Below are 71,497 nucleotides of genomic sequence, written 5' to 3'. Positions count from 1 at the left end.
TGAAGTTCTCTTTGCTCTCTGGGTCACAATTATTCTGATGGATTTCTTGATTTATAGTCACATTGGCTGTGGGGAAAGAAAAAGGAAGGGAAGGGCCAACATTACATATTTTAGAAGGCTGTTGTGCAGGTGAAACCTTAGAGAAACAGGATCAAATAGTGAAAGAACCCCTGTCCTCTGGATGTGTGTGTGTGTGCGGGGGCAGATGGAGCTATGAGGTGCTCTCACCAAGGGTTCAATGCTACTTATCTCACCTTATCTTGCCTATGCTATTATCAGTGTCTCGGCAGAAGGCAGGAGTGAGCTGTGACTTGTAGTGTTTACTTGACAATAGTGTTCTTTCTTAATTATCTACAAATTAGAACTATGTTCTTTAATTAGTAATGGGCTCCATGTCAGCTGACCTCCTTACAAAGAGCAGCTAAGTAACTCTCATCATTTTGAGTACTTTTTACTCAGTTGGGGATTTCCTTCATAACCAAGTAGACCTCCCCCGCCCCACCATAGGTGAGAAACCATGCCAATATATGAAGGTGTGAATACAACCAGAGTACCTAATCCTAGCAGTAATTCTCGGTCCAGGCCAAAATTAATGATCTTCATGTACTTCCCTCTCTTTATCAGAATAGTGGTTCTTCTGTCTTTTCAAGTAGGAGATGATGTTAGGAGGGAAAAATGGGATATCAAAGGGCAGGTTGGAAAGGGGTCCAAAGATAAACAAAAAGCCACTCACCAGGCTTGAACTTTTCCTTCCTCCAGTCTGAAAAAGAGCAATACAAACTGAGACTATGATGGAAACACAACCACAGAATGAAGAGGAGGGTCACACTTCCTTTCCTGGCTCATTGCTGTCTCTTCTCAGCTCTCTTTCCCTCCTCCTCTGAGCCCCTTGAACTCTCAGTATCCAGAAACTACAAGACAAAGGGTGTACTTCCTCTGTGCTGCCTCAGATTAGAAATGATTCCCTCATTTGGCCAGTGCTGAGGAAGTAAGTCTGGAGAACTCCTGGAGCATGGTCTAGTGTTCTAGGCACCTATGCTTTTAAGACTTTTGTGGCACTCCTCGTTGAGGATGAAAGTTATAAAATGTCCTTTTATTTTACTTTATTCTATTATTTTATTTCAGGGGTTTCCCAGGCTATAGCCATGTAAGAGTAGAGTTTAAGCTTTGGACCAAAGCTTTTAAACTGACCTTTTTAAATTTTAATGCTTGTAATCACATTTTTAATATTTTCCTTCAGAGACAGACTCTTCATGAGGAATAGAACTACATCTGCCTCTGCCTGGGGCCACCTCTCTTATGGCAGGTCTTGTGATTTTATTAAAGATTGGATATACTCTTAGTGTCTTGGGGCACTAGGCAGATAACAACTTGTCCATAATTCTTGATGGTCTCTCACTTAGCTGCCCACTTCTAAGAAGGGTAGCACTCTCTATATAGAATTGATGAATACGTGAGTCAGGAGGGGCTTCTGTGATCTCTTCATTTTAGAGATAAGAAGGCTGAGTTCAAGAAAGCAAAAATGACTGAATTCCTCAGCTGTCATTGATGGAGTTGGAACAAAACCTGTATGTCCTCATCCTTACTACACTTTGCTCTCTCCTCTAGAATCATGGGAACATTTTAAAGCAGCTCCTGAAAGAAAATCTTAGTAGAGGGGCACCTACCTTTGGATCAGATCATGATCTCAGGGTCTTAGGGTTGAACTCTATGTAGGGAATCTCTGGTTAGTGGGATGCCTGCTTCTTCTCTCCCTCCCCCTTGCTCACCCTCTCTCTTTCTCTCTCTCATAAATAAATAAATAAATTTGAAAAGAAAAGAGAAGAAGAGAAAGAAAAGAAAGAAAAAAATAGAAAAGAAAAAAAGAAAAGAAAAGAAAAGAAAACACTCTTAGTAGAAACTGTTCATCTGACTTTAACCCTTGGGAGAAGCACCTTGACCCTGTCTTATCAAAGTACTTATCAGATTGTGTGTAGTTGCCTGGTTCTTAGCTTACTTCCCCCAGTGGACTTCAGGGTCAGAGACCATGGATTATGCCACCAACATCTAGCACAATATCAGGCATATAAAAATTGCACAACTATATATTTAAGGAAATACCTAGCATGCTTTTGAGATCTAACTCTGTATTACACATGCACATACACAGTCTTAAACATATGTAGTACATGGACACAGATATTAGAAGATATAAAATAGCCAGTTCCCTCTACCACCAGATAAATAAATTTTTACAATGATATTAAAGTATTTTTGAAAGACTGTTTTTCAAGCTTTTCAAACACAAGACTTGTTCTGTGTATTGAACTTTACTTTGATTATTTCATATAGGTAAAAAAAATAATAATTAATATCTTTTTCCCAAATGTAAAATATGTTAACTGCTCTTTTGAACTTTATTCACTGTATAGAAATGCTGCTATCATATAGGGTGTCCTTTACTCTTCCTAAATCCCACCAAAATTGCTCTGATTTCTGTCTCTTCGTTCTCTATAGTGGATGGGTTAAAAATTCCTGTTGAGTCCTACTCCAGACACGTGGAATTCACCAGTCAATAGTTATTTTTTCTTTATACTTAGCTGACAAACAATTGAATATTTGACCTTCCAAATACAAAAAAAACTGTAGATCGATACCAAATAAATCTTCACAACTTTCAGGTTGGGGTGTGTGTGTGTGTGTGTGTGTGTGTGTATGTGTGTGCTTATGTCTCTACTTATTATACTTGGAATATTAGAGCACATGGCAAGACCTAAGCCAGAAAGTTACTTACCAGGATACAGCCAGGCCTTCCTCCAATCTAAAACAGAAAAAATCCAGTTAATACAAGGCAAGACATCCAGAGCCTCACATTCTTCTCCCCACCCCTTATTTTTTTGCACAAGTCACTATTAAATCTTTCAGTCTTAACCTCTGAAGAGAGGAAGCTGAGAAAGTGTTGGACATCAAAACATTGAGGGGTATGGGAAACCCAGTCTCTTACCTGTAAGGTATAGTGCCTTTCGCTGTTCTGAAAGAAACAAAATTCAGTGAGAGACCTACAGCAGATGTGGAAAGGGGAGCCAATTCTACACAGGGCATGAGAAGAAGCAAGACTCACCAAGCTCTGCCTTGAGGTTCTCTGAAAGAAGAGATATAAAATCCATCAAACTGGGTTTTAGCTGCTCTTGAGTTCATGGAGCAGCTGAATGGATTCAATGTGGCCCACCATTAGGAGTCCCATAGTTAAGTAGGTGGGAAGGATTAGCAAACATACATGTGGACTCTAAATAATAAGTGCAAGGAAAAGTTACATGGGAAATGTCATAGGGTCACCGAGGAAGGAGTGCCAATGCTTTGTGGGAATTCAAGCTTTCTTAGGCATTTCAGAAGCTAATTCTGGAAGGAAGAATAGGAGGAGAAGATGGGGAAAGACATTTGCACAAGGAGAAACGACACCACAGTTTGGGTACAGACCACTGCCCACAACTCTCCAAGTTTTCCCCATGGTTTCTTCTTTTCCATAAGACTCCAGTTTAATGGAATTTTGGTACTCCATGTTTTCCTTGAGGTCCTTTGACAACTTCTATTTCCCCACCCACCTTATACAACCTGCACCCCCAGCTTCTCCATGAACCCTATTTGCCCTCGGGTCACAATACCTTTGGCCTTAAGTGCTGTTTCCTTTTCATTTTTCATCTGACCTCTTTCACGAGATTCTCTTTGCTTTTTCTTTACTTCTCTTTCTTTGGCTTGATGTTTTCTCCAGCCAGTGTAGCTGATCCCAAGGAGAAAGAGCATCAGCACAGGGACTGTCCCAGCCAGGGCTGCCTTCCATGGGTCCATCCTGGGGAAGAAGGGCTCTGACACAGGCAAGTGAAGACATAGTGAGGACGAGCCTGGAGGCCATCCTGTCCTTTCTCCAAGGCTCCCTCAGCCCTCCTTCCTTACTCCCTACCCTCACCACACACCCAACTCTGCTTTGGGGTTTGTGCCTCATTCACCAGGGAGGAAGATTGCTGATGCTTTCTCCTGTCCAGAGAGGGGATTTTGGATGCAACAGGTCACGTTGCCCAGAGAGCTATCTGTGACCACAAGAGATGCTTCCACACAGAAGAGCCCATCTTCATCCTGGGTCTGAAACTCAGAGAGGGACTGTAGATTCACTCCCATCATGTCACTCCACTGCACCCTGGGTTTTGGGAACCAGCCATCTGCAGAGCACAACACTCGGATCCCACCATTCTCAGGTCCCATCATACGAACATGAGGTGCAGAGCCCAACCCTGAAGAGAGAAGGCATGTGTTTAAGGCCTGGAATCCTTGGGGTTCAGGAGTCCCTGAGGCTGATGGTCAAAATGCCTTCACTAGACTGATAAGTAAACTGAAACTCAGAGGTCAATAAATCTCTCACAGTGAATGTTAGGGTAACCTGTGATTCAGTTTTAAAATCAGCTTGATGCCTTTGCACTATACTGAGACTAAGAGAGCTTGGAGTCATTTCAAGGAGAGAGAAAAAAGGTACAATTGAAGTTAGAAAAAGGAGTTTAAGCCTATAAATTGTCTTTCTCTACTGAATGGATGGAAACGAATGTCTGAGGGTGTCAGTACCTGTCTGAATTAATACAGTCAGTTAATTTTCTGGGGCCTTTTAGAATACAAAAACATATTCAGAAATATTGCCTTTTTTGATGTTTAAAAGTGAATAGAGCATATAGTCTTAGCATCACTGTATACTTTAAGAAATTGACATTATGGGGGTGCCTGGGTGGCTCAGTGGATTAAGCCATTGCCTTCAGCTCAGGTCATGATCTCAGGGTCCTAGGATTGAGCCCCGCATCTGCCTCAGCATCCCTGATGAGCAGAGAGCCTGTGTCCCCCTCTCTCTCTGCCTGACTCTCTGCCTACTTGTGATATCTCTCTCTGTCAAATAAATAAATAAAATCTTTAAAAAAAAAAAAAGAAAGAAATTGACATTCTGCAAGGTAAATTAGCAGATCAATATATGGAAGATCATAAGAAATGCCAGGTTAGGAATCCAGACATCCTTATTTTTCTCTTTGCTTCACACCATGACACTGGGCCAGGTTAACATACCTATAACATGCAGCTCCACAATAGCCTCTTGGGAGTTCTGACCATCCATAAAATGACACCAGTACTGGCCATGATCAGAGGCACGAACATGTTGGATCAGCAGGGCCACACCTCCTTTGTCCATGGAGTCCCTCACAAACTCTGTCCTGCCACGGTATTCCAGCATTTGCTCCCCACCTTGTTCCTGTCCATTCTGGTACACAAACACAGCGGGGGAGAGTTGGTTTCGGTACCACCGAATGTGCATGTGGGCTGCACTCTGCTCAGGGGACAGCTGGCAGGGCAAAGTGGCATCTGCCCCTAGTAGAACCATGATAGGCTCAGCCGGTCCCTTCACAGAAAATCTGGACGCTGCATGAAAATCAAAGACAGATTGAGGAAATGAGTGAGGGAGGATGAAACAAAAGACCCTTCTGCATTTCTTTCTTATTTGCATTGTTTTATATGTCTTAAAATATATATCTCCATAATAACTTCTTCAACTATGTTCTCCTGAGGTAAAAACTACCGATATTTTGGCATTTGAAAGGACCATTTTCTATGCATTTGCAAATAGTATTTATGTGTAAGTTATGTAAAACCTACAAAAACTAAATAAGAGACTTATTTAGAATTAAATGTGGCAAAGTAACTTATTAAGCAATTATCCCTTCTTTTGGTAGGAGAGGAACGAAGTTACTTCTCTCCACACTCATCCCTTTCTCTACCAACACACTACTCCTGAAAGGATAAGTAGCCATTTCTGATTAAAGATTTAGGTTCCTCTGTGTTGAGAGGTGAGGAAAAGGATTAACAGTGTTTTATATCAAAGTGAAATGTAGAATTTACAAGGTTAGGTCGCTTTTTAATTTTTTTTAAATAACTCTGAATGTTTAGAATCATAAAGAATAGTTTTTCATAAAAAATATTTTCTTGAGAGGACTTAGAAGCCAGTGGTTCCAGGGCATAAGAGCAGGGCAGTCTTTATCAGAGAAGACGGTTGGATTCCTGGGTCAGAGGAGGATGCTGCAAGCCAAAAATGGGGACCTTGCTTAGCTTTGCTAATCTCCTTTGTCAAGTCACTTAAACCATCTGTTTGCAACTTACTTTAGTATAGAAATAAATAACTAAAAGGTGACTGATGCCCCCTGGGAAAAACTTGCACTCGCAGAGGCCAAAGATATTGTGGCTCTTTTGAATGGTCAGAACTTAAGGGCCACAAATGTAGTGACTCTGGAGTGGGAAGAATTCAAAAAGGCATGGCTGTGAAGGGGTCCAGGAGTGTTGCATACAAATGGCAAGGCCACATGGGCTTAAAGGAAAATTCCCATGGCCAGACTGTCCCAGAGAATGTGGATCAGGCAGTCTTGGGCAAGGAGCGTGACACTGGCTATTAGGCTGGATGAAGGCTGTGGTGTCCCTTCTTTTCTATTTCTGTGTAAAACCCAGAGTACTCAACAGATACGTGTTCTTAGTTAACTGATACATGGCTACTGGCTATACATGTTCTATGAGTCATTTAATTTAGGAAAAGGTATTTGACGTTGCTTATATCCACAATGTTGTATAAAAGTTACTCTATTTCACATAAGTGGAATCACTACATATCAATTTCTGTAATAAGAAACATCCAACCATTTTAGTACATATAATTTAGCTCTATCTATTGTTTTAAACACTGCCTATACCGTTATGTTTAAGCTTTTCCTGTATCAGGGTAATATTTATAGTGCTTCCAATTTATTATTACTATAAATAGTCCCACAATAAACATTTAGTACATTATACATATACACATGACAGAGCTTTTCTTTATGAAAAATTCTTGTGGAATTTCTGAGTCAACATGTGTGGAAATCAAACATTTTAGTACTCCCTGCCTAACTGACATCAAATTAAAGAGATTTTAATGAAAAATGTCATTATTGTAATCTCATAGCTGGTTTCTCTCCAAACCTTGAGTCTGAAAACTTTATCCTGAGAGCCCTTTCTATTTTATGAAAGAAGGACTCAAGTGCCAGAGGGGGGCAAAAAATGATTTGTCAAAGATCATAACCAGGAATTCCAAATTTGTTGTACTCATACTTAGGTTTTCCTGGCAATGTGAACATTATAAGGTGTATTTTCACTGATATTGTTTCACGAAATTAAGCAGGTTAAAATCACCCAGAGTCAATAAAGATTTAGCTAAACATTACAGCTATAGTTTTATAAAATCTACCCAAAGTAGTAAGGGGTGTGTATATAAAGATCAGTCACATCCTTAGCCAGAAACTTCCAGTCTTCTGTTGGCACAAACACAGTTGCAGTTCCCCCCAATATAACTGCCTTTGAGAGGAGGTACAATGACAACTGCTGAATGATCAAGTTTTTTCATCATCTGAGAAGAGCCATTAAAAACAAGTGAATATATAAAGAGAAGGAGAGAGAACACTGACCTGATGAGTACCATGTAGACACCTGGAGAAGCAGGAGAAGGAGGAGGAAACCAGCAGGAGGATAGTCTGGAGAAACCACCATCTTCTTCAGAGCAGAAAGTGAAAGCATGAAATGTTCACTCTGACAAGGAAGTAGTCTGTAAGAGAAGGTGGTGAGAAAGACACCAGAGTGAAAACTTTCAGGGGAAAAAAAAAAGGTCCATTCAAAGATTTACTTTTATACACAGTTTTTTGACTGTGCTTCTTCACAGACCGGCACCAACTCCAACCCTCCCCCAGTGGATTCTACCTCTCTCTCTTCTTTCTGAAAACCATTTTCCCAGCAGGTGTAGAAAACCATAAACCACTCTCTTGTGTCCTGTGGGCTTTCTTGAAATTGAAAAGGAATTGATTTTGAGAAAGGAAGGCAGATACAAAATTAAACCACTCCTATTGGTCAATCTAACTTCTTCCTTCTTGCCTTCATTTATTGATTCATTCATATATTTACTTATTTATTTTTGCTATAAACACTCTTGTGGCTTAACTCCAGCAAGAGAAGAGTTTCTCACTTTGTGACCCAGAGCTCAAACCCTTTTGTTTTTAGGACCCACAACTTCCACAGACACACCTTCACATCACCACAAATTTCTCTCTCACCATCCAGATTGAGCCAGGAGGCTTCCTGGAACCTCCTTATTTCCACAGTTAAACTACAAGTCCCAGCTCCAGAGACATGGGTACCTAGTTGTTCTCGTGGTCAGAATCCAAAGGTGTGGCTGCAGGAGCTGGGAATAGTAGGTTTCTAACCCATCCCTGGACTGTAAAAATATTCTTAGGAGGCGGACAAACAGGGCTACCAAAAGACACGGACATGTGAGTGCCTCTCCTAGAATGGGTCCAGTAAGATAGTCATAGCTGGCCTGCAGCTCTTGCAGTTACTGGGAAAGTGGAAGTAATAAAAGTCATCCTAGGCGACTTTGGGCTGGGTGCGGCTGTGGAATGATAGGAACCAGAGTGCGCTTTGGTCAAAATTGCTCAGTGTAACTTCCTCCTCTTACCTGCAAAGGGCTGAAATCACATTATTCAGAGAGGGAGAATCCTCTTCTTGTGTGATATTCAAGGATGTTGGTCATCCCAATGTTTAACTTACAAAGTTAAACCATTTAGAGAACAAGAACAAGAGATACAAGAGATTTCTCCTACCACACCCTAACTGGCATTGGAAACCATGCAGGAGAAAATAAGAGGCCAGAAATGGAGGGTTTTGTGCTATGAGAAGTTTAGGGCTGTCTTTCCAAAACCTTAGGGCTCCTAAAAGTAAAATGGGAATAATAACACAACAGTACAGTCCCAGACATAGAATGTGCTCAAAAGGGATTTCTTTCCACTTCAGATTTTTTCCAAGTCCAAGACATGTTTTTGCATGTCACACAAGGTTGACAGATAATTAAGGACACAAATAGCAATTGCATAGATATTAGCATATAAGTCACTAATAGTCTGGTCAAAGGGATACTAAACTCTTAAATCAATATTCTCTAGAGACAATGAGATACATTTGAATTTTTAGAAATCATATTTATGAAAATATAATTTGCATACAATGGAATGTATGGTTTGAAATGTACATTTCAATGAAGTTTACAAATGTTTATACTCATGTAACCACCACCTCCCTCAAAATATGGACCATGTCTGTCTGCCTCTTGAAAATTTCCCTCATCTTCATTTTCAGTCAATTCATTCCAGGAAAAACAAATAGCATTCTGACATAAATCACAATAGCTTAATCTTGCCTATTCTAAAACTTCAAAAACAGTAAAAAATAAATTGTACAGTATGTGCACTTCTGTGTTTGGCTTCTTTGGATAAACAAAATGCTTTTTGAGATTTGACCATGTTCTATTTATCAGTAAATTTTAAATTTTTCATTGCTGATAATATGACATTGTTTAAATATAATATATTCTTCTGCAGTTCTCTTCATGACTGCCTCCCCACCTCACTCATGCCCTGCTGACCCACTCAAGCCCTCTCCCACCATGCTGGGCAGCCCTCCCCACTGAGGCCATTTTGTCTCACTTGGGCTCTGACATCCACCTAATAGTTTAGGTCTGAAGTATTTGGGAATTAGAGTGGAACACTGAAAACAGTAATTTAAGTGTTAAAGTTACTATTTGCCTCTTGTTTACTTTGAATTTTGTGAATATGCTTGTGTGTATATTCTATTCTAAAGTGTAAATAGATTAACATACATTCCAACAGAACTAGAAAAATAAATGTGAAAAATTCGCATAAATATCTTAGATATTTTTCCCAATAATAGAGAATGGGTTGAGGAAAATCAGTTAAACTGTGGAGAATATTTTAAGGGAATTACATCATAAGAGCATTCGTGTGCTTAAGGAGAAAGATGATGGGAGAGGGAAAAGGAGCTCTATAAGATATTATTGACTTCAAAAAGCAGTTTTAAAATAGCATAAACAGTATGGTCTTATTTGCTTAAAAATATGACAAGTTAAACTTTAAAATCATAGAAAAATGATAGGGAACTTATATCTGAGTGAAACAAATGCTGCTTCTATTTTTTTTTTTACTTTGCTTATCTCAAATTCTCAGATTTCTCTCACATAAAAATGTAAATAATATGAATATGAAGATTTTTTTAGTGCAAATGTGAAGCACAATAAGAAGGATTCATTTGTAGGAAATTTAGGACTGAAGAAATAATTCACATTCTTGAGAGTGGAAAACTAACTTAAAATAATAACCAAGTAGGGGCGCCTGGGTGGCTCAGCGGTTTAAGCCTCTGCCTTCCGCTCAGGTCATGATCTCAGGGTCCTGGGATTGAGTCCCGCATCGGGCTCTCTGCTCAGTGGGGAGCCTGTGATCTCTCTCTCTGTCAAATAAATAAATAAAATATTTTTTAAAAAAAATAATAATAATAACCAAGTAGAAGGGTCAGATACCAGAGTAGACACCTCTACAGGTCAAAATATTGGTCTAGAGCACTGGGTGTTGCATCAAAGTGTTGAATCACAAAATTGTACACCTGAAACTCATACTGAACTGTATGTTAACTAAGTGGACTGTAAATCAAAACTTAAAAAAATATATTGGGCTAGAAAAATGGGGTTACTGGATGCTTCCAGAATATGATACTTTAAATCAAAGGGATAAAACTTAAGAAACATAAGTTTATTAAGCATACTGGATCCAGAGCTTCAACAGTCATTTAACAGGTTTTCTGAACCGGGAAGTAAATTAGGGGCCAGAATCAGAAAAAGGACACTTCAGAAAGCATTAAATTAATGGAGAAAAAATGCAATTTACATATAAAATTTTTTAAAGTTTTAGAACGACATACAAACAAGCAAAAAAGCCCAAAGTGTTTACAGTCCAGAAAACCCATTATGTACAAAAGAAGAATCAGCTTCCATCATACATCTGTCACTTTAGATTCAATACTACAAATATAGACTTTACATTCCTGAGTAGAAATTAGAATAATCTAAGTGATAAAATGAACATCTAAATGTAAGGACAAAAGGAAGAAATTTCTGGACAAAGAATCAGCAATTTCTGCCTCACAAAACTTGTCTTACGTAAAGAGTGAAGGTTGCAGGTTTTGAACACAGGGGCTCGTAGCAGGGGGAAGGTTTGGAGATACAGTCCAAGTTCTGTTTATTCCACTTTGGGTAGCCACTGTTATTTAAGGTGGAGTAAGGGGAAGTGTAGGTTTGGTACATGTTGTCTGTTGAAGTTAGCTACCTAGGAATGGAGGAGCCATATGCTGTCTTTATCTGTGTTTCTCTTTTTCTGCTAGCCTCTCCCAATAGTTTAGGTGCCTGCAAGGGAGACCGTGGTCTTCCTGTGGCAGTGACTTATTTCATAAACTTAAATTCAAGTATCATTCACACACATGTCAAATCCCTGACTGCTTAGAAAATGTAAATCCAAATCTCTACTGAGATTAAATACTTGAACAAGTTTCAAAAAGAATAGTTAAATAAGCAGATATTTTGGTGTTTGTTTATATAAGAACACCTGGGAAAGTTCAGACACTCCCAGCACAGTGGAGAAAGGGACTGCATAAGTGTCACACCGGGTCATTTCTACTAATCCATCCTAACTGCCTGCAGCGGAATTATATTAATAAAAAATAAAGAGAAATTAGTGGATCTCACAAAGTCACAAAGATTTGGTATAGCATAGTTTATATAACTTAAAACTTCTATAACTTCATTTATATGTTCTATAACTGTTCTGTTCTTTTCTGACTATGACTACAAATTTCTTTTTTTGAGTTCCCAACTGATTTGGCTCTTTTAAAATCCAGCTGTATGCCATTAGCACTATGCAATACTTGAAAGTCCATGTTGTTAATGAATGTATCTATTTGAAAGGGCATTTTTGTTTCTTTGAATGATTTCTCCCTGAATGTTTTTATTTTAAAATAATGGTGCAGTATCTACAATTGTGCTAGAATAGGTCTGGTTTGTAATAATTTATTTCTTGTTTTGCCATGTATCTTATAAACCATATATAGATGTTCAATCTTAGATACAGAATTTTAAAAATGTAGATTCAATTTTTTAAAATTTTTCTAATCTCTAGTTCAGAATTTCTTTCTGTGATTCTAAGCAAGAAACAATTATTCTAGAATTCCTGGAACTTGAAGAATCTTCAAAACTAAAATGATTTAGACAGGTAAGGGACAGAAACTCATCCTTATCACTTCCATTATTTATAGCATTGAAGAAGATCAAAGTCTCAGATAATCATTTGGGGAATTTTATACTGTTTTTCTTTTATCCTGGTTGAGATGGATAAAATCCAAATATCAGTAGAGAAAATTTCTCTCTGGGAGAAGAGTCAGAGAGTGTGACTGTGCCCATGTCTTCTCAGTTTACTGCCTAATGGAATAAGGGGTCCAACTGGAAGATGAAAATTCATCTTCAGAGCAGATATATTGTGGTGAGGGAGTAAGACATTAAAATAAAAATATATAATATTTTAATAATAATATAATAAAAATAGCTAACAATCTATACTTAAATTATAAGTTACTGACACTCTTCTAAGTGCTTTAAATACATTCATGTACTCTTCACCCCAAACTTAGAATAGATACTATTATTGAACACACTGTCACATGAGGAAACTGAGGCACATAGAGGTTGTATAACTCATTCAAAATGGTAAGCTGTATATAGCCTCATCAGATCATCAAGTTCTAATACCTATGCTACTAACCTAGACAGTATACTTCTCAGAAAGAAAGAAATCACTTGCTTTTGATCTCATCTATACTTTGTAAGTAAGTACTCATTAGATAGACTTATTATAAATGACAGGTCAAAGTTTGCTTTCTTTACCTTATTTTACTTTCAGTTTTGAGTGTGTCAGGGTGGCCAAAGGGAAGTGTACTGCTGAGGGATTCCGCGCAGGGGCCATCTTTCTCTCAGTTGTCTGAACTCCCATAAAAAAACCTGGCCCCATGTTTTGTCAAGTCTGATATCTTCTTGGCATTTTGGAGAAACTCTCCCAGGAGAGACCTGGGGGCAGCCAAGAACAGGTAACTGAGAGGAATGGCAGAGAGTATTTATTCCTGGTGCCTGTGGCCATGAGTCTGAGAAGTTTCCAGATGCCTTCATCTCTGTAAGAAGAACATAAAAAATGTGAGTGTTGTATTTTGTGGGTGATGGGCAAGAGAGAAGAACTGGGAGCATTTGGGAAAGGGTCCTAGGGGTTGGCAGAAGACAGGCCAAGTTACATATGCTCCTCCATCATATAGGAATGTGGGGGGGGGGTGGAATTCATTGAGGCCAAATTAATGTTTGTGCTAGACTCATCTCTTTCTGTGGTTGCTCATTGCCTCCTCTGTGTCTCTTTGTCCACTGGACAAGATGTTCTTTAGTTAGAAAAGAGTTTAGAGAGATTGTGAACAGATTTTTTCACTGCAGAACATGGTTGTTAAGATGACAACTGTTGGGGCACCTGGGTGGCTCAGTGGGTTAAGCCTTTGCCTTTGGTTGGGGTCATGATCTCAGGGTCCTGGGATTGAGTCCCACATCAGGCTCTCTTCTCAGTGGGGAGCCTGCTTCCCCCTCTCTCTCTGCCTGCTTGTGATCTCTCTCTCTCTCTCTGTCAAATAAATAAATAAATAATCTTAAAAAAAAAAAAAAGACGCAGACTGTTTCCTTGGGGAAGGGAAACAAAAGTTCTTTTTTGTGAGTGTTAAAGTCTTCTCTGATGTTCCCCAAGAGACACACTACAGTTGTTTGAGAGTTTCTGGAGGTAATTTCTTAGAATCACTGTGAACTGACTTAGCTATCACAATTATTTTTACCTTATGGATTCCATTATTGTCCTTAATCCAGCTATTTTCAAGACCTTATTGTGTGTCATACTGTTGTCTGCTCTGAGAAAGATGGTGGGATCCCTGGACTTCTCTGCACTAAGAGACCTCTTCTCTATCCTACTTCTCCAGGTGTCCATGTGGGGCTCAGGTAACAACACTTTTTTATTTTATATGCTTAGATTGTTTTATTATCTGAACAGAAGAATTAAATTATTCCATCACTACTCAATATATACCTGGGTTAATTCTAAATTCTTTATTTCAATATAGTGATTTATCTGCCCATACATGAGGGCAATTAAATCATTATATGAATGAGAGAGAAGAATCAGGTGGAATTATTTCACTAATTATTTTTTCTAATTCATTCAGACCTCTCCTTCATGAAGAATGCATTTTCTGATGGACAAGACCTAATTAAAAACTCTGGTTTCATGATTTCCCAGCACTCTTCCCTCCTTCTTCATAGAATTTATCACCACTGCAATTAAAAAAATCATTTGTTTAATAAGAGATTAGCCTGTTGACTGGGTAGAGATGCCCTTTGTCTTGTTCACTGCCATCTTCAGCCTGAATGTATGCTGCAGAGAACTTATGTGTGAATAGCAGAATGTCTATGGGATTCTTCTAGGCCAGGAGTGATGCTATGTTCCAAAATACCCAGGCAGGTCATTGATATTCTTTTCATGGTGGCTCTATTCCACAGATTCATTCTTGGTCATTGGCCCATCAGAGCCAATTGTTGCCATGCTCGGTACAGACACAGTGCTGCCTTGCCGTGTGTCCCCGGCCATGAATGTGGAGAGCATGGAGCTGAGGTGGTTCCGCTCCCAGTTCTCAGAGGCTGTGTATGTGTATAAGGATGGAATGGAGCAGGCGGGAGAACAACTGGTAGATTTCAAAGGGAGAGCAGAGCTGGTGAAAGATTTCATCACTGAGGGAAGAGTCGCTGTGAGAATCTATGGTCTCCGGATCTCAGACAATGGAATATACAAGTGTTTTTTTCAAAAAGGCAGTGACTATGAAGAAGCCACTTTGGAGCTGAAGGTGATCGGTGAGTAATTATCTGAGACTACAGATCACTTTACGGGAATCTAAGTGTCCTGCATTTGATTTTGGTGGGTGGGGTGGGGTGATGAACAGAACACAAACAAAAAGGCAGATATTCTTGGAGCTGGTCAACATCCTAGACACTGGATTTAACCTGAAGTTTTCCCAATCTATTCATACATCTATTGTGCTGTACTTTAAAATTTAAAGTGACTTCCATAAATATCTACTATACAAATAGATCATTTATTTACCTGGTATGTGTATTTTCACACATTTTGAAGGAAGGCATCATGACTACCAAAATGTACCATTACTGAAGGAGACCAGAATCCCAGTTGGCTGCTATGATGGACAGAGGTTCAGCTGGGAATGTCAGTGGTTGAGTCTTGAATGCACAGTTTGGAGGAAGTGACTGTGGGGATTGTGACATGGTGGACTGGTATTGCAGAGAATTAAACTTGTCATCACAGGATTGAGGCCAGAAATTAATCTATGTGCAGTGACTAAGTGAAGCAGGAGTAGATTTTGAGGAATAAAAATCCTGAAGAGAGGGCTTAGTGTGAAAAGCTGAGATGGACTGAGGTTGGTCCACAGGATATTGAATTGAACACTGTAAATTTTATCGTCATCAGTGCTGTTTCATTTTTAATTATAATAGAATTACAACTCACTGTATCAAACTCAAATAATTCAGAACAATATAAAATATAAATTGATAATCCTTCCTTTCCCTTCAACGTTCCTTTTTCTCTTCCAAAGTGACTATTAATACCATATTGTTCTGTTCTTTATCTCTTTTTTATATATTTATATGAAGATATCAATAATTGTATATGATAATAAATTAAAATACATAATATAATTTGTAATTATAATAATATATATTCATATAGCAGACCTTAATCTCTGTTCCTAAACTAATCTCTAAGATGTTTATGTTAACTCATTTAAAAACAAAATTGAAACTCTGAGCCCTCAGCCAATCATGCTAGTATAAAGTTTTGTCTTAGTTCTTACTGGAGCTTCTGTCCCTCTTTCCCTCAAGTAGTAATTATGCAAAGGTCCTATGTGGCCCAAAGCATTCAAAGGGCAGTTCCAGTTGGGCCCGCCCTTAAAAGTGCTAAGATACTCATCATCTCAAGTTTTATTACATCTCTCCCCTTGACTCCAGTGATTAAGTCACAGATATTATTAGGGACTTTTTAAAAAAGATTTTATTTATTTACGTAGAAAGAGAGGGCAGAGGGAAAAGGGAATCTCAAGCAGACTCTCTGCCGAGGACAGAGCTCCATGCAGAACTCCTCATGGAGTTTGATCTCATGACCTGAGACCACAACCAAAGCTGAAATCAAGAATCGTATGCTTAACTGACTTAGCCATTCAAGTGATCCTATTAAAGACTTTTGATGCAACCCTTTAAGAAGCACCTAAAGATCTCTCTTTGTTACGTTTTGGGAAACAACCCAGTCACTCTATCAAGGTTTCCTTCACTGACATTCTTTTTCCCACCTATATTACACAATTGCTTTCACTAATTTTTGTACTCAACAATGTAGCAAGAGAGTCTTATTCATGCAGTCCTTCTTTAAGCCATATATTCCTGAAGCTGAAATATTATAATTAGAATCAGAAAGGGGAAAGTTTAGAGGAAAACTCAAGCAATAGTTAATTCAGCACAGTTAACAGCACATTAAAATATCAAGTAATTTTCTGCTCCATATACACATACTATATACCACATATACCATATACACATATACACTTAACCATTCCCTACCCCATCCCCTCTGGTAACCATCAGGTTGTTCTCCATAATTAAGAGACTATTTCTTGATTTGTTTCTCTTTCTCTCTCTCTCTCTCTTTCTTCCTACTTTGCTCCTTTGTTTTGTTTCTTAAATTCCACATGTGAGTAAAATCATATGGTATTTTTTTAAAGATTTTATTTATTTATTTGACAGAGAGAGATCACAATTAGGCAGAGAGGCAGGCAGAGAGAGAGAGAGAGAGAGAGGGAGGGAAGCAGGTTCCCTGCTAAGCAGAGAGCCCAATGAGGGGTTCGATCCCAGGACCCTGAGATCATGATCTGAGCCAAAGGCAGCGGCTTAACCCACTGAGCCACCCAGGTGCCCAATCATATGGTATTTTTCTTTTTCTGACTTATTTTGCTTAGCAATATACTCTCTAGGTCCACCCATGTCATTGCAAGTGGCAAGATTTCATTGTTTTTTTTGTTTTTTTGGTTTTTTTTTTTTTTGGCTGAATTATATTCCATTATATATATATACCACTTCCTTATCCATTTATCAGTTGATGGATACTTGGGCTTCTTCCATAATTTGGTTTGCTATCATGGAGGCCTTGACTGGCTTTCAGGTCCCCAGGTGTTGAAGAGGGGCAGAATCCCAGGAGTGACAGTATGATCTGAGGATTCCCTGGATCACAGAAGAATGGATGGCACCAAGATGCTGTGCTGTTCCCAGGCATAGGATCTGGGAATCCAGCAGAGAGCAGCAGGTCCTGGTGCCAGATTTCTGCTATAAACTGCAAATATCCAGGCTGTTTTCTGACCGCTTTCCTGGAATAGGCCAGGAAGTCCAGTGAAAACCTGCCCTAGAGAAACAACGTGTGTCCCCATCTGGGAGTCTCTGAAATTTTCTATGTGGTTAAATGTATATGGTTGTAGTTCATTCCTATCTCCTTTTTATTGATTTGCTTTTTACATTTATATTTTTAATTTATATGAGTATTATTTTGGTATTAGAGTTTATAGAATGCTTAAAATATGTGTTCCTAATTATATCATATATTTCTATACTATTAGCAAATGATGTAGAAAATCTGTCCCAATTTACAAATGCATATTTTCCATAAACTCATAACACCAGGGCAAATTATAAATACTTTCTGTGTTCATAATGACAATATCATAGTGTTTCTATTTCTAAACCTTTTCTCTGCCCAAACTTCTTATTTGTAATGTTTTTCTTCATTTTTGCATGCGTTAGGCCTATCTTAAATTAATACTTCTTATTTGATTTTGCAACATGATTATCTATAGGCTTACTTTATCCATCTTCTTTATGTATCACTTTAATAAGAAGAATCCAAATCCATTAGGTCTTGAAGGAAAGAGTGGCAAACTCTTCTGAGCCTTGTTACTGTGATCGCATTCTAATATCTTTTTTTTATTTAATTTTATTTTTTCAGCATTCCAAGATTCATTGTTTATGCACCACACCCAGTGCTCCACGTGATATGTGCCCTCCTTAATACCCACCACACTCATATATTCTAAGTAGGAAGTCAAAGTTTTTCAATTCCAATAATAACCTCACGTAAATCATGTCATTTTTTTCAGTAACTTTCCTATATCTGTTCATTGGCTAATGTACATAAATCCAATCTTTAGAAGTGCTTGATTGATTATATATCTACACTTATCTTCTGTTCAGTTAAACTTTGCCTAGTACAGCTGCTTCTACGTTCAGGAATGGGCATCCCTTTCTGTTCTTCCTTCTCTCTCTCTTTTTAAAGAACTATTTATTCATTTGTCAGAGAGAGAGACCACAAACAAGGGTAGCAGCAGCAGAGGGAGAATCAGGCTCCCCATTGAGCAAGGAATCTAATGTGGGACTCAATCCCAGGACACCGGGATTATGATCTGAGCTGAAGGTGGACACTGACTGAGCCACTCAGGTGTCCTGCTCCTCTTTCTCAACATACATACAGTTTTTGCTTATTTTAGCTTAGAGCTTCATTGGTTATATTCTTCCAGGAGACACAAGATCTATTTTTGTCTGTTAGTATTTTCTTCTTAGGCCTTGACTGTTGCATTTTGCTCATGAACAGTTTCTTTCTTTTCCTCTTTGATGTCTTCTGTTTTCTACTTCCTCTTAACTTCTTTTTTTTCTTAAGCTTTTATTTTAATTCAAGTGTAGTTAACATACATTTTATATTAGTTTCAGGTGCACAATATTGTGATTCAACAATTCTATACATTATTCAGTGTGCATCATGGTAATCTTCATCTATTTCACGCCCCCACCCCCACCCCCAACACACACAACCTCTGGTAACTATCAGTTTGTTCTGTATAGTTGAGTCTGTTTTGCTCATGACCAGTTTTACTCACTTCTATTAATTTCCTTTGTTCAGGACAGTTGGCAGCTCCCTCAAACAATTCTGAAAATTGTCTTTCAGATTGCTTTCTGTTTTTTTAGAAGTGTGGCCCTCCCAGGCAGGCCAGGATTTGGTAGTAAAAATTATTAGCTGCATTATTTTTAGCCAAAAAAGATAAGATCTCTGAGATTTCTAATATATTTCCTATATCTGAGGAATCAGAATAGGACTGAGCTAGGCATAAGAGGATCCATATCATGAATATTAAATTTTAAAAGGACAAAATAATATATAGCCTTAGAAGCCAGGATAGCCATTGTTCTCAAAGACACAATGGATTTTTCTAGCATTCTGGTAATGTAATGTTTTAATACAAGTGCCGGTGACATGGATCCCCTAGTTGACCCAACCTGTGCAAAGTTAAAGAGGAGAGGTGGTGGAAAGAAAAGAAATAAATGAGAGTGGAAAAGTTAAAAAAAAAAAAAATAGATCAACTCCTTCATGGAATAACTTCACCTGACTACATTCTTCTTTTAGATATTCTCCACTTAGGGGAAGAAAGAGAATTTGGAAACATTACAAAATGAGATTTTGTATTCTCAGGATCTACAGGTAGACTCAATTAATCAAAGGCAGCCTTCCTTAATACTTCAGTAAGTGAAATAGATAGATATAGGATAGATATAGAAATATCGGTGTTTTTCTGAAAGAACTTAACATTGGTAACATTTACTCTGCTCTTTTCCTTCTATGGCCAACTGCAGATATCCCTGGGTAGAGCAGATGTGGTAGGCATCAGTAGTCCTAGTATCAGCTCCAAATTTCTTGAGATTTAGCCACAGTTACCCATTTTTTTTCATGAGAGAAGAAAAGAAACCCTCTCTTCCCCCCAAGAATGATGGTGCTTTGTCCATGTCCCATATTGGTGTTACTGTGTAAATTTAAGGACTCTGGACCAAAGGCATCCAGGTCTCAAATGACTTTCTCCTCTCCAGGTCTGGGTTCTGGTCCTCGTGTTTTCATGGTAGGTCCAGAAGATAAAGGAATAAGGCTGACATGCACAGGCAAGGGGTGGTTTCCCCAACCTGAGGTACAATGGACAGATGCAAGAGGAGAGAAGATACCATCTCTCTCTGAGGATGAGAACCAAGATGATGATGGGTTGTTTCAAATAGAGGCATCTCTCATTGTGAGAGACAGTTCAAAGACAGAAGTGTCCTGTTCCATGAAGAACCCCTTCTTTGGACAAGAGCAGGTGGAAACCATTTCTATTCCAGGTCAGTGTTGCTCATTTGGGGGACAGGATAGTTGTGAGGAGGGGATATTTAGGAATTGGGATAGGATAGGATTGCTTGGTATTATTTTTAATCAGCTTTTGGGGGTTTCTGTATCAGAATCTTTCTTCCCTAGGACCTCTCCTTGGAAGGGAGCATTTGCTGGGACTTTCTTCATACTTGGGATTTTTCTTGGTGCTGTTGTGTTTTTGGCCTGGAAAGAACGACAGGAGAAGAAAAGATTACGGGAAGTTCAGAAGGAAAAAGAGAAAGAAAGTGAAGCCAAAGGTAAAAGTGTGAATCAGACTGGGTGGAATCCATGAACTTATAGGATTTTAGCTGAGCATATGGATAGAATCTGTTGGAACAGAGAGACATGAGTGTACTTAATTAGAACCTCACAACCTCCAGTAAGACATGAAGTCAAGAGCCTTTATGAGAAAAATATAATAGAGTCCAAGGGAGAGATAGAATTCATTGGTATAAACATGGAGTTAGAAAAAATGGTTGTAGTAATTCTCAGGATGAATTTCTTGATCTAGGTATGTGGAAGTAGCATTCAGGATCTGGGCTTAGGTAATAGTCTAGAAAATAAATCTTAGACTTGTTTTCTATAAAATGTTTTGTTATTTTCTTTCCTTTTTAGAGTTGCTTAAGAAAGAGCTTGGTAAGTGTTCCATTTTTCTTTGTTGTAACAGATGAAATAGAGTCCTTACTCCATGCTATGTACTTTGCATCTCACAGGTTGTTGTTCCATTTCAGACAGAAGGAAGAAGTTATACCAACAAGGTGAGTAATATCGATGTTATAGTTGGACCAAGCATCTTTGTCTGTCCCTCTTTCTGATCATCTCCTGTACACCTTGTTAGTGAGGGAGGGCTTCTCCACCCTAAATAGGATAAGATGTTTAGATACATGACACCCAACACTGGACATACAAGCTTGACAGCAGTTTATTAATCACCTATACTCACATCCTGGGGGAGGAGGACAACACAAGCCATGCAGGATCACACATTGCACTTGGGAACAAAGTAAACTAGCAGGGGCTGAGGGAGGCAAGCTTTTTAGTAACCATAAGATGAGGTGCTACTGGTTTCTATGGAAGTAAGTGATTGGGCTTTTTTGAGTAATTTTGCACACTGATAGGGAGCTGAAGGCCATTAGGTTGAGGACCAGGTGAGGTTCAACTGGCTCAATTGATAGGAAAATTAGTTGAATGTGGAGTTTCTCCTACTGGGTGGAGGCGTATCTGGTGAGAGCAGGGGATCTTACAGGTATTTAGAGCCCTTTGAATCTCAAAGTCATCAGGCAGCACATGAAATTTTAGGCTTTACAGTACACTTCTCTTCTCCCAAAAGAATCGGAACCTCATATTTTATCACAATATGTTAGTGGGATGTGGGAAATGTGAGAAATAGAAGAGGAGGTTAAAGAAGGCAAATACCCTAGAATTGTCATTGAAGTGATGAAGACAGAAATATAGCACTATCATAAATCTTCACATGGTAGATTTCACACGAATTTCACATGGTTGCAGCAATTTAATACTCTGGAGCGAAGGTCTTGTGAATGGGAAAATCTAATTCCTTTGTTTTATTTCAGACTGGAGAAAAGCAAAATTGTATGCTGGTGAGTAACTCATGTTGTCTTGGGACTTCAGGTACCCCAGAATTTCATGAGGCATTTCAAGAGCATTTTTCAGAGATGTGGTATATTCCAAGAATTTTATTTTGAATGTGGGAGTCCAAAAGAATAAAGGAATAAGGGTTAAGCATCCCACTAGTTGAGAAGACATGTTCTTGATGTATTTTCCCATATGATTTTTTTTTTTCTTTTTAGACTGGAGAAAGGAACAATTCAAAGCAGGTAAGTGACTTTATTATTTAATCCTACATAATCTCTTACACAAGTGAGAAACTCTTACATTTATATAAACTCCCAATAAAACCTGGTTTGTTATTCATTTCATGACTTTCAGTTCAGTCTCAATCTCATGCTGAAATGTGAACAGATTTCTTACTTTTCTGATATCATTCATTCATCCAGCATTAATTTATAGAATTAATTATTCATGGCCAAATAAATAAAGCAGATCTGATCTCTGACTTCATGGAGAAGTACATGTACAAATTGTGATGAAGGTTATGAAGGAACAATAAATTTCCATGAGTAAAAAAAATGGTAGATTTAAGGAATTTCCCTGAGGAAATTTTATTTCCCTGAGGAAATCAAATTTTTAATCTGAGACTTAAGTGATATGGTAGATTTATTCATGTGAATAACATTGCAAGAGCAACTTGGTCAGAAGGAAGTCTGTTACACTGGCCTGAGGTAGAGGAGTTTGTTGCATCTCAGTGTAAGTGGAAAACCATCTTAGAATCTTTCTAGCTTTATTAGTTGATTATCAGTTTCTAGTGCATGCTGGTTTACTCTGAATATCCCTGCATCCACAAATATTTCCTAGTTCATTCAATCCTCCAAAAACTAAGACACATTCTACTATCCCCACATACAAATTCTTATGAGAAAAATTCTATTGAAGATGTTTTATTTGAGAAGAAACTAATTACTGCAGGTATTAGTACTATTGCTGCTGTTACTGCTGGTTTTAGTGTTACTATAACTATTGGAAGCTAAAAAAATTTGCCAAGTGTTCATCATGGGCAAGACATAGTTGTAAGTTCTCCACACATTATCTTGTTTATTTCTCACAGTAGCCTTATGCTGAGGTATCATAATTGCATGTATTATTATGAAGGTAGAGTGAGGACAAGTGAAGCAAAGTAACTTCAAGATCACACTTACTAAGGATAAATTAATTATGAAAATTCATAACTGTCTGACTACAGAGTCCAGAATTTCAACCATTAGAAATCTAATAAAAATACATGAGAATTGGGTGATTTAATAATTACATAATAAATTATACCAAATGAAAATGATACCAAAGAAGCTTCATGAAAGTAGATGCACTGTGATTGGATTCTGACAGGACTTTCTTATTATGGCAAGCATTAGAGAGCAGCTAGAGGGACCCCATCTTGAAATACCTGACTCTGGGGATCTTCAGATCAGGCAGACAGCCCTCTCGGTTAAATAGTCTCAACCCATCTGGAACAAATGGTTACTCAAGGTCATCCAGCCTTGGCTTTCTATGATATACACACATATCTCCTGAGGAAGGACACAGAACAAACCATAAATTGTCTTACCTCCTCTTCTGTGTCTCTCCCTCTTATTTTCCTTCATTCTCTTTTCCCTGTATTTGCATTTTTCCTAAGACCAACTGGTCTCTACTGTGGAATGACCTATTTCCCCCCTATACCTGCAGTTGCTGTTACTCTGGATCCAGGCAGTGCTCATCACAATCTCATCATATCTGAGAATAAAAAACAAGTTTCTTTAATGGAAAATGATCTTCAGAACTGTGATGCCTCAGTATACCAAAAACAACAGGACTCTGAAGCTGTCTTCAGTGTTCTGGGCCAGAATTCCTTTCAAACAGGGAGACATTACTGGGAGGTAGAAGTCAATATTGGGACAGATGCTGGACCTGAAACTAAATGGGCTGTGGGTGTTTGCTCAGATTCAGCAAGAAGAAATGGGTGGTTTGTGGAAATTCCAGAGAATGGTTTCTGGGTGCTAACATATAAGGAAGGAGAATTGAAGGTTCCCACCTCCTCAGAGTCACTGTCACCGAGACAGCATCCTCAAAGGATAGGAGTTTTCTTGGACTGGAAAGATGGAGATTTGTCATTTTACAACATGGTTGATGGGTCTCACATCTTTTCTTTTCCTAAAGTCACCTTATGTAAGACCCTGTGTCCTTATTTTAGCCTTCAGGGTGCTGGCACATCTGTGACCATCTGCTCAACTTCAGATGACACTGAAAATTGTCCTGATTCTTCTCCAAATACCTCTGTAACTCATTTAAGGAGTGGTGACATGTGTGTCCCCCAAGAAGCTAACCGTCTATTACCTGCATAAGAAGTGAAGTGTCAGCAGCTCTGCTGCTCTTGCTCAGGCTTCTTATTGGTATGTTCTCCAAGAAAGCTTCCCTTGTGTGGAGAGTAGGTCAGCTTCACTAGGTGTGATTTCAGCCCCTCTCAGAGAGGCAAAGGCAGAAAAAGAAATGGGACAACTGAAAAATGTCTGGGGAAATTTCCTCTTGTGTTATTTTTGGGGAAATACAGTGTCTTTTAGAGCAGCAACAATTTGCCATAAGAAAATTCCAAACAAATGCATGACCTCTCTTCTGGTACTGTGTATTGAAGTAAATATTTTTAAAACTACATTAAAAAGAAAAATCTCTCTTCCTATTATTTTTGTTATCAAATATGAAGGTAGGGTGGTGTTTGAAGGGAAGAATCACAGTTGAGTGGATTCTTAATGCGTATTACTACGATTATAGATACACAAATTTGCTCAAATCTCATGAAAGTTAATAGTTTGGCTTGCCCTTTCTTCAGGTTCGTGTCCATTGACCTTGAAACCTGGAGTTTGCCATGCAGTGGAAGGACTGATGTAGAACTATAAACCATTTGAGCAGGAGCCCAAGCCTTCTGTGACAAGAGCCACACACACACACACACATCACACTGTACACACTTTTTTTTTTTTAATTCTCACTGGTTAGCAAGTCCTGAATTGTGTCCTACGTGAATATGTGAATGAAAAAAGAATTGATGTTGCACCTTACACTTTCAGAGGAAAATGTTCAAATAAGAATGAAGAAACATCTGGAGGCTTCATGGAGAAAAACACTGCTAACACTGGCCATTTTTTTTCCTCTTCTGATCATCTTCTTACCATTATTTAGGGTTTCTTTGCCTTTAGTGCAACTAAGGCTTCAATAAGCTTGTGTCTTCAAGGATATAAAATATGAGTCTCTCCTGTTAAATGAGCCCCCTCTTCCTGGAGATAGAAGAATCCACTTATATTTTTCCACACTATTAACTGATTTTTAAACCATAAGTCCCATTAACCACCTCTCTTGGAAGATATATCTTCTTAGCAAAATTTCACTGACACACTAAGAGGTAAAACCAGTATTGGAACCAGGAAGAATGAAGCCAGAGCCCAGAATATTAACATTACTGACAGTAAAGAGAATGCTTATATCAAAAGCAAGCAAAAATAAAGGGAGGAGAGAGGTAAATGAATGGTAGATAAATGTTAATAGCTATAATCAAATGGACATGGTAGATGAGGAGGGATTTTGGACATGAAAACCCTTTACATGGAGATCACCACAAAATAGGAACAAAGGGGATTGGAACTATGATATAGAACAGGAAGGATAATGGGTTCAGTTTGGGATACTTTTTTATATACTCAGAGCAATCAGCATGAGATTTTCAAGTGAGTTTTTAAGTATCTCACCTGAAGAAACTAAATTCATATTTTGTTCTACAATGGGATTCCTCCACCTGTCACTTCCACTCATTTTTTTTTTTTTGAGGAAAGTCAGCATAAAGCACTTATATTGCAATCATAAACTCAAAATCCTTATGTAGTGTGGCGTGGTGGAGGTGGGGTAGGCAGCAATAATTTTCTCTCACCAATTCACTACACAGGACAGCAGAGGGGTGGGAGGGGGAGGAAAAGCCAGAAAACTGAGCTCAGCATGGGGAGCTGAACATCAAAACCAGGTGATGCTGAAGCTGTGATGACCAGCATCATTTCCTCAAGACAATACCCCAGGGTTTGTCATGATGGCTGGACTTTTCACTGGGTGTCTATGAACAGCACGTTCACTTTAAGCTTTTGATTAAGTTCCTAAAATTTGGGAAGTGGAACTTGGATAGCTATGAGATTACAAAAGTCCTGAATATCCATTAGAAAAACCACAGGATGGAAAACAACAATAATTAATAATAATAATAAAACTAGGCCACAAAGAAGTCTTCAGCAATCACTGCTGGTCTGGGGACAGATACCTGTAGTGTCCGACATCTCAGTGAGAATGATCTGCTTTCATAAGGCAGAGAGTTAAGGTGAGGCTGGAGCTGGGCAGTGGAGGCAAAAGTTCTTCTCCCCACTTCAGTTTCAGGTAGGGCTTTTAATTTGACCCAAGGACATCTCTCCACTTGGAGAGTAATTCAACCCTCAACAGAACCTCAAATCTGCTATAGCTTTTAGTGCAACAGCAAAAATGCTTAATTTGTAATAGATGAAAATTTCATCCAAAAAAATAATAACAAAATAAAGATTCTTGCATTCCCTCCCACACTAATCAAACCATGGGGCACCTGGGTGGCTCAGTCAGTAAAGTGTCTGCCTTAGGCTCAGGTCATGATCTCAGGGCCCTGGGATCAAGCCCCATCCACATCAGGCTCCCTCCTAAGAGGGGAGTCTGCTTCTCCCTCTCTCTCTGCCCCTCCTCACTGCTTGTGTGTGCACTCTCTCTCTCAAGTAAATAAATAAAATCTTTAAAATTTTTTAAAAAATAAAGTTAACCCATTACTTGTGCTATTTATACTTTACTAATACTTAAGTATTAGTCTTAATACTTAAGTATTAAGTCTAAATACTTAAGTATTTAGTCTTTTGGATCTAGAAATCTAGATCCAAAAGACTAAAACTGAACCTTCACCCCAAAACAAAAACAAAATAAAATGAGTAACTTGAGATTTATGGCATATAGTTTAAGCCAACACACATAGAAGGAGAGAAGGAAAGAGCAAAGTTGAGTTCCAGAACAGATTTATGGGTCATGTTTATACAAAGAGTGTAGTGGAGAGTCAGGAAAAGCACCATAGGATTCACATGTGCATCTGGACATACCAGATCCTTCCATAACACACCTAAGAATGGGGAGCTCAGGGAGGAGGCCATTCCTGTTATTCCAGTTTCAGAAGCTCCGAGTCAAAGAGGAGAGTGGCATTTGGTGGGATGATGACTGGATGCCCAGTGGCACCACACCAAAAATGTAGTCTGGAGAGATAGTCAGTTTGGCTCTCTGATCCACATTCCTGTGGGCAACCCCTTCTTCTCAGCCTCAGGTCACCTCTTCCTGCCTAAGATAAACCCAAAGAGCTTGTTTCTGTCCGAGATAATCAAGTTTCTTTCCATCTTCAAGTATCCCCAGATAGTGCACCATGTAGGTCTGACCACACTTGGGGAAAGTGAATCCAACTCCAGGGAGATGGTCTCCCCTGCACTCCCATGACAGCTACTATGGCAAATGCTGGTCAGGCAGGCTGATCAAGAGGTGACCTGGGGGCGGCTCTCTGGCTTTCAAACGGTGTTGTTATTTTAAGTAAGCTCAATACCCAGTGTCGGCTTGAAGTCAGGACTCAGAGCAAGAGCCGCATGCTCCACCAACTGAGCCAGCAAGCTGCTGCTGCTCCTCCACTTATTTTAATGGATTTTGTCCTTTTAAACTTAGAGATTCAGGATCAAAGTCTAGAGGTGGGCAATGAAAGAAAATGTGAAGGGTGATGTTCTATTGGTATCACAGTTGTAGAAATGTCAGGGATAATATCATACATCATATCTTCATCTCTAAGGTTGGGCAAATCCACAAGCAATGAAGGTCTCCAAGTAGCCCACAGTTCCTGACAAAGTAGTGACCTTGAATTCACCATCTGACACCATCATTAAATATTTGTTGCCAGACTGTTCTGGAAATCCCATTCTGAGTAGACTTTATGACAGAATGATAAGACATTCAAAAAACAAAGAGACTTTACTAGAATAAAGAACTATCTTAAGGCAGGAATTATACCTTACTAAGCATTTTATCTCTACAGCCCAGCACAGTGTATTCTACAGATAACATATTAAATATCCTATTTATGAATCTATTCCTCCTCTTCATAATATTCCTAATATATGACACTTTTCTACTTTGTGAGGACACACAAAAAAAGAAAAACATCACCGCCCTAATGGAACCTAAAGTCTACTGACAATATGGAAAAAGTCCTGCAGAGGGGTTAAAAAATTTGGTTTCTGATTTCCTCTGGTCCTCTCCCTTAAGCTGAGATCTGTCAAATCCGTACATCTCTTCTAAGAATCACCATGCTTTGCATGACTACAACCAGCTCCCTGTACATCAGGAGTAACAGGGAACTGGATCCTTGATGGAGCAATCCAGTCACTCATCCATCAGCCACAGCAGCTGCATCAGTGATTGCGGTGTCTTAATCAAGCCACCAATCATTCTCTTTCCCCATGGTTTTTCAAACTGGCATTGGAGCTGAGAAAATAAATCAAGCCCCAATTTGGTGAGCTAAAGAAAAACATGTTTCTTAATACATCGTGAAAGAATTTGACTGATAAAAAACACATTTTCATGAGATCTTCCAAGGGAAAATCTATAAATTATGTATTGGGCCTGCACGAGCAGATAAAAATAACAAGCAAAAAATTAGACTGATCAGGGAGGAAGAAAAAAAAGAAGGGGGTTAGTTAACCTTCAGAGTTTATTAAATAAAATATTTTTAACTGCATTAGGTCAAAATAGAGTAAAATAAAACATATTTTAAGGCAAAGCCAGCATATCTACTAATAAATTTGACTTCAAAATTATCAAGGGTATATTAATGTACCAAAGGTAGTAAAACATTTGTCAAACCCAACAGGATGTACAACACAAAAAGTGAACCCTAATGTGGACCCCATATAAAGACTATATTTGAAAATAATGCATCATTATTGGTTCATCTGTTGTAACAAATGTAATAAAACAATGCAAAGTGTTAATAGTAAATTATGGGGAGAGAGAGGAGGGACATGGGAATGCTCTGGATTTTCACTCAATTTTGCATGAATCTAACACAGCTCTTTAAAAAATTGTCAGTTAAAAAAAGAATGAAGTATTGGTACATTCTATAACATGGATGAAACCTAAAAATACTATATTAAGTAAAAAAAAAAAAAAAAAAAAGCCAGATACTAAAAACTCCATATGTTTTGTGACATATGGGATGAAATATATTATATGAAATATCTAGCATAGGAAAATTCATAGAGACAGAAAATAGATTAGTAATTGCCAGGAGCTGGGGGAAAGAAAAAAAATGAGTAGTGACTGATTAATAGTATGGAGTTTTCTTCCAGAGTAATAATCTAGAACTGCAGGCTGATGATGTTTGGACAATATTGTGAAGGTATAAATACCACTTAATTGTATACTTTAAGATGGCTAAAATACCCATTTTTTAACTTGATTATCTGTTTTTTTGTTTCTTGGTTTTGGGGGGGGGTGGCGCTGGGAGGGTGGTGTTCATCATTAGCCATCAGGGAAATTCAAATCAAAACCACATTGAGATACCACCTTATACCAGTTAGAATGGCAAAAATTAACAAGGCAAGAAACAACAAATGTTGGAGAGGATGTGGACAAAGGGGAACCCTCTTGCACTGTTGGTGGGAATCCAAGTTGGTGCAACCACTTTGGAAAACAGTGTGGAGATTCCTCAAAAAATTAAAAATAGAGCTACCCTATGACCCAGCAATTGCACTACTGGGTATTTACCCCAAAGATACAGATGCAGTGAAAAGAAGGGCCACATGCACCCCAAGGTTCATAGCAGCAATGTCCACAATAGTCAAACTGTGGAAAGAGCCGAGATGCCCTTCAACAGATGAATGTATAAAGATGAGGTCCATATATACAATGGAATATTAATTACTCAACCATCAGAAAGGATGAATACCCAAATTTGCATCAACATGGATTGGACTGGAAGAGATTATGCTGAGTGAAATAAGTCAAGCAGAGAAAATCAATTATCATATGGTTTCACTTACTTGTGGAGCATAAGGAATAACATGGAGGACATTAGGAGAAGGAAAGGAAAAATAATTGGGGTAAATCATAGGGAGAGATGAACCATGAGAGACTATGGACTCTGAGAAGCTGAGAGTTTTAGAGGGGAGTGCGTGGGGGGATGGATGAGCCTGGTGGTAGATATTAAGGAGGGCATGTATTGCATGGAACACTGGATGTTATACATAAACGATGAATCTTGCAACACTACATCAAAAACTAATGATGTATGGTGACTAACATAACACAATTAAAAAAAGATATAAATAAATAAATAAATGGCTATAATAATGAGTTTTATGTGTTATGTTTAAAAATTTAAAAACTAAGTAAAATAAATATGTAAATACTAGTGGGAAAATAATACTTAGTTTCAAACATAAACATATGAGTCTTTAAAAACAAAAAAAAATACTAGGAGCCAAAAGAGACACTCCAGGATGTGATATATGAGTGACTATGATGGCTGCCGTCCTAGAAAGTAGCAGATTGTCATTAGTAGATATTCCTCATTCTCACTTCAAAATACTTCAAGACTTTTTCCAAGTCTTTCTTTTCCCATATTCTTTCTTCTTGCACTTATAGTTTCTCTTAATTCGTTATAGCTTTAAAATATTTTTACCATATGTTGTATTTATTTCTTCTGTTTATTTATTTTGTAATTACTGATTTTAATTGTGCACTTTTTTGTTTTAAAAATAAAATTGACATCTTCATATACACAATATAAGTTATTTTTTCTCTTTTTTCCAGTTTTATTGTGAAACAATTGACATATATAATCACTATGTAAATTTAAGGTGTACTGCATGATGGTTCAATTTGTATATATTATGAATTGATTACCACAATCGATTTAGTTAACATCTATCATCTCATCTAGATACAATGTAAAGAAATTAATTTTCTTCTGGGACCAGAATTTCTTTTTCTTTAAATTTTTTAAATATGAGTGAAGTCAACACACAATGTTACATTAGTTTCAGGTGTGCAACATGGTGATTTGACAAGTCTATAGGTTATGTAGTACTCATAAGAGTAGCTACCATCTGTTACCATACACTATTATACAATGTTATTGATTATATTCCCTATGCTGTACTTTTATTCATTTCATAACGTGAAGCCTTCACCCCTTCACCCATTTTGCTCATACCCCTACCCTCTCCCTTCTGGCAACCATCAATTTGTTCTCTGTACTTATAGGTCTGATTCTGGTTTTTGTTTGTTTATTCATTTGTTTTGCTTTTAGGTTCCACATATAAATGAGATCATATTGTATTTGTCTTGGAATAGAATTTCTAAATTGTTTTCCACTCTAAATATCCACTTTCTTAAAAAGGACTGGAATAGGAATTCCACATTTCATATGATATTCAAGATTATATCTCAATGATCAGATTTCATCCTTCTATTCAGCTGTATTTTCTTTTACTTTTTAACTGATTTCTTATTTCCTCAGCCCCACTTGGAATATTATCACCTTCATAAAGAAACTTATAAATAAACTTCCTTGCATTTTCTTCTCTATGCCTAATTTCATTTCCCATTGGATTTTCTTTGGTCTCACATATCAGGTTGTGATCAGTGGCAGGATATCAGAGAACTCGGGACAATAGTTCTCTGAAGGGATCAGCCTCCAGATCAAATTTGAAGCCAGAGTGACATTAAAGCATCTTGATTTGGTAGCTGGATGATAGTGTGAGCCCCTTCAAGCAGCTGAGTAAAGAAGACTCAGAGTTGGAATATAATCTTTGTTTCCAGAATCCAAGTTTGTTTTTTCCCTTGTAGGTGCTGTAAAATCTCCTGGGTGTAGGAAAGATATCAGGAGAACCCACATTAAAGAATGAAGAAGGCATAAAGATTTTCAAAGAAGAAAAGTATAGATAGAGCACTTTTTGGTCATATTATAAGGAGAGGTGTCTGGAAGCTAGTCAAGGAAGATTTTGACCCTTTCTGGAGTCATCATTAGGGAAAGGAAGCTTGGAGGAAATGTAGTGGCCCAGTACTGGCTTCTATAACAACTCATTCTCTGAACACATTCTTAGGTGACAGAGGGATGACTCCCTCCCTCCCAATATTGCTCTGGGCAGTACCTGGGACCTAAACTCTCTTGTCCCCAACCTCCATTTCTCAGCACCATATCCCTCATATGAGCCCCTCCTGGCCTGGTCCTTTGAGCAAGCTGTTGAGTCACCATCATATGTATGGCTGTATGAATGTTCACGGTTCACATGCTTGTATCCCTCAGAAAGGATGAGTCCTGGGTGAGCTGTATTTGGATCCAATGTCATATTTGCTATAGAGAAAAAAATAAATTCTGATCATAACCAATGTGTGGAGCATTTTAAAATACAAATTCCATGATATCAACATCCAAGCAAGCAAACCAAAGTTTTTGGTGACATAAGAAATTTGAAGTGGGGCACCTGGGTGACTCAGTGGGTTAAAGCCTCTGCCTTCGGCTCAGGTCATGATCCCAGGGTCCTGGGATGGAGCCCCGCATCAGGCTCTCTGCTCAGCAGGGAGCCTGCTTCCCTCAGGCTCTCTGCTCAGCAGGGAGCCTGCTTCCCTTCCTCTCTCTGGCTGCCTCTCTGCCTACCTGTGATCTCTGTCTGTCAAATAAATAAGTAAAATCTTTAAAAAAAATGAAATTTGAAGCGAAGGGAGTTTATAGGGCACACAAAACAACCTATTGACACATAGAAGTCCTTCATCCACAGAGCAAGAATCATCAATAAGCAAGTCACCATATTTTTAAAGATCTTAGTGAAATGTTCATGCCAACAGAATCTCAATCAGGTCTCAGCTCTCAGCTGAGAAAGCATGGATGGCTCTGCTACCTTTTTCGTCTTCCCTTTTAAGTAGATAACTTGGAAATGTTCACAGGAGGAACAAATTACTTTTAATCCTTTTGCTCCTTTTATCACTATAAATTCTGGTATCAGATCTAGCACAGATCCTCCATTACATAAATGTAAGCCATAGAATCTCATGTTTATTAATTACTGAATGTTCACTGCATGCCTTCCCCATGTGACTGCTCAAAAAAGAGGCTAGGGAAGGTGCACAGCAAGGCTCCCCCTACAAAGGATGCTCCATACCTGACTGTTTACCTGACTTACCTTTTTTAAGCTCTTCGCCTTGACCAGACCTACAGTTACAGCAAGAAGTAATACACAAATAAGCACTGTCTTCCATGAAAAACTCATCATGGGCTCTAAAACGGAAAATCCAGAATCCCATTAAATCATGAAACTGGGAAAATTCCAAGATCATTCTTTTTATCTGAGCAGCTCTTGAGTTAGAGAGGACAGTGAGAAGTGGGTCTCTTAAGGAAGAAGCTGATCTGTTCTTCTCTACTCTGCAGAAGCTGAAGGGAGACCCAAAGTTTATGCTAACTTTATTGCTTGCTCCTGTCGGAAACACATACACGTGCACGCGCACACGCGCACACACACACACACACACACACACACACACACACCTTTCTTTCTTGTCTCTTTTCCAATTATATCACTGCCATCACTGAAATAACAAGGGTAGGAAAAGGATAAAATTACCCAATCCACAGGCATGAAGATGGTGTTAAGGAAAACTAGTTTCGAATCACAAAGACAATCCACAATAAGGAAAAAAAAAGTGATACTGGTTTCACATCAGAAGAAGAGAGTTTGTCTTTGCAGTGATGGTAGAGTCAAGTCTTAGAAGTTAGTGTATATGCAACAATATAACCTTAGGGCTTTAGTCAAAGGATGTCAGTAGGATATCCAGGTGTCCTGAAGTGATAGCAGGTGATTTTATAAGAAAGAAGAAAATAAAAATTTAAAAATAATAGAGTGATAAAATAAGTAAGTCTTGGTTTACTTTCATATGTGTTTCCCAAAGTTGAGAGGAACACATGGAGTCACCAACCTGAGAGAGAAAAAGTTGCCATTTTCTCCTCGTCAAGAAGGGGGTTGCGAATGGAACAAGTTATGTTCACAATAGAGCTGTTCGTTACCAATAGAGATGTCTCCACATGGAACAGTCCATGGTTGCCTTTAGTCAGAACCTCTGAAAATGATGGTATTATCTTTCCTTCCATGTCCTTCCATTGCACATAGGGCTCTGGGAACCACCCTTCTGAACTGCATATCAGTTCTATTTCCCCATCCTTCTGTTCCTTTACAGTGATGAATGGAGAAGACCCCAGACCTGGAGAATAGAGATCAAGGAACAAAACCTAGAGCATCTGCAAGTGGTTATATTGTCAGTAACTTCACTGAGAGGAAAGATGGGAAAGCCTTGGCTGAGAGGACAATATTTATAGTGGAATTATACTCCATCTAGGGATGAGAGAGACTAGCTGGAATGGCTTCTAGTTTTGTTATGTTAGGCTTATTTTTATTTTTTGATTCCTAAAGTCATCCTCAGTTAAAGTCACAGGAACGATAAATTTTAAATCCAATCTTTTCTCTTCTGTATTTGAAAACAAAATAGCTTTGACCAAGATATGAATCACATGGACAGGATTAAAGAAAGTGAGTAAAAGAATATCCTCAAATATCAGCATTTTATAAACATGTTCATCTAGTGGCAGAAAATAGTAGAGTCCATTTAATTTCTCAATATGTACCCTTGTGGATATTTTATGATTATGTTTATGAATTAAGACCCAAAATCAATGGGAGAAACAAATCAATTATCCAAGATGTTGGCCTGTGGCTTCAATGGCATTTGCTGACCTTGAAAAATCAATTCTTACTCACAAATATAAACAGTGGGAAATTATGATGCAAGGAATGATTTTGTCTTTCTTCTTCCATCTTGCCAGTTCTGTTGATGCTTATTATTTTTTCTTTTATATGGATATAGTTTAGTCTTCACATAACTATACTTCCCAGTAACTATACATTGTTCAGAATTTTAAGAACACTCTATGAAACAATGAGCTTTGTGTATAGTTGTGGAGTAAAATTCTCAATTTCACTAAATGTGTGGTCATTTTACAGAGATCATGGGAAGTATACAGTTTTTACACCCAGAGAATTATATCTGGTTCATTTGAGTTTGTGAACTTTAAGTATGTACTACAGTTCTTATCCATCAGAGGGTTGAGTATAAATTTGACAAGTGAATAGACATTACAAAAATTTCAGGTCCCTGGGAAAATTTCAAGGCACTAGAATGTTAAAGCAGTAGGAACAGAGGTTGAATCCAAAACATCTGGAATCCTTACCTACTATCTTCAGATCCAAACTGGCCTCCTGATACACACCATCTTTTTCAAAAAGGCACCTGTACTGCCCATTATCTGATGTTGTAGCATTGTGTATCTGCAGGGTCAGTCTCCCTTCATCAATGGTGTCACTCACCAACAATGTCCTCCCTCTATATTCTTCCATTTGCTCTTCAGTCACATCTTCCCCATCCACATACGTGTAAACAGCAGGATAACGGTGTGACTGGACCCATCTCACCTCCATGCTCTGTGCATTAGTCTTGGGGGACAGGTAACAGGTTAATTGTATGTCTTCTCCCACTCTGACAAGAATGGGCTGGGATGGTCCAATCACTTTTAAGGAAGCTGTGAAATACAACAGACAAAACACAATGAAAGACAAAAAATGGGGCAAATAGTGTCATCAGTAGGAAAATCTCCAGTGGGTGTAGAACCCATGGGCATCTCAGGGGAGCTGTGAGGAACAAGGTCATCCTTTAGAGAGGGGGAGGTTTGGTGGAATCAGGATAGTGCTTGTCCCTGGAAAAAAAGAACAATTAATGGAACCCACACCCATCTCAACCTAGTTTATTCAGATTATAACTCAAAAAATAATTTTTAATAAATACTCCTAGAATAAAAGTATCTTCTCACTCCATATCGGTATGACCTCCTTAAACTACTTCTCAATCTGTGTATGCCTCAGTTTCTTTTTTCTTTTTTTTATTTGTTTATTTTCAGAGTAACAGTGTTCATTGTTTTTGCACCACACCCAGTGCTCTATGCAGTACATGCCCTCCCTATTACCCACCACCTGGTTCCTCAACCTCCCACCCCCTGCCCCTTCAAAACCCTCTGGTTGTTTTTCAGAGTCCATAGTCTCTCATGGTTCATCTCCCCTTCTGGTTTCCCTCAACTCCTTCTCCTCCCATGTCCTCCATGTTCTTTGTTATGCTCCACAAATAAGTGAGACCATATGATACTTGACTCTCTCTGCTTAACTTATTTTGCTCAGCATAATCTCTTCCAGTCCCATCCATGTTGCTACAAAAGTTGGGTATTCATCCTTTCTGATGGAGGCATAATACTCCATTGTGTATATAGACCACATCTTCCTTATCCATTCATTCGTTGAAGGGCATCTTGGTTCTTTCCACAGTTTGGCGACTGTAGCCATTGCTGCAATAAACATTGGGGTACAGATGGCCCTTCTTTTCACTCCATCTGTATCTTTGGGGTAAATACCCAGCAGTGCAATTGCAGGGTCATAGGGAAGCTCTATTCTTAATTTCTTGAGGAATCTCCACACTGTTCTCCAAAGTGGCTTCACCAACTTGCATTCCCACCAACAGTGTAAGAGGGTTCCCCTTTCTCCACATCCTCTCCAACATACATTGTTTCCTGTCTTGCTAATTTTGGCCATTCTAACTGGTGTCAGGTGGTATCTCAATGTAGTTTTAATTTGAATCTCCCTGATGGCTAGTGATGATGAACATTTTTTCATGTGTCTGATAGCCATTTGTATGTCTTCATTGGAGAAGTGTCTGTTCATATCTTCTGCCCATTTTTTGATATGATTATCTGTTTTGTGTGTGTTGAGTTTGAGGAGTTCTTTATAGATCCTGCATATCAACCTTTTGTCTGGACTGTCATTTGCAAATATCTTCTCCCATTCCGTGGGTTGCCTTTTTGTTTTGTTGACTGTTTCCTTTGTTGTGCAGAAGCTTTTGATCTTGATGAAGTCCCAAAAGTTCATTTTTGCTTTTGTTTCCTTGGCCTTTGGAGACATATCTTGAAAGAAGCTGCTGTGGCTGATATCAAAGAGGTTACTGCCTATGTTCTCCTGTAGGATTCTGATGGATTCCTGTCTCACGTTGAGGTCTTTTATCCATTTCGAGTTTATCTTTGTGTACGGTGTAAGAGAATGGTCGATTTTCATTCTTCTACATATAACTGTCCAGTTTTCCCGGCACCATTCATTGAAGAGACTGTCTGTTTTCCATTGTATATTTTTTCCTGTTTTGTCGAAGATTATTTGACCATCGAGTTGAGGGTCCATATCTATATGCCTCAGTTTCTTAAACTGTGGAATAAATATATCACTATCAAAATCCTAAGACTCCTCTGACTATGCACTGTGAGTGGAGGCATGCAGACTGTGAAACCTGAGGACACTGAAGCCAATCCCTTTGCCTTGATAATGATAAGGATAAAAATGAGTTTCAGGTGGATTTTTAGTAATGAAATGTGAAGAAAGCTTCCCCTGGTTTGATTTTTATAACACCTTTTAAGTCAGATCCAACCACCATAGTTTAGTTCTGTGAGGTCCAACATATGTGGAGCTCTAAACACCCGCCAGGTTCAATATCCTCAGATTATTTTAAGAAACATTATAAGACCAAGAATTGGGGAGGTTGGCAAAATGCAAAGCACACAAAAAAATGAATACACAAAAAGTCTAATTCTCCCATTGTGAAAAATTGGAGATTTTATCTGATGGCTTTCCTGGACACAAGCTATGTTTCACTGCCAGTTCATCAGGTTCTAGCCATGCCAGTTTTTCTCTGTTCTGAATTGAGAATCATCCTTTCCTATCAAATGGCAGAAATACTTCCACATGGGTTATGGTCATTTATAATAGAAATAAAGGCATAAATGTGTATATTGTTGGATGAGAGTCAATGATCAAAGGCAAAAATGTCCTCATTATGTAATTAGCTAAAATCTCCTAGGTATTTCTTTAGAAAGGAAACTTACTATCAATCAACATGATCCTAATTTTTAGATTATTACCTCCTATTCTAGCTAAAATTTGACTCCCAATTATCTCTAGAATTTTGTTTGCTTTATCCTTCAATTTTACCTAAAATAATATGTCCAGTACTTATGTATCTGTTAAAATATGAAGACAAAAGTAGGAGTCAGTACTACTGCCCCTCAGAACAATGTATTACTCAAAATATAAGCCCCGGGAAATTTTACTAGTTACCAAGCACATTTAGATACAGCCTTAAGAAAAACAGATACTGCCATAGGCCTCTGGGGGAGAGGACAATACACGGCCTTGAAGCTGAGCAGCTGGGGATGCCCGGCTCACTCAGGGTGGAACGCCACCTACTTCATGGACGCCCAGCAGCTGGCAACACCCCGCCCGCTCAGGACCGAATGCCACCTGTTTCGTTTTTCCCTTATCTCCCCTTTCCCCCCGGAGAGCACCTGTGGCTACTTAGATAAGTCCTTTGAATGTGCTTGTTCAACTATAAACTTTATACTACTTGTACAGACATATTCTGCCCTCCTTCTTGTTTATCTACATGACATATGACTAACGTTTGACCTTCATCGACTCTTCTGTTGGTTACTGTTTCTATCTAATAAAAGTGAGGCTGAGGAGTTGCTCGGGGCAGTGGTCTTTTGGGCTGTTGCCCCCTGCTCCCAATCTCTTGCAGCTAACTTGTTTGCGCCTCATTCTTCTCCCGTGCGCCGACTGGAAGCGGCAAATGTTTCTGTCTGATCATAAGCAGATGCTGCCCAGACAGAAGGGAATCTGACTTGGAAGGTATGGTTTACAGGGGTATAGTCCTCCTCAGCATATGGATTTACCTTTGACCTTCCCGAGGCTGTTCCCTTTATCTTTATGGCCTGATGGGGTTGAAAGTGTCACACTAGACCCTGGCTAGACTAGACTAGATTGGGGTGTGTTTTCCACCCTGATTTTCCTCAAAAATTCCTACACAGGCTGAAAAGTATGCTCAGTCTCACCTAATCTTCAATAGGCAGGTGTACACACACATTCCTGTAACCAGTGTCTTGAGGGTGAGAAGGATATTGATGGAAAATGAATGATGCAAGGTCATATGCACCTGGGCAGGGAGCAGGCTGGTTATCGTGGGCTGGGAGAAGAGGTCACAGAAAAGAGGAAGATGGTAAGGGAGTAAAGGAGAAACTCAAAGAGGCTCAAATATCAGTTGGTTACTTTTTAAACCACTTATCTATATCTTAGGTACAATAAAATAATACTACAGTTCAACCGTTAAATTAAAAAAAAAGAAAGAAAGAAAGAAAAAGAAGAAAAACCAGAAAATGGTTGATGGACCCAGACAGTATCCCAGGCTACATCTGGGAAAGTAATGGCTCCCGCCCAGTAGTGATGAGGTTAGGATCCACTGGCATGAGGAGAAGGTGCAGAAATCACAGCAAGGCCAGAGTTGAGATGATGGCTGGTGACTCCAGTTACCATGACACTGTCTTCATGTTGGAAAGATTTTAAAAGGGCCTCCAGAGACCCACCATCGGTCCTACACCATCTCTTACACACAAAGGCAGCACTCTTTCCTCCAGCCAGATAGAGCAGAGATTGTCTTCACCCCTTACAGGCATCCATCTGAGGTTCAGTGGGATCCCTGTGAACACTTAAAGTCATAGGCTACACAGTGTGAATGTGCCTGAAGGAGGCTGTGCTTTGCCAGTCCCCTCTAGTACTAACTGAACTTGAGACTTGCTAAAGTCATGCCTCTGTTTCTCATCTGGATTATGAATTGTCATGTTAGCTGCCACTGGCTTTGTCCAGGGATTACCAATTCCCTTTGGGGCAAGCAGTATCTCTTTTATACTAGTGCATCCAATGTCTACTTACCTAGCTCACTCTGGAGTTTCTCTGGAAAAAGAAAAAGAACAATGTATTAAGGAATTTGATCTAAAGAAAATGAGAGAAAATATTTAAAAAGAAAAGAAAGCTCTGTATTTTATTAAAAACTCAATTCATCACCAGGCTACGGGTACTAAGGAGGGCATGTATAGCATGGAGCACTGTGTGTTATACAGAAAAAATGAATCATGGAACACTATATCAAGAACTAATGATGTACTCTATGGTGACTAATATAATAAAAATAAACAAACAAATAAATAAATAAATCTCAATTCATAAAAAAGAAATTAAATACAGAAAAATATTCCTTCTTATAGATCAACTAGTGATCCAGCTGTTTTTCCTTTTGTTTGCACAACAAAAAGTCTCTCAGTTCTTTACCTCATGATAGCTTATTTATGCTGATATTTAACATACTGATATTTAACATCTTGTAAAAATTATATATATTCTTATAAGTGCATGGTAAGTATAAAAATATATGGACATAGGCAACTATCACCTATAATCCCAAACTGAGAGGTAAAACATATATAAAGCATTTATAATATACATTCAGATATATATTACATAATATATATTCATACTAATATATATTCAGCTCCTTTTAACATTCACATGTAACATTTACTTTAAATTCTTTCATATATCAATTTATATAAGAATACCTATATTCTTATATCTAAATATAGAAGGTGTCCCAAAAATCTTAGTGCAATTTAAAGTTATTTAAAGTCATTATTCTTTACATGATTGGAAATGTTTATAGATAGATAAATACATAAGTAGTTGGGTAGATAGATGTAATCTTTTTTTTTTAAGATTTTATTTATTTATTTGACAGGGATCCCAAGCAGGCAGAGAGGCAGGCAGAGGGGGGCGGGGGGGAGGAAGCAGGCTCCCTGCAAGCAGAGAGCCCGATGTGGGGCTCGATCCCAGGACCCTGGGATCATGACCTGAGCCGAAGGCAGAGGCTTTAACCCACTGAGCCACCCAGGCGCCCCAGATAGATGTAATCTTTATAAAATAGCCCATCATAAGGATTTTTCAGTCATTAAAATAATTTAGAGATATCATTTTTCATCAATGCTATAATTTATGGTAACATTAGGTACTTAACACTCACTCCACTGTTGTGCCCTTTTTTACTGTTGTTTTATTACTATTTATAAATGAGGCTATAATGAAGATGCTTTTATATAAATAGTTGTCTCCATCTCTGATTATCTTCACAATGCAGGTTGCTAGAAGCAACTGGCACAACGTGGTATAGGACAACATTTCAATTGAAAGAATATAGTTTATTTTCTTTATCGTGTGATGCATACTTGTGAGTAAAGAAAATTAGTACAGAAAGAATTAAAGGTGGAACTTGAAAATAACTGGAATACCATCAACAATAGCTATTTAATCAAAATATAGTATGTATTTCCAGACATAGATAGTTTATACTTTTTAATACATAAGACTAAATTTTAGATATTTTCCGTAGTAAAAAAATATTAGGTGCTATGGAACAGTCCTTTGAACCTTTCCTGTTCATCACATTGCATATTAGCATATTGGCATATTGGCCCTAGAAGCAGAGCTCTGACCTGGAATGGAGATGACAGAGCTCTTCTCCTCATTGAGGATGGGGTTGCGGATGAAGCAGGACACAGTTTGGGCAGAATCATTCCTGACCACAAGAGTGGCTTCCACATAGAACAAGCCATTGGCATCTTGGATGAAATGCTCAGAGACAGCCAGCAACTTCTCTCCTGTGATATCTGTCCAATAAACCTGGGGCTCTGGGAACCAGCCTCTTGCAGTGCACACAAGCTGGACTCCACTTTCCACAACTCCCCCCACGTGGATGTAAGGGGCAGACCCCAGACCTGTGGAGGAAAGACACATCCCTAAGGCCTGGATCCATGGAGGCACAAACCATAGAAACCAAGATCCCAGTGGCATTGCGTGTAGGGAGAAGGCAGAAGTTCATGGGTCCAAAGTCCTCTTCCCCTTCAAATTGGAGTTCATACACACTTTGCTCGTTCCTCATTCTGGATCTTTAAACTTTAGCATATGAGCAGCATTTTTCTTCAGATCCAGACAGGAGGCAAATAAGAGAATGGGACATAGTGACATTTTGCTTATATCACTAGTGCTGCCAACAAAGATGTGTTATAATTTATTCATTGAGCTTCCCCAGGCCACAAACTCTGTCTGACAATTTAGATGATATTGAGACTCTGATTCATTAAAAAGTTTGATATAAGCCAGAAATTATCTCCAGGGACTACTCTTCACATTCTTTCTGTTGGTGGTTGTGACCTCAGGGGAGCAAGTAGATAACCAGGGTATATAGAATGCAGAGCTCTGGTTTCTAAACATTCCTTACAGTCAATGGGAAAATGTTTTGAGAAATCCTAGTTTTATGTAGTCATGAAATTCTTTCTTCAACCAACACTGCTCTCAAACCAAAACAAAGGGATTCTCTTTCCCATAGATGCTAATTCTCTATCATTTGGTGGGGAAAGAGACTCATTCCCTTCACCTACAGCCTTAGAAAACGTGCGACTTATTTTCAAAGGTTCCTGATAGTGAACAGCTGCCTTCCTCTCTCCATATCTCAGAAATACATAGATTCTTTCATCCATCTTCGATTACCTATAACGTAATAATAATAATCATAGTTATGGGTATTAAGAAAAAATGGTGTTAGGAAACAGCCTTAGTGTGAGTCAGAGATGCTGACATCTCTGGAGAACTATGTCCCTGAGAAGGTAAGTGGATTTGCCTGATTTTGTATTTAGCATATGGGGGGAGTTATTCTTGCCAGGGAAATAGATGATAATTTACTTTTCAGATACATGTTTTTTTCCTAGGACAGATCCCCTTTTCTCAACTGTTCCTCACTTTGTCACTACAAAAGCATCAGGCAAAACCCTGTCATTCACAATGGGTATGTCCAAATGCATCTGGAGTCCCCAAATCATTGAACACTAATATTTAATATTTAATATTATTTATTTAATAATATTATTTATATATAATATGTAAATATATTTTATATATTAATATATAATATATAAATAAATATAACATATAAATATATATAATATTTATATATTATATAATATTATATATAAATACATAAATATAAATATAATATCATATAATATATTATATATAATATTATATAATATATATAAATATAATATATATTTATATATAAATATATTAATATAATATAATATATATTAAATAATATAATATATATTAAATAATATAATAAATATAAATAAAAATGTATAACTATATTATATATTATATATTATATAATAATATTTATTAATAATATTAAATATTTAATATTTAATAACTAATATTTAATAATCTCCATAAAAGCACAGTTCTTATCCTCTTTCTTCCTAGCACTAGCTTTCTAACTGGAGGCACTCCAAAAACAAGCAAAATTTTCATATTTACTTATTGCATGTTGGAAGTTGGGTAGAGGATAATGCATTCCACTGAGATATGGCTGCTGGGCAGTCAGCTAAGTACAGCGATTGACTTGCTGTATCACACCAGTCTGATACACCAGCCTCATTCGTGCCTCAATGACATTGCTAATTTCATGGATTGCATGTCATGGATTGCAATTAGTGGTCACGAATAGTCAAAACTGGGTAAGTTAAATTTGAGAAGATTTTTTAAGTGAGCTTGCTTTGAAGACTTCAGTTTTACTTGCCTTCAGATGAGTCAGGACAGAGAACTGGCATTTAGGAACTCCCTTGAGGATTAGAAAGGAATTTTTCAACTGGCAATAGGCTTACCATGAATTAATATACTTCTCCCTCTAAGACTCTGTCTATTCCAAAATATTCACCTGCTACTTGAAGCAGCAAGCTTGTTTCTCCACAGTAGTTATTCTCTTGGAAATGGCACCAGTATTGCCCATTATCAGATGGTCGGATGTTGTTTATCTTCAGAGTCACGTTTCCCTCATGATTGCCATCCTTTATCCACTCTACCCGGCCTCTGTACTCCTCCATCTGCATCTCGGTCATATCGGCTCCATCCCAGTGTGCAAACACAGGTGTGCTGGGCTCCGAGGAGTACCATATCACCTTCATGTGCACTGTGGTCCTCTTGGGGAGGAGCTGACAGGTTAGTAGGGCATCTCCCCCAATCCTGGCTAGGATAGGGTATGTAGGACCAATCACTCTCCAGGTATCTACAAAACAGAGTGAAAAAGAAGAACCAGGAAATGCCAATTAGAAGACTAATACACTTGTTTTGGGATGTCCAGCCTATCAAAATGGAGGCACCTGGAGGAGGGAAGGCCTTATTTTCAATAATTTAAAGAAGGCTGACATGATGGTTTGCACATTTGGCTGTTCAAAAGAGAATTCTGTGTACTGAAAATAAGATGCAGTTCAAAAATTTGAGTGTTAGTGCTAAATCTATCACCACTGTGTGATTTGGGGGACAAACTCATTATTTTCAATGAGATTTGAGATTTGGAATCTCAAGTTCTTCATCTTTAAGATACTAAAGCCACCATCTATGGGTTGTTTTTATTCTCAAATAAGTTAATGTGTAAGTTGATTTTTTATACTGGAAACTTTGTTAGTGCTTCATTTTGTATTTTAAAGTAATTCATTTTATAGTTAGTGATCCCATTTTAAATTGTTAGTGACTGATTTCATAATCATTTTTCCTAAAATTTAGGTAATAAATTAGTTCATTAGATTTTTCAGCTTCTCAGGATTTCTCTGGTTCGAGGTAAGGAGCTGGGATTACTTTTTAACTTTAAAATATTTTTGGTCTGGAGTAGGCAAGACTCCAATAACGAGCTTTGTATGTACAATGCACTTCTGTGCAAGGACATTTTGTGGTGGATTAAGGGACGTGGTGTGTCTAAAGAGTTTGAGACTTTTAATCAAATTTTGACTCACGTTTGACCTCTTGTCATTATCTGCAAATCAAAGGGATATTTAATAATTCCACATGTTATTATGTTTAATAATCTCAAAATTACAATGAAGAATTACATTCTTCCTTATCCTAAAATGCTCCAGGACCATTTGTATTTTCTCTGCCACATCCAATCATCCCAAGAAGGAAGGAACCTCAACTTGCTCACTTGCTGATGAATATCAAATGAGATGCTAGTCAAAAGCTCACTGCAGAGCTTAAGTGGAGATCTGCTCGCATTCTTCATTTATGGAATCCAAATATGAAGTCATTCCATCTGGCTGACTTCTTTTATGGTTAGGAAATTGCATTATACAGAGGTCAGGACAGCTGCACATCACATCATATAGTTTCTACAGCCCTTGGTCTGGAGCCGGAGCCTTCTGGCACCCTGTCCAGTGTTTTTTATTTTGTTTTGTTTTGTTTTCCATTTTTGCATGCTGTATTCTCCTTGGGACTCTGGAATTTCTCCCTGACACTGAATTTTCATAATCCCTTTGAAGGTACAATTCAGCCACTGAGATTTCCAAATCCATTTATTGGAAATCTTCTAATTTCTTAGTTTCCAAGTATTTTTATGATGTTTAATTTGTGGTAAGAAGCAGCCATTTTTCTTGCACCCAAAGTACCGTCCTGTGTGGAAACAGGAAAATGGATAAATAACTTAATGTGTTCTAGGTTCTTCTTCCTGGGCAGGCTCATTTAATCCTAAAGCCTGTCCTAGACTTTAAGACATAGGTATGTTGTTATTATCATAAAGATGAGAAAACTATAAGGCAGAAGGCACTCAAGTAGCTTTTCAAAGGTAAGCCAGCTGGAAGTGGAGGATCCTTTCTGGAACACAGATGCATTGGTTCCTGGTCCCCCCAGTCCTACTATTGTCCTAGCACTGTTGATTTAGAGTTCTGCCTGTGGACTCTATCACTGGGACATTTAGGTATGCAGTTAGGGGAGGAAGGGCACCCTACCTGGCTCCCTTATGGTGAGCAATACAAAGAAGAAAGAGGCAACTGCACCAGACACACTGTATCCTGGAAAATCCACCATTCTCTCTGCAGGCGATACAAAAGAAAAATATGTGTACACCCAACCGATACTGTAATGGAGCAAGTCGCTCTGTGGTTTCCAACAGGTACATAGTTACAACAAGGAATCAACATCAACCCCTCCACAATCAAACAAGGAAATGGCCTTGGCTCAATTTCTCTGCAGTTTCTCTGATCATTTCTGACCCCTCACCTCATGTGTTGTACTTCAAGCTACTTTTTTTAGGCCTGAGGGAAGATTTCTGAATGAAATGAAAAGTCCTCTTGAGTTAAAGGAATAATATTCTTTTATTTTTAAAAATCTCCTAAGGTCCATTTATTCGGAGCATGCAGAAATTTTATAGTAGGATTCAAATATTTTTTCTTGCCCTCCTCCCAGCCCCTCCTGCAAATTTCTTCATCACTTCTCCTAGGTGTACAGGAAAGAGCAGGAAGGTTCTGCATCTTCACTCTTCAGTCAGGAAGCCAATGCGAGTGCCTTGGGAGAACCCAAAGCCCAAGGCACACCTTGGAAAGTGAATGGAAGAGTGGTGGAAATGGTGCTACAGGAAGAGACCACCAAGGAAACCACCCTGAATTGCCTTTCAGTGTCATTTTGAAACACAAAGGGTTGAGTAAAAGAAATAGCCCAACTACAGAGATCGGCAAACCCAACATGCCCATTACACCAGCTTTATAAAAATGCTTCCAGGGTTGCCTGGGTGGCTCAGTGGGTTAAAGTCTCTGCCTTCAGCTCGGGTCGTGATCCCAGGGTCCTGGGATCAAGCCCCGCATCTGGCTCTCTGCTCAGCAGGGAGACTGCTTCCCTTCCTCTCTCTGCCTGCCTCTCTGCCTACTTGTGATCTCTGTCTATCAAATAAATTAAAAAAAAAAAAAAATGCTTCCACACAGCTAAAATGTTTTAAAACTACCAGAACAAAAATCGAACGCCAGCTTTAGTTTTGAAAACTGAAAAATTCAGAGTGAAAGAAGTCTAAAACTCATTCCATCTAACGTGTCCAGCTTCTTACTGCTTCACACCAACTAGAAGAACCTGTTTGGGAGCAATTTTAAGCTGACGATTGCTTCTTTTTCCCCAGAAACTAATACCAGTAAGATTCTATAGGGCAGGGGGAAAGCAACAGTCACTGAAATACATATTATAAACCAAATGGTTCAGGAGATGATTTATCCTCTATTACAACTACTTTTTAAAATGATGCATACTTTCATCTAAAATGCCCTAGGAAAATGATACAAACCCAGTCACAACACGTAGATATACATGAGACTCAAACATCAATATGAAAATGGGGCTGAGCATTAACAGACAGCATAGACAATCCATAGCTCACCACTGGAGACACATCAGTCACTTCCCTTCTGAACGAAGGAGGTTGCAGATGCCTCCTCTTGTGAAAAGCAGAAACATTTTGTTTGAACCAGGAAGAGCGAATAACAAGCGGTAAAACCCATGCCAAGCATTATCCTTCAGTCCTGTGATCTAAAAGGACTCACATTTGCTATAAACAGTTTACAGATACGTGTTCCTTTAGGTCTTTCATTTTAAAGCAGAGGGAGAACCTTCAAATGCAACTAGAAAAAAATTGCTCAAATTAATGAAGCCTTTGAAGAAAGTTGTGAAAATGCATCTTAACCCTCACTGGTGCTCAGAGAAATTCGTGAGCTAGTATAAACAGGGAGAGTAACTGCCTTACACTAGGGTTCTGAAAGGGGAAAGGGAGAATCTTGCCTCTGGAGGGCATTTGGCAATGTCTGCAGAAATTTTTGGTGGTCACAACTGGGGAAAGGGGACATCCCATGAGTTGCTACACATCTTACAATTCACAGGAGAGCCTCTAGAGCAAAGAATTATCCAGCTTCAAGTGTCATTAATGCCAAGGGAAAACACTGCCATCGACCATCTGCTGTCAGTATGCTGAAAATGTTTGGCAGATTTTTACTAAATAAACAACTGAACTTACATTGCAAACTTGAAAACATTTTCATTATCAGGTTTTTGACATCCCTGTTTTACCATTTGAACATAGGCCTAGACTCTTCTGAAACTGCCATTGCTACTAAATATGGTAAACTTTGGTATCGTCAAGAGATGTGACCTAATAGATATATGCACTATCGAATATTCAAAAACCCATGTTTCATTTAATCTTCTGGATAAAATGTACGTCTTAAGATGCGATGATAAATGAGTGATAAGTGGTGATTTGTGTTGAGGTATTAGGTGAATAACAATTCTGTATTCCAAGGTCTATGCATGCACTGTTAAAATTCACAGCAAAGAAAAATTACAAATTACTCATGGATGGAACTAGAAGGTATTATGCTTAGTGAAATAAGTCAATCAGAGAAAGACAATTATCATATGATCTCCCTGATATGAGGAAGTTGTGAGGCAATGTGGGAGCTTTGGGTGGGGGGTAGGAAAGGAATAAATGAAACAAGATGGGATCTGGAGGGAGGCAAACGGTAGGAGACTCTTAATCTCACAAAACAAACTGAGGGTTGCTGGGGGGAGGGAGAGGGTGACTGGGTTATGGACATTGGGGAGGGTATGTGCTATGGTGAGTGCTATGAAGTGTGTGAACTGGAGATTCACAGACCTGTACCCCTGGGGCTAATAATACATTATATGTTAATAAAAAAATTACAAATTACTACATTTCACAGGTCATTAGAGGTGTTTTATTTTTTTTTCAGTAAAAACCCTCGAATGTTAAATTCTCAAAATGCCAAGTGACCACAGTAATTAACTGGTGAGAATAAATTTATTCAGGTCACAAAGTTTGAAGTTGATAAATCTATATTAATTAAAAAAAGATAACTGATCATAGGTTAAAACATTTTTATAGACAGAAAGCAACATAAACTAAAAATTCTAGGAGACAAGGTAACTTTGTGTTTACTTCTGGGACCCCAAGAATCTCCCTCTGTTTTCTTGAACCTCTCCTGACTCTCTTCTCTAACAGAGACACTCATCCCTCACATTTTTTCAGCTGTATCATCACCACATGACAGACTAGCGAGGTCCAGAGACACAAGCACAACATCACGCATGACAAACGAGTAACGTGATCCTGCTGCTCTCTGCTGTAATCTAGGACTCTCACCCGGCCCTTTGCACAGCAATACAATGAGGATCACATAAGCTATGGTAGACCTTGAAAAACATGGAGTGGGGTACGAGTATCAGAGACAAGTGGAAGGCATTATGGCAAGTGGCAGAGTTTCCCTGTAGATGCTGACTGTCCACATGCCCATTTCCTCATCTTAGTCTACTTCCCTAACTTCCCTGGTCATCCTCCACCAGGGACTCGTCAAGCCACTCACGTGTCTTCTTTCTCCTTTGGCGTAAAACTGGGGGCTGCTGGGTCTTCTCCTCAGTGGGTCTCAGGTGTACCCTTCATGCACACAGCAGGTGTCCAAAGGCAGGTCAGAGTCCTGGGGTGCTGACTGGAGTGAAAACTGTGGAAGAGCCCCACAGTATGAGATAGCCCCCTGGGGCCCCCAGCTTTGGGTGAAGGGAGATTGTGCTGCTTCACCCAAACTGAAGGGACAGCCTAGTCCTGGAGGCCCACCCTAAACATGAGATTCCGGTTGGAATAGCACACTCACCACCCACCAGCTGTAATCTTCAGAAAAGTGGAACTCCGAGAAGTGGACTTTGACTGGGCTTAGTTATGAGTAATCTTCAGGCTTGCAGACAAACTTGTGACATGAGCACTCCTCACCAACCTCAGAAAGCCAGGGCACTACTGCTGGGCTCCATTTGACACCCAGTTTGTGCCATCTCCAGTCAGGTCCTCACAGAGCACCTGGTACTGGAGATCTGTCCTCACCCTTCTCTCTACACAGCAAGGGTCCCCTCTGTCTACTGTCAAGTTTGCATCTGAATGCTGTTCGCTTGCTCAGAGTTGGAAGCAAGATTGAAAAGCAAATGCCCCATCCCTGTTTTTACTAGTAAGAAAACAGAGGCCAGAGAAAAGGATTATCTTCGCAGCATCATGGCACCCAGTCAAGGTCTCATATCTGCAAGTTAATTGCTCTTTTTATCTTGGTTCTTTATCCCCCTTTGCTGACTTAGATATCAACTCTCAGATACTAAGGAAATTTAATTTGCTTCTTAACAAACTGGACAAAAAAATTATAATGATTAAGGGTATAGGCACTTTTTTTTTTTTTTTTTTTTTGGTGTGTGTTCTTGTTTAGGTTAGATTTACCCTTAAATTCTCCTTAAGTCAATTTTCTTGAATCAGAGTGCACATCCCCCTGGGGTTCTGCAGAGATACTCTCAGGGATTCAAGAGTTCTCCAGAATAATTTAAAATTCAATGTTAGGGAGCCTGGGAGTCTCTGTCAGTTAAGTGTCTGCTTTCAACTCAGGTCATGATCCCAGAGTCTTGGGATTGAGTCCAGAGTCAGGCTTCCTGCTCAGCAGGGAGTCTGCTTCTTTCTGCCCCTTTCCCCGCTCGGCTCTCTCTCTCTGTCTCTCTCAAATAAATAAATAAAATCTTAAAACATAATAAAATAACACGATGGAGTATTATGCCTCCATCAGAAAGGATGAATACCCAACTTTTGTAACAACATGGACGGGACTGGAAGAGATTATGCTGAGCAAAATAAGTCAAGCATAGAGAGTCAAGTATCATATGGTTTCGCTTATTTGTGGAGCATAACAAAGAACATGGAGATGGAGAGGAGAGGGAGTTGAGGGAAACTGGAAGGGGAGATGAACCATGAGAGACTGTGGTCTCTGAAAAACAACCAGAGGGTTTTGAAGGGGTGGGGGGTGGGAGGTTGGGGAACCAGGTGGAGGGTAGTAGAGAGGGCACGTATTGCATGGAGCACTGGGTGTGGTGCAAAAACAATGAGTACTGTTAATGCTGGAAATAAATAAATTAATTTAAAAAATAATAAAATAAAATTTAATTTAGATGTCCATTTCAATATAAAATATAAGCATTTGTGATATTATGATGTGATATGGCTTGAGCTGATTTTTTTTCCCTAAAGTGTCTTCCCTCCCCTGTTATGATAAGCCCAATATTGGGCACCTAACTTGAAATTGCTATTCTCGATGTAAGATTTTATACCCTTTATCCTTCAACGTAGACAAGGACCCTTCCTACTGTGGAGAAAGAGGACTTTGTCTCTTTACACTTTCTCTCTCTCAATTGGGTAGATGGGAGAAGTGCCCCACTTTACCTCTGGTTCCCAGAATGGACGCAGTGCCACACTCTTCCCTCTCCCATAATAACATGGAAGCAGCAAAGGAAAGGCACCCAAGGCAAAAGACACGGGACTTATAAGGTTCAAATACGGAGGGAAAGTTTGCTAATTAGAACGCTGGTGTGGAATGATAGGGCAAGAAGGGAGTGATGTTGTGAAAAGAATAGCCATCACCAGTGTGGGATGGACAATGACCACCAGGATGCAAGATGTGACCAAGATGTATGGAGTCATTGTGGAAATATGAGAACAGCCTTCCATACCAACCCTGAATCATCTCTACCTCAGGACTCAGAAATAATCCTAGGCAGAGGGCTGTTTCCAAATTATTAATTGTTGTGAATGCCACTGAGTTTCCCCAGCAGTTACTAGCTTAATTCCTCTTCTATAAGACATTACAGTGCTTGCTATAAAAATTGGAATCAATAATAGAAAACTACAGAATTATTTTTACACCTAAATTTGTGGTGTGAAAATATTCTACCCATTGCAGATATTCTGCATCACCTCTATTATAAAACATGTTGGGATTCCCCTGGGAGTCTTTAATACCCACTTTCGCATTTTGTTTGTGGTCAATCACAGTAGTAGCAAATGTCCACTTAAGGAAGCTCCTTTCAATTTTTGTACATCTCTTCTCAAAAAGCCCTTTCATCTATTTTTTCAAGGGTCTTCTACTTTGGAAATAAGAACTGTGTCCTGAATTATGCTATGAATTACGGATGTTCATTTTTTTGTAGGGACATGCTGACATGTGGGGGGAAAAAAGGCAGGAAACACTGAGAAGACTAGGCAGAACAAGGATCTCAGAGAAGGCAGTGGGGAGAACAGAAGGGAAGGCAAGTCATGCATCTACATGGTCACCAGAGGGCAGCAGAGACATGCTCTCCATTCCACCCTCACAGGCTTTCAAGACATGATTCACTCAGACGTTTCCTCCTTCAAATACTGCTGTCATGTGGGACCCACATTTATGACTTCCTCAGCCAGTATGACAAAAGAAACCCTGAGATTATGATGTCTGAGATTGTATATATTTATAATTTTGCTATAAATTTGGATAAGTTTTATTTTGGATAAGTCTATTTCTGGGGCTTCAATTTCCTTAGCTTTAAAATAAGAATAAGGATAAAAAAAATAATAAGAATAAGGATAATATGTGCGCTCCTCATATTAAAACAAAAAAAAAGGTAGTGTGAGAATATAATCATGACACAAAATTCCTATTTAGATATAGATTTCATTATTGGGAGTGACATTGTGGAAAGAAGGGAGAATAAGACAACAGAGGAGTTAAGAAATGACAAGAAAACAGTAATGCAAGAGAAGTACGGAGCCTTGTTAAAAATTTGGAGAAATTTAGGTGATGGCCTGTTAGAGATCTTTTTTGAGAATTGTCAGTTCAACTCACCAGAAAGATAATAATTATTTATTTCATGGAGTCCCATAACAATGGGTCTTATAACTGTAAAGTTCTCTCAGGGAAAAGAAAGAAAAATGATCAACTCTCATATCCTGGTGATACAGCAATATGTCATTTCATAATCTTCCTGGTTGTTTTCTGACAGGAGGGGAGAGAGCACTGGCAGAGCCCTGAGATCCTACCCAGATGCTGGGTTCCCTGAGGGAGCGCTCAGGAGAGCTGAGGGAGGGCTGCTGCTGGGAATTGGATGACGGCTTCTCTTCACAAGTACCACCACAGTTCAGTGCACACTTTGGGAAGGGGATCATAGCCTTTCTCTTTCTCCCTCCTCTACCACCCTTTATACTCTGGAACAGCAACAGACAAGAAAGCCTGACTCTCATTGTTGCTATTTAGAAGTCTGAGGCTTTGAAATATTATTTAAAAATATTTCTTATATTTGTTCCTTTTGTAAGTGTATTTTTTCTGACACAGGATAGAAGATAGTTGGCTTTGAGAAAGGGAATGATTTCCTCACTTTAAAGTAATATTTGAGGCTTAAATGATGAGTTCAGACTGCCCATTATAGGATCAGAAAGGACAGAGGTCAAATTAGGGTTAGGGTTGGGGTTAGGGTGCAGGAGAAAGCTGACTGAATCCAGTCAACAACCCTGACCTCTGGGATCTTATACCCCAGAGCAATGTGTTCCAAGATATAAAGAGCCTGAAGATCAACTCAAGCCCTGGTGGGATAGAAACGAGTTCTTTTGTGTCCATGACTATATTGGAGACCCTCTGTGATATCTCCGGGTCATCAAGATGGGGGTGATCTGAGAATAAACTCTTGGGAAAAAGCTATGAGGTCTCCTTGGTGTGTACGTCTCCTCATCCTACCTACCTTACCCAGTGTCACTTTGGCCTCATCAGGGGACACAATGGACATGGAACTGGGCTTCCCCTCCTGGGACCTGGGCTTAAGACTGTGACAATGTTCTTTCAGATCAAAGGGAAGCACAGCATTGCCATCTGGACAAGGAAGACAAAGAGTCAGTTACAAAGTGACATCCTATGGACTGAGGAGGCATTAAGAGAGGAATGAAGATTGTGATTTCTAAAGTTCATGCCAGAAGAATAGGGTAACTGCAGTGCCCTCAAGGACACTCCACCAGACTTAGCTTTCTTAGCAAAATCTCCCTACATTATAGATTTGTTACTAGAAGTCAGTAGAATTCTTTCTATTTTTTTTATTTAAATTCAGTTTAATTAGCATATAGTGTATTATTAGTTTCAGAGGTAGAATTTAGTGATTCATCAGTTGCACATGACACCCAGTGCTCATCACATCACGTGCTCTCCTTAATGCCCAGTTACCCCATCCCCCCACTCACCTGCCCTCTGGCAACCCTCAGTTTGTTTCCTAGAGTTAAGAGTCTCTTATGGTCTGTCTCCCTCTCTGACTTCATCTTTTTTTTTTTTCTTCCCTCCCCCTATGTTCATCTGTTTCATTTCTAAAATTCCACATATGAGTGAAATCACATGGTATTTGTCTTTCTCTGACTGACTTATTTCACTTAGCATAATACCCTCTAGTCCCATCCATGTTGCTGTAAGTGGCAAAGTTTCATACTTTATGATGGCTGAGTAATATTCTACTGTGTGTGTGTGTGTGTGTGTGTGTGTGTGTGTGTGTGTGTATCACATCTTCTTAATCCATTCATCTGTCAATGGACATATTTTATGATGTTGAGAACTGCTTCCTTTATCCTTACATGCTGGAGGATTTTTATTTAAAAAAGAATCCAGATTTTGTCACATGCTTGTTCTGCATCTATTGAGAGGATTATATGGTTCTTGTCTTTTCTTTTGTTAATGTGGTGTATCACACTGATTGATTTGCAAATGTTGAATTACTGCTACAGCCCAGGAATAAATCCCACTTGGCTGTGGTGGATCATCCTTTTTTCTTTTGTTCTTTTTTTTTTTTTTTTGAGATTTTTTAACTTATTTGATAGAGAGCACAAATGGGGAGCAGCAGGCAGAAGGAGAGGGAGAAGCAGGTTCCCTGCCGAGCAGGGATCCTGATGCAGGGCTCATTCTCTGGACTATGGGATCATGACCTGAGGCAAAGACAGACACTTAACTCACTGAGCCACACAAGTGCTTCAATGTACAGTTGGATCTTATTGGCTAGTATCTTACTAGAATTTTGGCACCCATGTTCATCAGGGATATTGGTCTGTACTTCTCCTTTTAAGTGGGGTCTTTGGTTTTGGAATCAAGGTAATGCTGGCTTCATAGAAACAGTTTGGAAATTTTCCTTCTATTTTTATTTTTTGGAAAAGTTTCAGAAGACTAGGTATTAATTCTTCTTTAAATGTTTGGTAAAATTCCCCTAGGAAGCCAACCAGCCCTGAACTCTTGTTTGTTGGGAGATTTTTGATTACTGATTCCATTTCTTTTCTGGTTATGGGTCTGTTAAACTTTTCTATTTCTCCCTGTTTCTGTTTTGGTAGTTTATATGTCTCTAAGAATGCATCCATTTCTTCCAGATTGCCTAAATTTGTTGGCATATAATACTCATAATATTCTCCTAATAATTGTATTTTGTCAGTGTTGGTTGTGATCTCTCCTCTTTTATTCATGATTGCATTTATCTGGGTCATTTCTTTTTGATAAGTCTGGGTAAGTGTTTATCAATTTTATTCTTTCAAAGAATCAGCTCCTACTTTCATTGATCTGTTCTGTTTTTGTTTTTTGTTTCTTAATTTCTATGGTCACTGACTTCTGCTCTAATCTTTATTATTTCTCTTCTTCTTCTGGGATTAGGCTTTATTTGCTGTTCTCTTCCTAGCTCCTTCAGGTGTACATTTAGCTTGTATATTTGAGACCTTTCTTGTTTCTCAAGAAATGCCTGTATTGCTATATACATCCCTCTTAGGACGGCCTTTACTGCATCCCAAAGGTTTTGAACTGTCATGTTTTCATTTTCATTTGAGAAGTCAGTAGAATTTCTCAAAAAGGCAATAGAACTTCTGCATAGTGGTACTTGAAAGACCCAGACATTTAGGGATGGGGGACTGAGGTATATCCTTGTTCTGACAGACCTACAGTCTGAAAAGACAAGGTACTGTCCCATCTACTCAGAATCCAAAACATCTCTGACAAATCAATTCCTCTCAAATTAAAAAAAAATTTTAAGTACTTTTAAGTTAAAATTTTACTTCTAATTTTACTTTTATGAAAAAGTGGCAGAAGTTTTTAAAAAAATCACTAATATCAACCATGATTTTTTGAAAATGGCAAAATTAAAATAAATGGATTCCACTGTGGGATTTAGCCTGTAGGAGCCAGCTCCTGAGAAGAGATACAAGTATGGATGAAACTCACACCAGTCAACTACCAAACCAGCACAGATGCCTCACTTGGGGAATTAGGAAAATCATGAATGCATGTTAATGCCTTTCCACCCCTTCCTGCACCCAGAGAATGCATCCCCAGAGATAGCGAGGCATGTCCTCCACTGGAAAGAGGAGAACCTTCTGAAGACTGAGAGAAAGAGGGCTAAAGAAAAGCACATCAACCTGCCAAATCCCTCGAATTTGCACCCACTTGTCCTGCCAAACTTCCTAGGTTTTTGCACTCACCCTCTACGCCAAGTTCAGGAGGGCTATTGCAGTTCCTCATGTGACCAGTAGATGGCGGGCTTGCCAAGAACATGCACTAGGTTTCAATTAGGCACAATGACTTCAAAGGGATGGAGAGGAAAGAAGTTGTGTCCTAAAATGTCCCAGATCTTCACTTCCAAACTCTTCTTCTCAATATTGTGAGGAATGGGGCAAGTATAGGAGAATTGCTGCTGTCCAATATGCTTCAGTCTCCTCAGGGCCTCGGCAGAATTGGCAACCTGGAGATGAGGATGAGAATCAGGAAGAAACATCTAGATTAGCAGAGATTAACAATGGACAGAAATCCAAGAATGTCTGGAGAAATTAGGTGGCTGGAGAAATTAGGCAGCTTTCCACAGTAAGATATATTTTGCTCCAGTGCCCAGTCAGACTTTCTTTCTGGAACCAGTTCTAGCTTCTGACTTCTGTTGCAGCTTCTGCTGCTCCAATTACCAGTAGCTGCACAGCCCTGCCCAAAGTCCTCTATTTGAAGACCTCTCTGCTTCCCCTCCCTTCCTTTATTGGTTACTTTAACAGCTGCACTATGCTGCATTGTGGGGCTACATTTGCTCTGCGAGTCACTCGTAATGGGCATCCAGACTGTTTTCAGTCTTTTCCTGTTACACATAATTTTGCATGAATAGCTCCACATACACCTTGGGCAGCTTTCACTGTGGTAGGCTGAGAAGCAATAAAACAAAATGAGGAAGAAGTATTGCAGAAACTTTAATCAAGAAAATACTGGAGCCCTCTCAAACCCTAGCATGCACCCTAGCACATTGGAGACAATCTTAGAGCCAATTTTTTATGGATTTATTGAGTGATTTTCTGCACCAATATTGTTCTAACTTGCCAAAGCCCTTCACCTTAACGTTGCTGAGCATGTGGGTAGTGCCACCTTCGTTCTCAGATTTTCAAGGATGAGAGATGCTTCTAGAACTTGAATACTCTCCAAAGAACAGGATTCTCTCTCAGGGAAACTCACCACAAAGTACCAAATTCTAACAAAAGAAAGAAAAAAAAGGATATGTGTCTGAGTCTCCTACCTTTTCTCCAGTGTCTCTTGCATTGTGGTACTGGCCCTCTGGTAAGGATGGGGGCCACTGGCAACCTTATCAGCTACCCTCCATCCTCATTTCACCACCAGTCAATGCACATTCATCCTGGATTGAAACCTTATCTTTACACCTTCACTAGGTGGGAGCCAGCATAAAGCAGACACTGACTCTGCGCAGTTTGATTAAGGACCTGATTTTCACCATTGGCTTTCCCTTTTGGTCTCCAGACACAGATACAGAGCTCTGCAGAAAAGCAGGTATGGGTTTCTAGCTGCTGGCCACGACCATCCATTGCTTTGCTGTCTCATCCATTGCAAAACATGGTATTGTAGTTGGATGTGTTGACTTATTTTACCACACATGACATCAGTCTCCCAGAAGCCTGACAGAAAGTCTACCCAACTGCAACAGGAAAAGGAGTGCCTGGCACGCATGGGGACAGTGTCATCATCTGGTGCCTGATTGTTCAGTGATGTACTAGTTGTTTAATGAGTACACTTCTGCATGATCATGTGTCACATGATGCGAGCAGAAATAAATGGAACACGTCTCTGCCATTCATGTGAGGTCACCATCAGGGACTCCTGATGCTACTGAAGATCCTCTCAAGACTAGACCTTCTGAATAATGGACAACATGTGCCCAAAGGGATAAGATGTTAACCCTTGTCTCACTTTTTCATAGAAGACTCACTGCTTGCTGTATCCTCACCTCTTTCCCCAGAATCTCATGAATAGCCACAGAGCCCAAGTGAAGATCAAGCCATGTAAGAGGTGGGGGTCCCTTTTGCCCATGTCTTGCTAGCTGAAGTCCAGAGGGCTCTTTAGGGAAACTCATAGCTTTGTACTGGAATAAGAGGCTGCAGGAGCACATTTCCCTGGCACTGGGCATCAGAACATTACAAACAGGACAGCACCAGAGGGGCAGGTGTTATGAGCACTTACAGAGTAAAGATAATCAATGTTTCTTCAATCCACATATATTGAAAACTTAAATTACCCATCCAATCAGGAGCAAAACAAAGTAGTAGGACTTCTTGATTCCAAAAGCAACATTGATAGCCAGTAGAAGTGACTTTCAGCAAAGAAATAAATTTTATAAGAGAGTTTAAAGACTAGAAATAACACCCTGAGGACATTATGGATTTTTAACAACTAATTCTCTCTTTCTTTCTCTCTCTTTCTCTCTCTCTCAGTGTTTACTGTAATAGATATTGGGATAACTCAGAAGAAATACTAATATTAAATGACACATGGAAGTTAAACCCATCAATTGTTGGACTTAATTATGAACATACGGGGGAACTAGCCACCCCCAAATTTACTGCCACTGTGATGAATCACCAAAATGGTGCTGATAAGGAGGACTTTGGTTATGATATTACTATGGGAAAGTGAGGAAAAAGTAATCAAAGTAAGAGGGACATTAGTATACCCTTTATTTGTGTATGTGGAAACAGACACTTTAGGGAGCCTTTTAATGACACTGAAAATCTAGATAGTGAGACCAGAAGCCATTTGGAAGCCATGACAGAGCCAATCCAGTCACAGAGAGCACAGGGGAAGTTCAGAGCTGGAGACACAGACTTGAGGGTCTTCAAGTGGCACGCAGATGTCACAGCACTCGCAACCCTCCTGCTAAAGGGGAGCAAGGAACTTTCTTATACTACTGGCCTCAGATGTTATTGATTTTCCTTTGCCAGTATCCGCAGGGAGGCTGAAATCACTGAAGGATGACAGGATGGGGACTTACAGCTTAAACAAAAGCTAATTTCCTGTCCAGACAAAGTCATGTCCCTCCAGCTGACAAGACCATCATAGCTCTGGGGCACCCAGGCTCCAGGCCATGAACCCTTATATCTTAGACCCTGAGTGTAGCTCCCTGCACATATGGATACTCTGAGAGGTGACCTGCTTCTGGAACTGAGACCTGTCCAGTAAGCATCTCTCAATGCCTAAGTCTAGGAACGAATACTAGAAAAAACGTTTCCATTAGGAATAGATGGTGACAGAAAATGACATTGTCTCTTGAGGCAGTAAATAGAGGTTGATAAGCCCTGCACAAAATCAGGTATTTTTGCTCTAGAAATATGGGAGTAACATGGTCATTTCTGAGACCTCCTCCAATTCCCCTTTAATCAAAACACTTGTAACTTCTTTAAAATCAGCCCTTTTTGCCCATTTAGCTGAAGTTTTCCGTTTGTTTCATACCTACTGCATGTCTCCACCACTCCCCCTCTCTTTCCTGTTCCTTCTGATACTAAGGCTATTGAAGGATGGTCTCTCTTCCTTTGGTCTAAGAGCTTTACTTCTCAGTCTGTACTATCCATTTCAATTCTCTGTCCAGGATAAAGATAGGGTAGGGAAGAGGAGCCTGTGGGAATCCCCAGATGTGACCCAGATGGTGGTCTGTGCCCACGGTTGGTGCCATACGCAGGCTGCCACGCATGAGTCCACGACAAGAGTCGTCAGCTGAATTTGAGCCCTGCCTCGGCAGTGAGCTATGCACTTTCCTTGTCTGTAGAAAAATTTCCATTCCATGTTGACAAACAAATTTGTGTGGTTGAGTTCTAATTATCATTAACAAAAATTCATCCTGTGTGAATTATGTCATACACAGTATTTTTCCACCTGCTATTTATTTGTGGGTAATGAATTAAAGAGATGGAGATTTTAGGAAAGCAGGTTATGGAATAAAGAGATCACTGTCCTCTGGAGGGAATATTTACTTTTTATAGCAAGTTGTTCTGGATTTAGGCTGGATGCTTCCCTTTCTCTTTCCACACTGAATCGATGGGTGAGTGCAGCTCTCTCAGTTTCTAAGCATCATGTACATTCCCCCGCCTTCTGAAATGGTCATCTAGACAAGACCTTTAATTTAAAAAATGAAGCATATATATAAAAGAATGTGTAGAGTAAAAGAAAGAAGAGAAGTAGAGAGAAGGGAAGGAAAGAAGGAAGGAAGGAAGGAGAAAGAGGGAGAAGAGAGGGAGGAAGGGGTGAGGGAGAGAAGGAAGGAAGAAAGAAGGGGAAGGGAAGGGGGAAGGGAAGGAGACATGAGGAAGGGAGGAAAAGTAAAAGGAATCAAAAGGAGAAAGAAAGGGAATGGGGAATAAAAACAATTCTCATGTTTAATGATTTTCAAAAAATTCTTATAATGGTGACTATTTTCTTTTTTTTTCAAGATTTTATTTATTTATTTGACAGAGAGAGATCACAAGTAGGCAGAGAGAGAGAGGAGGAAGCAGGTTCCCTGCCAAGCAGAGAGCCCGATGCAGGACTCGATCCCAGGACCCTGAGATCATGACCTGAGCTGAAGGCAGAGGCTTTAACCCACTGAGCCACCCAGGTGCCCTGATGCCTATTTTCATACATAATATGAAATTATACCAATTCTTTGTAAAGTCCTACTCCTAAGACATCAAAAATATCATTCATATCTGCTCATCAGATAAATGTGTCCTCTACCCTTTATTGTCTGATCATTTGCCATCCTCAACATCCTAGCTATCCTATCAAGGGTGGATTGTGTAGTATGACCCTATTGTAATAAAGAATCTGAGGACACAAACCCCTACCAAATTTGTTGGAGATCATGATTATACAGATTTATTGGCCCAGATGATGGTCCAGTGCCAGCCATGAAGCTAAGGCCACTGGCTTAGCCTCACTATTCAGGTTTAAAAGGCTGATTAACTAAACCAAATTCATTGGAATTTTTGTAGAAGATTGAAATTATAGTTCCAGGACCCACTAGTGGAACTGTGTGGTTCTCAGAGAGAAAAATAAGCACCTAGTGCATGCCAGCCGCATTAGAAAGTGAACTTCGTATAAGAACCTCGGTGTTTAGCAGCTGCTCTCAGCAGAGGTGGGCCAGGCCCCTAGGGTTCCTTAGAGGAAGAGGTAAAGGAGCTCTTGCTCCAAAGGAGATATGCCTCGACCTCATTCAGTATCCACACTGCTCACCCTGAAGGAGGCCCCCACAAGCTACTCAAGTGCAAGTACACTTTTTGGCCATGGGGTTATTACTCTTATTGTGTAGAGCAGGATAGTAAGATTGCTAGTAGACCCCTTGGGCCTCATGCTTTCTCGGGGGTACGCTGAAGCAAATCCAGCCAGGGATACAATTGCACCACAGGGTGGCTGAGCTCAAGGCACTCCTGGGCCTGGTTAGAAGGGTTTCAGCCAGTGTGCCCCTGGCCATGAATTCTGACCAAGAGTTCACCTCCTTCTACATTAAATGGAACCAAAAGGAGTGATGCTCAAATGAATCACGTTGTCCTTAAACTGGTCTCAAAATATATCCCAAGAAGAAAGGCTCTCCCGATGTGACCAAATTAGACCCATCTGGCCAATAGGTTTGTGCTCTTAAAGTTCTTACTATAATTTTAATGGGTGCCATCTGGATTGTGAAGCTAGCATCCATAAATGTCCCTATCATTCGCCTATCAATATGTCCAGAATTTATATGCATTATTAATGGAGTCCCAACAAAGCTTGGTCATAGACACTGCATGTTTCTCTGCAAGGTGCGCCCTCGTGATCTGGTGGAGCTCACTGAGACTGCTCACCTAGCAGTAGAGCCCATCCTTGTAGTTCCACCCTGAGCCAAGCGTCTAGCACACATACTCAGATTTAAACACCATCCAGACACCCATACTCTTCATGGATCTCTTCTTGGGAAAGCCACATCCCCAGGGTGGCTTCCACCACCCCCAAGCACACCAACTCCACAGACACCACCACTCCAGCCTGAAAGCGTATTGTTGGAGATAATTTTACCTCAGATGGTGACACCACAACCCAAGAGAATAACAAGGAAGACAATGTGCCCCAACTTCCTGGGACATTGGGATTTTTTCCTCAGGCTGTTTCAAATTGTCTCTGCACCAGGAGGGAAATGACTGTATTGATTGTCAGCCTGGAGCCTGATTTGCAAACACGCCTCCAAATGATTGACACCGAGGACCCTATAGTGTACTGTGAGGTTTTTTCCTTTTTTTTTTTTTTAAGATTTTATTTATTTATTTGACAGAGACATGGCTAGAGAGGGAGAACAAGCAGGGAGAGCAGGAGAGGGAGAAGCAGGCTTCCCGCTGAGTAGGGAGCCCAATGCGGGGCTCAATCCCAGGACCCTGGGTTCATGACCTGAGCCAAAGGCAGACTATCAACGGCTGAGCCCCTCAGGTGCCCCCTGATGTTTTTTTCTTGAAAGAGCTAAGCCTTGGCCTCAGAAAGCTAACCTTTAGTAAGACGCCTGTACACTGCAGGTCTTCTGCCATCTGCCTTCTGCCTGGCAGGGCTAGACAGCATTTCACCTTCATGACAGTGAAGCCAAACAATGTATTCTAAACTACACTGTTTACATAAGTACTTCCTCACCACACCCCTGGCTTGATTTGCTCAATTCCGTAATCAGTGACCTCTCCATGCTGTTTTCACTGTTCAATGTACCAGATTACAGCCTTGTTTTCCTCCTAACATTTCAACATACTCTATTCCCCTTTCTGTTCCCACCACCAGTAGTAGCACCTTCTCCAGACCTGAAATTACCAGCTGCACTTCTCTCTACATCTTGTCCATAAGTCCCTCCTCATTGTCTGACACAACCCTGCCCCACACCACAACCAACCTGACAAACAGATTCATACGAACCCCAAGATAGCCGCCCAGGCTTTGCCAATAGAATGATGCTAGGACTGTCACCGCGCAGGGGCTGACCTACAGCCACACGTCATCCTGCAGCTCTTCCTAGTGATCAGCGCCTTGTGCTAATTCCCTCCAGCACCCTGAGTCTCATTTGGACTAGACAAACCCCTAACCTGGACCCTAAACAGGGCAACTTGTGCTCTGCTTAACAAGTATTAACATGACAGATTTCACGATAGTCCATTTTCTCTCTGCTCGGATTGGGTATTTTCTGTTGTGCAGAGAACACTGAACTCTCTCATCGTCATCCGACTGTTTAACCCATCCAGTGAGATTTTCGTTTTCATTTTTTAAAATTTTGTTTATTTATTTAAGAGAAGGAGAGAGTGAGAAAGCATGAGAGGGGAGAAGGTCAGAGGGAGAAGCAGACTGCCTGCAGAGCTGGGAGCCCAATATAGGACTCAGTCCTGGGACTTGATTCTGGGACCCCAGGATCATGACCCAAGCCGAAGGCAGTTGTTTGACCAACTGAGCCACCCAGGCACCCAAGATTTTCATTTTCAATCATTATTTTAAGTTCAAATTTTTTCATTTGGTCTTTGTATCTTCTAATTCTTTGCTTGATTTTCTAGTTTTTCCACTTTTTAAAAGCTTGCTCATAATTATTCATTCAAACATTTTTATAATGATAGCTTTAAAATCTTTGTAAAATAATTCTGACATGCATGTCATCTCAGCATTGCTGTGAGTTGAGTGTCTATTCCTATTTTTGTTAGGATTTTTCTGGTTCTTGACGTGACAAATGCTTTTTTAGCATGTCTTGGACATTTTGTTATTATGTTAAAAGACTCTGGATCTTATTTAGATCTCGTTTTACCCTCGTTCCCCAGATAACAGGCCAGGAGGAGAAGAGATGCCACCTCATTACAGGCAGATGGGTGTGAAATTCCACGTTCTCCATCTGGCTCCACTGATTCCTGAGGTGTTAGGAATGACTTGTGACATCACAGTTGGGATAAAAATTCAGGCTCCCCATGAGGCCTCTGCTTCTGTTACCCAGGCTGGTGGATGAGGGGCATCTTGTCACTGTCCGCACACAGCTTCCACTGACACAAAGACAGTAGGAGTACTGCATTACAGATGGGTGGTGGTAAAAGTCCAAGATTTCCACTTGACTTCTTGTGACAATACCCTGGAGAAGGCAAGGCTGCCTCATCAACACTGGGTTGGGTAGAAGTCCAGGCCTCCTGTAGAGACTTCACTAATGCCACAGTGTGGAGGTGGTCCATTACTGATAGGCAGTGATGAAAGTCCTGGATTCCAAGTAGGTTTCCCCTGACACAATCCCAATGGGTAAGGCCAGGATGGGTGATAGTCTAGGCTCCCCACTCAGCCTTTGCTACCTGAAATCGGAGGGTAGGACACAGATTTTTCTGTAATAGAGTAGTGTGGTTATTGCCTACATGTTCTGCCTTGTAGGCTGCCCTTTCCTATATGTGGGGTGGGGGGAGTTCCTTAGGATATTTTTGTCTGTTGGTATTGCCAATTGGTGTTTCTTAGTTTCCACATTCTCCAGCATCTGCTCCTGAATATATTAGGCAAAAAAGCAAATCCAAGGAACTCACCATATGTCATTCCTCAGTCCCAAGGACTACAGCTAATCTGCCTTCTTCTCTCCACCTTTTGGAGTTTCCTTTTACTTGTCTTTAGCTGTTCTTAATAAAAAGAATAGGTAGAATTGTATCTACTCCATCTTGTCCTAAAACCAGAAATCTCTCACCATAAAATTTTGACATCTTTCATTTTTTCTCCAGCCATAAGTAAATTTAGTTGTTCAGAAAATGTTGGTAAAGTCATGCTTTTCCCATTAAAAACCATACACAACCCATCAACATGAGGCATAAACACAGCACCATATACCAAGGGATAAATAAATATGCTAAAAAAAAATTCCCCCAAACTCTCTAGAGTGCCAGCCTGATGTATCACACACAGAGTAGATGAGCTGATTTGTTGGACATCACAGTGCAAGGCAGTTTAGTTAGAACGGAGCTAATAAACTTTTTAGGGCTGGAATGAACTAAGCACCAACCTGGGGAAGAAGAAAGGTAACATTAGAAACAGTCCAACCTCCATGAGATGATGCACTTCACAAAAGCAAGACATCTGGCAAGCAGCTACCATTTTCAGAAAAACAGCACAGTGACTTGCAATGCTAAGAGAGATACTAATGATAAAGAAGAAGGCATCCTACTATAAAAATGGCCACAGAAAAGAACAGTAGATCCATAGTTTTGCTCCCTGTCATTTCTATAAAACTTATTTTGATCACCCAGCCAGATAGGAGCTCTCCTTCCTTTGCTATTCTATAAGTTTTCTTTCATTTTGGGGGGAGGTGGGGAGTTGCTTTATTTAAACTATATTAATTCAGTTAATTAACATATAATGTAATATTGGTTTCAGAGGTACAGGTCTGTGATTTACCAGTCTTATATAATACCCAGTGCTCATTACATCACATGCCCTCCTTAATGTTCATCACCCAGTTACTCCATCCTCCCACCCGCTTCCCTTCCAGCAACCTCAGTTTGTTTCTTATGGTTAAGAGTCTCTTACAGTTTGTCTCCCTCTCTGGTTTCCTCTTGTTTTATTTTTTCCCTCTTTTCCTCTGTGATCCTTCGCCTTGTTTCTTAACTTCCACATATCAGTGAGGTCATTGCTTTCTCTGATTGACTTACTTCACTTAGCATAATACTCTCTAGTTCCATCCACATCATTGCAAATGGCAAGATTTCATTTTGACATCTTTTAAAACGTAGGATAAAATTCTTCACACTTATCCCTAGATAAGTATGTTATGTTTATTTAATGTAAATTGTTTATTAACAAAAAGAAAGCTAATCTAAAACAGCAGATGTGAGATTAATTATGTCAAAGTTATGAAAATATGCATATTTCAAAATATCATAGGAAACTATATTTATAAGATAACTTCATTTGTATATTATATATATACATTTTCATGGATATCATGAAAATATGAGTCTCTGTCTTGTTTATTTTGAAAAGCACACAAACAATATGGAATATGCTGCTTTCAAATAATTTGAAGAATGAAACAATTTCTAAAAAAGAAAAAAATAACTGTAAATCACTTTGAATCTTCGGGGTAAATGCTCAACACTCTTTCTACTTCTCCATGACAAATTTAACCTGAGGTTAACTTTCTAGCTATTTTCTGGAAATCTCATAAAGAATCAGTGTCACACACACACATATATGGACAAAAATAAAAGAAATAAACTCAAAACTCTCATATATCAAGACCCAGGGGATCTTCTTACACTGAATATTCAGATCACATGATAACCCTAGGCCATACTCGGCCCTCAGATTCACTCAGTAGGATGACAGGCAGGAATCAATGCATGCCAAGGAGGGAGCAGCAGATGTTTCTCTTGGGTAGGAGATATTCTTGAGAAAGTCCAAAATGCAGTCCAGGTCGGTCTCTGCCCACCCATCCACAAGTGACAGTTTAGAATTTACACCTATGGGAGTGGATTCTGACCTGGCTTAGCACCCTATCTCCCTTGGAGCCAGTCCCTCTGATACCACCTCCATGGCCATAACTTTCCATTCCCCTGCAGGGGCATGCCCAATACAACAGTCACTGCATTCAGTGATGCTCAGACTCTGGGTTCCCACCATTCGTTGCAGTTCAGCAAGTATTCCAAGGCAAGATACAATTTACCAAGCAAAGGCCCTTTTACCACAGGCAATTTTGTCTATAAATCCAGTTGACACTGATCCTTCATCGGGTTTCCAGAAAATAGCTAGAAAATTAGCTGAAAGTTAAATTTGTCATGGAGAAGTAGAAAGAGTGTTGAGCATTTACCCAGAAGAATCAAAGTGATTTGACTTTTTTTTTTCCTTTTTAGACCTTGTTTCATTCTTCAAATTATTTGAAAGCAGCATATTCCATATTGTTTGTGTGTTTTTCAAAAAAAAAAAACAACAGAGACTCATAGGTGAAGAGAGGGAAAAACGAAACAAGACAAAACCAGAGAGGGAGAGAAAACACAAGAAACTTAATCTCAGGAAACAGATGGTTGCTGGAGGGGAGGGGTTTTGGAGGGAGGGGGTGACTGGGATCTGGACATTGGGGAGGGTATATGCTATGGTGAGTGCTGTGAATTGCGTAAGACTGATGAATCACAGACCTGTACGCCTGAAACAAATAATATATGCTAATTTAAAAAATAAATTAAAATAAATACATAAATAAAATAAATAAATGACGAAATTTTTTAAAAGCATGGGGATAATTAGTATAAACAGACTTTAATTTTTTAAAGTTGCATTTAAGCAATTAAGTTGCATTTAATTAGGTCAAACACACCTGGGTATATTTGAATATGTACATGAGGAATAAAAGTTAAAGCATCCAGAGTTATTATCTTTGACCTTTCATAAGCTGCCTGAATACTCAAATGCTAATATGAAGAAATACATGCCACTGGCCATAAGAGAGAAGCCTGGTGCCACTTTTAACCATGGCTTAGAAAAACCAGGGAAAGATGTTTCCTTAGAACCTTTGAAATATTCACCTGTAAGTACAGTGTACAAGAGAAAAGAACTGCCGTCCCCTCCCAAGACCGTGTTGGGGGTTGAAGTAGGTTTAGTGTTTTGAATAGACTTGTTCTTGGTGCCACATGTTACTTGTTACACAATTAGAGACTCGATTTATTTTTTGCACATTTAATTTTTAACCTTAATTAATCCATTTTTAGAAGACATATTACTGAGGAATGTGTACTTTGGATCCATCCAAACCCAGGGTGCAATACCACTGTGCCTCCTTCCTAAGTGGGACCTTGAACAAAAGACTCGATTTCTTTAAAACTCAGGTTTCTCAGAATAAATTAGAAATACAATTATTATCTAGCAAATAAAATAGTAAGATTTAATATAGCTATTATTAGTAATATTTTCAATTGGTGAGGAAGAGTGCACCAAAAAGAAGAATTCCAATAAAATTATGAACAATCCTCTGGCCTATTTCTGCCCTTTCTTTTCTCTTTAAAAATTTCAAAGTTCAAAAAAACCCTCAGAAATCTAAAATATAAGTTATTCTCTATCATTACTCTAAGTTTTTCTAACACCTTATTCAGCATTAACCACTTCTCATGTATTAATGCTAACTCTTAAAATGATCTGTTCTTGAGGTGCCGATTATCCACTCGTGCTATTCCCCACCCTATTGTGTTCACTAACATTTCCCCTCACGCTCCGTGCTGGACCCATGCTGCATCCAGGGCTAACAAGGTCCACCTCCTTCTTATGACTTCTATTTTTTTTTTTAGATTTTATTTATTTATTTGACAGAGAGAGAGATCATAAGCAGGCAGAGAGGCAGGCAGAGAGAGAGGAGGGAAGCAGGCTCCCCACTGAGCAGGGACCCCGATGTGGGGCTCAATCCCAGGACCGTGAGACCATGACCTGAGTCGAAGGCAGAGGCCTAATCCACTGAGCCACCCAGGCACCCCGCTTATGACTTCTATTTTTGTCTAAAAATTTTTCTTCGTTCATTCACAACACGTAGACTTGAAGCTGTAACTAGTTGCTTTGCTGTTGCTGTTGTTGTTTGCTTGTTTTGGTTTAGCTTGTTTGTTTTTTGTCATTTTCTACCACCTTCCCCTAAACCAGTAGGTCAGGAGCCTAATGATTCATTCTTCATATTTCCTTTTTTTTTTAAGACTTTATTTATTTATTTGACAAAGAGAGATTGCGCACAAGCACGGGGACCAGCAGGCAGAGAGAGAAGCAGGCTCCCTGCTGGCAGGGAGCCCTATGGGGGAACTATCCCAGGACCCTGGGATCATGACCTGAGCTGAAGGCAGAAGTTTAACTCACTGAGTCACTAAAGGGCCCCTCATTCTTCATATTTCTTAACTTCTCACCTTCACACTCTCTGTCTTCTTAAATTCTGAGTGTTTTTGCATGTTTAGAACCTAACTCCTTGGCTATGATTGCTGACCAAACTCATTAATAAAATATCTTCAAGAATTAGTTGTTAAAAAAATTATATAAATGTGATTGATCAAAAATGCAGACTTTTCCAGCTCTCTTCACCCCCAAACACATGCATACAATATAGGTGTATTCATGCAACCACATCGTCTGCGTTCTATAAAATCATTCAGACCTAGATGAGATTCCGCACCTTAGACCTCATGCAATAGAGTATAATATTACTATATTATGCTCTATTGTATTATATTATATTGTATTATATGTAATATAATTATATATTATTGTATTATATTATATTGTATTATATATAATATATTATAATGTATATATTATAGTATATATATTATATTGTAATATATATAATATATTGTATTATATTATACTCTATTATATATAATATATATTATATTATACTCTTATTATATATATAATCTTATAATCTATTATATTATACTCTATTGCCATTTCTTGACTCTGTCTTACATGTCTTGACTCTGTCTCCCTATTTCTGGAAGAATAGCTGAAAAGAGGATTCACAGGTGAGAGCAGGCACATTTTTAGAAGATGAAAACTTTGCATTGCAAAACAGCATTTGCACTGCAAATGGAATGCCCTGTATTTGTGCTGGATTTGGAGTCCCAAAGATGATATGTGGAGTTAGAAGTGACCCTGAAAACAAGTTTCCAGTATGTGTAAAATACAGGAACTGGTGCTGAGTGCGTCAAATCATTAATTGGCCAGATGGGGGCAGCTATTGGAAGCAACTGCTCTTGGGCTTCTGTGGTGATTTTCCAACCTAATCTATTCCTTCACAATCTCTCAGTTATTGAATTCAGCTTGTGCCTTTTAGAACAGACAAAAAACTTGGGGAGTTATAAAACAGCCTGACTATAGTTGCTCAAATCATAACAATGGAACCTGTGGTCAGCTAACAGGAAAATATTCTGAAATGTAGATTCCAAATTACCAACTTCCCCCTGCCCCAACACACACACATACACGCATGCACACTTGTGGCTTTAGGTTCCATGTGAAAGCTATCTCATTTCCAAGGCTTAACCTATCACCCACAAATACCCCTCTGGTTCTAGGTTTGGTACTCTGGGAGGAACAAAAGTGAGGTATACATATTTGCATTTAATCACTTCAAAAATTCCCACCAGCTTTTATGTCTTGTCTACACCACAGGGAATAGAGTCTAAGAGTATTACATTCCCCAGATTCTCTTGCTCAGGATCTGGATGTGGCCTACACACTACCAGTGAAAGTATTATGAGATTTGGGAGGTGGCAGGTAGGCTGAAGCCATATCATGCAGTGGACACAAGGGCATCACAGAAAGGACTCTTGGCAGCAGCCTTGTGTTGCCAGCACAGTCCTTTCCCTGGGGCTTTAGAGGAGCTGTGATGTCGGTAGTGCCTACCTACAGACTCCTGACCTCTTGGAGTTAGGGTTCTGCTCTGACCTGTGCTCCTCCAGCTTTCTAACACTTTAAAGGTATAATTCCCTGTAATATAGACAGATTGTAGTAAAGAATTCTGCTTAGAGTGTCTACAGGACCTTCTATTCTCAGACTAAACTCTGACTAAGGCGGTGGCTCCTCACCGTTTGATGTCAATGAGAAGACCTCACTCAGGTGCCCTCAGAAATCCCCTCAGACGTAGGAAGCTAGAGTACAGGGACAGGAGACCACGAGCAGTGTCTGGATAGGAACTTCTCTCCTGTCACAGGGAAAGGGAAATGAAAGTATTTTCTAAAGATTCCCAAATTTGGTAATCTCATGAGGAGAACCAATCAGTGTTTTAAAACTAAGCCATATCATAAGTTGCTGAGCAACACCTTGGGTTGAAGGTGCTGTTATGACAAGTAAAATATTCTTCTATAAAGTGTTTCTGAGTTTACCATATATTCAATGAGCCACTTATAAGAACCAAGCAGTAAAGTAACCAGCAAAGGGCAAGCATAAAGAAATTATACTTGTTTTTTCCTATGAAAGAGGAGACGGCAAGCCTAAATCATAAAACCAGACTCTCAGCAGGGAGTGTTACTGTAGAGCTCTCATCTGCCCCACACTTTGTCTCTAAGAAGTGTATTCCTTAACAATCTTAGGGCAAAACTGTGCTGCATGTGTCTCTTCCAAGTGATCTAGAAGTCAGTGTCAGAGAATCTTCAAAACTCTTAGAGGTGATCAGATGATCGGTAATGTGTAGAGATTTTTTCCCTCATGATTTGTGAGGGGAGCTGTGGAGCAGGATAAGATCTCAGCAAAAGAGTACAGAAAATCCACCCTGAGCATATGTGTCGTGACTGATATTAAACAGTGAACTCATCATCTGATGGGCTGCCTCGCTGCCAGGTCTCTCTTCATCAGAAGCGTTCAGATTCCAACCCTGTCTACATGTGGTTTAATCTTCCTTTCTACTGCACTGTACCTTCAGAAACATGAGAGTCAGAGTATCTTAACTTTCAGCTTTCTCAATGGTGAACATTAGAATAAATTCTTAGGATTGAAACTTCAATAATTTATGACA

General features: G+C 39.3%; 3 protein-coding genes across 13 annotated transcripts in view; 1 reads left to right on the top strand and 2 right to left on the bottom strand.

Moving 5' to 3' along the window:
• LOC123941584 (butyrophilin-like protein 1) overlaps positions 1–8,375 on the bottom strand; it is a 9,130-nt gene extending 755 nt beyond the window's left edge. Inside the window, exons 1-10 of one of the 4 annotated variants that reach the window (XM_046004908.1) lie at positions 8,104–8,375; positions 7,494–7,630; positions 5,077–5,427; positions 3,984–4,265; positions 3,642–3,842; positions 3,101–3,121; positions 2,984–3,010; positions 2,774–2,800; positions 734–760; positions 1–66 (exon numbers count right to left, since the gene is read on the bottom strand). The exon at positions 1–66 is cut by the window's left edge and continues 755 nt beyond it. In XM_046004908.1, the coding sequence (XP_045860864.1) occupies positions 1–66; positions 734–760; positions 2,774–2,800; positions 2,984–3,010; positions 3,101–3,121; positions 3,642–3,842; positions 3,984–4,265; positions 5,077–5,427; positions 7,494–7,602 (1,111 nt within the window). In that variant the 5' untranslated portion in view covers positions 7,603–7,630; positions 8,104–8,375. Of the gene's footprint in view, positions 67–733; positions 761–2,773; positions 2,801–2,983; positions 3,011–3,100; positions 3,122–3,641; positions 3,843–3,983; positions 4,266–5,076; positions 5,428–7,493; positions 7,631–7,782; positions 7,824–8,103 lie in introns of those variants that run through there. The other 3 variants (XM_046004909.1, XM_046004910.1, XM_046004907.1) reach the window with 3 other exon arrangements.
• A 4,500-nt stretch (positions 8,376–12,875) lies between these two features.
• On the top strand, positions 12,876–25,051 carry LOC123941582 (butyrophilin subfamily 1 member A1-like). 5 transcript variants are annotated; one of them, XM_046004903.1, is made up of 10 exons: positions 12,876–13,156; positions 13,859–13,987; positions 14,546–14,893; positions 20,009–20,575; positions 20,934–20,954; positions 21,050–21,076; positions 21,893–21,919; positions 22,130–22,156; positions 23,622–24,325; positions 24,760–25,051. In XM_046004903.1, the coding sequence occupies exons 2-9, from the start codon at positions 13,909–13,911 to the stop codon at positions 24,275–24,277; spliced, it is 1,752 nt and encodes a 583-aa protein (XP_045860859.1). In that variant the 5' UTR covers positions 12,876–13,156; positions 13,859–13,908; the 3' UTR covers positions 24,278–24,325; positions 24,760–25,051. The 5 variants fall into 5 exon arrangements, with proteins under 5 accessions (XP_045860859.1, XP_045860861.1, XP_045860860.1 ...); XM_046004905.1 differs by lacking the exon at positions 24,760–25,051 and having other exon boundaries at positions 20,009–20,290; positions 20,408–20,575; positions 23,622–24,612; XM_046004904.1 differs by lacking the exon at positions 24,760–25,051 and having other exon boundaries at positions 20,009–20,290; positions 20,408–20,575; positions 21,032–21,076; positions 23,622–24,612.
• Positions 25,052–31,355: 6,304 nt separating this feature from the next.
• BTNL2 (butyrophilin like 2) lies at positions 31,356–49,881 on the bottom strand. 4 transcript variants are annotated; one of them, XM_046006147.1, is made up of 9 exons: positions 49,261–49,880; positions 45,853–45,936; positions 43,794–44,141; positions 41,518–41,799; positions 39,908–39,928; positions 35,290–35,637; positions 33,984–34,265; positions 33,190–33,288; positions 31,356–32,367 (listed from the first exon to the last, which is right to left on the bottom strand). In XM_046006147.1, exons 2-9 carry the CDS (start codon positions 45,929–45,931, stop codon positions 32,084–32,086), a joined length of 1,743 nt encoding a protein of 580 aa, XP_045862103.1. In that variant the 5' UTR covers positions 45,932–45,936; positions 49,261–49,880; the 3' UTR covers positions 31,356–32,083. The 4 variants fall into 4 exon arrangements, with proteins under 4 accessions (XP_045862103.1, XP_045862100.1, XP_045862101.1 ...); XM_046006144.1 differs by having other exon boundaries at positions 33,194–33,288; positions 49,261–49,874; XM_046006145.1 differs by lacking the exon at positions 39,908–39,928 and having other exon boundaries at positions 33,194–33,288; positions 49,261–49,881.
• Positions 49,882–71,497: the final 21,616 nt, after the last annotated feature.

The sequence above is a fragment of the Meles meles genome, chromosome 5, assembly GCF_922984935.1.
Source record: "Meles meles chromosome 5, mMelMel3.1 paternal haplotype, whole genome shotgun sequence".
NCBI classification, from domain to species: domain Eukaryota; kingdom Metazoa; phylum Chordata; class Mammalia; order Carnivora; family Mustelidae; genus Meles; species Meles meles.
Note: the sequence above shows the minus strand (reverse complement) of the source record. Positions and strands in the feature narration are given on the sequence as shown.

Bases quoted from the DNA above. Each gene is read 5' to 3' on its own strand.
- LOC123941582 (XM_046004903.1), top strand. From the start codon at position 13,909: ATGGTGGGATCCCTGGACTTCTCTGCACTAAGAGACCTCTTCTCTATC. The intron at 20,576-20,933 runs GTAAAAGTGTGA...TTTCCTTTTTAG, and splicing joins GAAAGAAAGTGAAGCCAAAG to AGTTGCTTAAGAAAGAGCTT. The intron at 20,955-21,049 runs GTAAGTGTTCCA...GTTCCATTTCAG, and splicing joins GTTGCTTAAGAAAGAGCTTG to ACAGAAGGAAGAAGTTATAC.
- BTNL2 (XM_046006147.1), bottom strand. From the start codon at position 45,931: ATGGTGGATTTTCCAGGATACAGTGTGTCTGGTGCAGTTGCCTCTTTC. The intron at 39,929-41,517 runs GTCAGAGCTCTG...TTCTTTTTCCAG, and splicing joins CTCTGTCATCTCCATTCCAG to AGAAACTCCAGAGTGAGCTA. The intron at 33,289-33,983 runs GTTGGTGACTCC...TTTCCGTTTTAG, and splicing joins GGCAACTTTTTCTCTCTCAG to AGCCCATGATGAGTTTTTCA.